Source organism: Tachypleus tridentatus, chromosome 2 (genome assembly GCF_004210375.1).
Source record: "Tachypleus tridentatus isolate NWPU-2018 chromosome 2, ASM421037v1, whole genome shotgun sequence".
Taxonomy (NCBI): Eukaryota; Metazoa; Arthropoda; class Merostomata; order Xiphosura; family Limulidae; genus Tachypleus; species Tachypleus tridentatus.
Window position 1 is genome coordinate 110,767,984 of NC_134826.1, and position 72,089 is coordinate 110,840,072.

At 33.1% G+C, this 72,089-nt stretch overlaps 2 protein-coding genes across 4 annotated transcripts in view; both read left to right on the plus strand.

The window, feature by feature from the left end:
* The first annotated feature begins 2,393 nt into the window (after positions 1-2,393).
* Positions 2,394-58,248, plus strand: LOC143244838 (NSFL1 cofactor p47-like). The gene is made up of 9 exons (XM_076490231.1): positions 2,394-2,549; positions 14,330-14,511; positions 23,962-24,051; positions 33,186-33,263; positions 34,260-34,517; positions 38,918-39,052; positions 56,724-56,867; positions 57,648-57,707; positions 58,030-58,248. The coding sequence occupies exons 1-9, from the start codon at positions 2,436-2,438 to the stop codon at positions 58,160-58,162; spliced, it is 1,194 nt and encodes a 397-aa protein (XP_076346346.1). The 5' UTR covers positions 2,394-2,435; the 3' UTR covers positions 58,163-58,248.
* Positions 58,249-68,136: 9,888 nt separating this feature from the next.
* The window catches only part of LOC143244839 (peroxiredoxin-1-like), a 15,018-nt gene continuing 11,065 nt past the window's right edge, over positions 68,137-72,089 (plus strand). Inside the window, exon 1 of one of the 3 annotated variants that reach the window (XM_076490235.1) lies at positions 68,137-68,257. Coding sequence is in view for 1 of the 3 variants with exons in the window: in XM_076490232.1 (XP_076346347.1) it covers positions 68,781-68,998 (218 nt within the window). In the remaining 2 variants the exon portion in view is untranslated. Of the gene's footprint in view, positions 68,461-68,765; positions 68,999-72,089 lie in introns of those variants that run through there. The other 2 variants (XM_076490233.1, XM_076490232.1) reach the window with 2 other exon arrangements.

The window sequence follows — 72,089 nt, forward strand, 5'->3', positions numbered from 1 at the left end:
TATGCATTTCTTCAGGCTTTTGTGTGGTTCATGGTCGAATTGACAGCACACCTTCCAATACAGAGAAGCTCATGAATGAAAAATGGATTATTTTTCTCGCCAGTTGGCATCCCTTTTGCCGCTAACCATAGATTAGTGTCATGTGGCATCAACCAATCAAGCCCCCAGCGGACTTACACACTAAAAACCGGGTTTCGATACCCGTAGTGGGCAGTGCACAGATAGCCCATTATGTCGCTTTCGCTTTGTGCTTAGTTCAAAACAAACAATCAACCAATCAAAGTTAGAGTTGGGCTATACTGATTGGTAAATTCTTGAGAATCCTTTGGAAACTGCTTCATGCAGACTCGTACTTCTACCCATACATCAATATAACAACACATAGTTACCCATGGTTCTTATAAAATTATTAAGGTGAGGGTATTTTGCAGGCTGTTCTGGATGCACCAGATGCCAATAGTTTTTTTTCGAGTCTACAGTTCCAAAAAAAGCATGCAGTCATATATCTTTGTATTAATAAAAGTTCAATTTCCAAGGGTCCTTCTATTATGGTCGACCACTCTCTCTGATAGTCATCTAGCCTAAATAACTAAATCTAACTTTTCGTTGCAGACCTTTATACTTATATAAAATAACGTTTTTTCGTTTGAAGATACGTAGACCTAACTTATTCAAGAGAGAACAGAAAACACCACGAAAACAAGTTCATTTGTCAAGTCACTGAACATTTTTGCCATTAGCTTACTCTGCTTATTGTAAAATAAACCTTTCAAGTAGTTTCTGCAGATAAAAGAAAATGTATCATGGAGTAACTCTGAATTTCAACTTTTGCTGAACTTAACAAGAAAGTTACTGAATAAAGTTGGCAGAGTGAAAATTAGTCATTATTTTTAAAAACTTAATAAATTCAATAACTACACTAAACAGAAAATAGCACCTTTACTGAAAAGTGTAAACATAAGTCTGTATAAATCTGTTTAAATGTCTCAATCTCTTCCATACTAAGAGAATATAGCATTGCAAACAATGTTATATCATTCCATTTACCTTACTCATTTCACTAGAGACCCTTCCAATAAAATATAAGGTATTTATGTATATTCTTCAGATATCTCCTAACTTGCTAGTGAAAAATATCGCTGTCTACCTTTATGTAGTGTAGTTTATTTTACAAAAATATTCCACACGAGAAATCACAAAAATGACCCATAACAACAGGTAACTGTAATGGAAGGAACTTGCCCAAACTTTTCAACTAATATTATATTATTAAAACTATACGTTTAGCAAAGACAGGAACGTTTGAAAAGTTTTGGAAAATATTTGTGAACTAAAATATCCCCTTTACTAACTAATGAAGCTAAGCACAAAGCAGCAGAATTGGCTATCACCACGGATATCAAAATCCGAATTCTAGCATTGTAAGTCCAGAAACATACCCTTTTACTGGGGAGCAAGAACGCAAGAAATGCTGTATATGCATCTGCATAATATGTGTTTCAGATTAGAATGTCGCATGAAATTTGAAAGAGACCACTAGAAATGATATTGCGAAACTTAGCTAACACCATCTAGAGCAGGAAATCTTTGAAGTAGCTTTATTTAGGGATAAGCTTAATACCTTGCAATAGTTTTTAAAACGTCTATAGGAAATACATTAAAAAATGAAAAACAGAAACGCTAAAAAGATGTCAGACAAGAAGATGAAATTTGTTGTTTACATCTTATGTGAATAAGAGCAATTGTGAATATATATTGTTATAATGAAATACTAGGTTATGACATTTTTTGTGTGACTATTATTAATATAAGTAAAATTATTGAATTTAAAAAGTGATTTTTTAATCCAATAATATTATGAAATGTACTCGTGATGGGTCAGCAATAAGTTTACGGATTTACACACGAAAATCAGGGTTCAATTCTCCACAGTGGAAATAGCTGGGAGCCTAATGTGGCTTTGCTGTAAAATAAACAAATAGATATCTCTGAAATACGATGTGCTACATTCAGAATTTTTATAATATAAATCATCATTCTTGAAATTTAATTTTATCATATTAGAACAATTATTTTGAATATGAATTGTTGTTTCTTTAATAATTGCTAGGTACTTTAAATTTTATCGTGAATATGTGTTGGTCTATTTATAATTTACCAGAAAGTTTTGCATTTGAAATTTCTTAAACATTCTTTATATATTTTGTTTGTTTGTGTGTGTGTGTGTGATTTTCTTATAACAAAGCAATATATAACTATTTGCTGTGTTCACAGAGGAGAACTGAACCTCTGATTTTAGCGTCGTTGTAAATCAGGAGTTTTGCTTCTGTGTCAGTGTGTGACTAGTATATTTTAATATTTATCGTAGACGAATTATATATATATGTATATAATTGATCTACTAAGCGACATCTGTTGGATGAGGAAATACCAAAATGGAGGGAAATATACAGGAACAAGATGAACTCATCAAAAATTTTTGTTCTGTTACTGGTACAGATTGTGATCGAGCAAACATTTATCTAGAAGCAGCTGCTTGGAATTTAGATGTAAGGCTATAGTGTTTTATGTGTGTAAAATATTTAACACACTAAAGTTTCATCTAAATTAGTTTGTTAATGTACGTAAAAATACAGATAGTAGTATTAGTAATAATATTTTGCTATTACTCTTAAATTAATTCTTGGTATTGAAGGTACATATTTTCAACTCCACTTTGTCTTAACTCTTAATAATTATCTCAAAGACTATCCTTAGTATAGTATACTATTATAGTTTGTACCACTAACATTGTACATTGACGACAAGGTTGATTATGTACTAGTAATAGTGAAGTTTTAAATTTTAACGAGAAACATAAGTGGTATTAGGGCACATGATATAGAAATCTTGAAAATCTGCACTGCAGACAGATAATACTGTGTAAGTAGTGAAAGTGACTTGTGTAGAAATACTTACATTTTTCATTTAGAATGGATTGGCCAAAAATAATGAAACTACAAGGAAAAAGTTTAGTTCACTATCTAGATGAATTTTAACTGATGAAAAGACTATACTGAGTTGACTGATTGAGCATAAAATGTGTGAGATTTGCGCTCTGTGTCATGAAGCTGTTAGAAGTGAGCAGATTTTGAAACGCATACTTATTGTACATGTGAAATGCATTTTATAGTAACTATTATAAACTATTTACATTTATTGCTTAACGTTGTCAACCAAGATCAAATTATCAGTTCAGTGACTCCTGAAGTAATCCCTAAACTTCAATACTCTTTTTGCTAACAAAAAAAATCAAAAGACGTTAACATTTTTGAAAAATCATAAACTCCTCCCAAGGTTCTTTACTAGGTTGTATGATAGTTGCCATTTATTAGTTCTAGAAGCCATTCATTCTTAACTTTTGTAGAAATGGTGTTTTCCAATTCCTTAGTATAATTCAGAAATTAACTATGGGGTTAAAAAAAACTATGGACATAGGATCATTTGTTCCTTCAAGTCTGTCCTTGTTTATTCATTCCTAAGAAAGGTAAAGATTCTAACCTATCCTTTTCTTTATAGAAATCTTAAACTTTTTCTCTTGTTCTATTATCTTCAGAATATAGCACAAAGTCATAATAGGCTTTAATCCTGCTCATCCTCCATATAATCTTGTAAACATTACCTCTTAACCTCCTTTATTCAAAAAAATAATATCTTAACCTGTCCATAAAAGATAACATTTTCATCCATGGAATCATTCTGGTAACTGTTTTCTGAATCTTTTTCAGTAAGTTAATATCCTTTGTTAGGTTAAAAGACCAAAATTTATAGTATTCAAAGAGAAGCCTAAGTAGCATTTTCTGTTTAGAAATAATTAATTATTTTCCACTAATAATCTTTATATATAGAATTATATTCTAAAATGTTCTTAGCTTTAATACCAGCAACAAAGTATTGCTTCAGTGGTTTTTGTGACTTATCCATCACTGTTATTAATAAGAACTGAGTGAAAGTATGTTTAGTGTAAACTAACACTGTATTGCTTTTTTTTTCAGTCATGATGTTGAGTTGACTATCATCTATATACGTTATTTAAATTACAGTAATTTAAATGTATTACCTTACACATAGTATAGTTAAAGGTCATCTATCAAATGTTTGTCCTACTTATCAACTGAAGCTAGTCATTGTGTAATACCTCAACATTCTCAGTACAGGTAAAAATATCCAAGAGTTAACATCTGCAGTGAATTTTACTAATTTGCCAATTATTCTCTTGTTAGTATCATTAATATTAATAAGAAAGAGCAAAAGCCTAAGCACTTGCTCTTGAAATACTCCATTAGTGAATGAGAATCTAATTTGACTGGACTCCATTTGGTCTTGCTTATCCAACCACCTTACTATAAAATCAGTAGCAGTGTGTTAAGGTATACTTCTCTGTATGTTCTGCCTACTCTTCTACTTTTTTGTTTTTTTAACAGTGATTTAGAATTCTTGTTACCAACCATGTGTAAATTATCATTTTCACCCTAATTGCTGAATTTTAACTGATTTATCTATTTTTATGTACTTTTGCATGTGTGCTTGAGTGTTGTTTGCTAGTAATTCAACTCTAACAAAAGGAACTATTACAGCATGCATAAAACTAAACAAAAATACAGATTATTTCAGCACAGAAAAAAAGAAACTGAACCAAAATTACAAGAAAAATATGGAAATCAAATGGATTACATGTGGATTAGTGTAATATTAAGTAAGACTTTGTGTTTCCAATTTCTATCCACATAAATAATATCCTTATGATTGTATATAGTTTTTTTTATCAGATTGAATTTTTTTTTAACTACAGAAATAAGGCTAAGTGGCCTATAATTTTCAGAGTAACTACTATCATTCACTTTAGATATTGGAGTTACAGAAGCAATTATAGGCACTGGCCACTCTCTTAACCTTCTAAAAAGAAAAAAGATACTCATATATCTGATTGTTGACCACCTTTAAAATCTCAATTGTCTGGCCTTGGTGATTATCTACTTTTGATGTGATCTCAGTTTTTCTACATACATTTAAGTGACTTATATCTATATGATTTATGTTAACTGCAATATTTTTCATAGAATGCTAAGTCACAAATATTTATAACGTCTATAAAAACAGAAAATAAGGAAGCATTTAAAAGGTCAACCATTTAATAATCAATAAAATCTTTCCATAAGCATAACGAACTCAATTCCTATTCTAACATTTTAAATATATTAAAAGAATCTTAATGTTATAAGCCCTTTTGGAAAGTAACATTCTGTAGTTCTGTAAGTTCTATCTTTCTGGGCCCAGCATGGTCAGGCAATTAAGGCACTCCACCTGTAATCTGAGGGTTGTGGGTTCGAATCCCCATCACACCAAACATGCTTGCTTTTTCAGCCATAGGGGCAATATAATGTGATGGTCAATCCTACCTTGGTAAAAGAGTAGCCCAAGAGTTGGTGGTGAGTGGTGATGACTAGCTGCCTTCCCTCTAGTCTTACACTGCTAAATTAGGAATGGCTAGTGCAGATAGCCCTTGTGTAACTTTGTGCAAAATTCAAAACAAACCAAACCTACCTTTCTTCTATTACTTTAATTTTGCTTAAACTTATGGCATTTATTTATGATTTTCTTTCTTTTTATTTGCCCTTTGTAAGTCAATTAGGTTTGAGTTTTCCTTGTTTTTTATTTGCACATTTTATAGACATGTCTGTATTAAATTAAAAGCAAATTATTTTTGATAAAATTTCCACATCTGTCCTATATCATGTTTTAACTCATTGCTCTACTTCACTTATAACAATGTGTTTTGAACAAAAAGGAACTTCTTAATCTGTTCCTCCTTCCATTCTATAAATGAAATCAAAACTTGTAAATAAATAAATAAATTAAAACAATAAAAAATCTTAAAGCCAGACCTTGTCATTCATATAATTATCAAGCTTTCTCTTAAATTCACTCAAATTTACTGCTTCCACAGCACTTGAAGGCAACCAATTCCAGAGGCCAACCACCCTATTAGATAAATAACATTTTTAGTTGAAGATGACTCATGGCCTGCCAAAATTTATTTTTTACCCTTAGTCCTACTACTTTTGCTGTTATCTCTCTTTTTTTTTTTTTTAACAATTTAATAAGAGATCTCAGCCCCTCCATCACAGGCACAACCCTAGTAACCCTCTTCTGTACCCTTTCTAATAATTTATTTTCCTTCATGAGGTAAGGAATCCAAAATGGGATACAATATTCAAAATCAGTGGCCTTTACAATGAAATTATAACATATTTAAACTTATATTCAATATTTCTGTAGATATAATAAAAATTCTATTTGTCCTTCCACTAGCAACAGGACACTGCTTGGATGACTTAAGAGAAGGATAAGTCATTACACCAAGATATCTTTCCTTTCTCACACTGTTAAAGCTATTTCCATCCAATTTTTATTTGTAATTCAAATTATGACAACCTAGATGCATTATCTTGCATTTATTACACTTAAAACCAATTTGCTATTTACTTGCTCAACTCACAAAATGGTCTAAATCCTCTTCATAGCTAGTGACATCCAAGACCTTAATATTGGCTGCAAAGTTAAGTAATTTACTGGTCCTTTCATCATCTATGTCACTGATTTAAATTAATATTCTAGAATATTCCATTATAATAAATCAGAATAATTGGAAGGTTCTAAGATTATTTAGAATATTTTGGAACAATTTAGAATATTCATGATATGGAGATAATCTTGAGTAATCCATAAATTTTAATCAATGTGACTACAATTTGATGTGTATTATTGATATATTGCAACAAAATGAGATGGTTATAAATCATATCTTCAGAAATAAGGATAACTCTGAGCTATTGAGATAGTTTAAATACCACTTGATACTGAATAGATCACATTGTAAACTACTTACAACAATGTAGAGTGAACAAATTACACAAGAAGTAATTTATGGTTCTGATGGAAAGTGACAAGACCAATATATCTCCTGTAAGGAAGAAAAATAATCTAAGGTTAAGTTTAGAAGACTTAGGAACAAACCATATAATATAATTTTTATACAATACCTCTAGTTCTTATGTTATGAAAATGTTTTTGTCTAAATGTATGTTTCTTTGGAAGATACAGAAATACTCATCTATGACAAGACATCGAGCGAGCTCAGTTAGGGCTTGTGAGTACAGTATGCAACAGCAAAATATTCTGATGATTGAGATCCTTTTCAAAGAATGTTATTAAGTTTATTATATAAAAAAATAATGCACATAACTATAACTTATTTATTGAAAAGAAGCTATATTTTTGTCTGTAAAAAATTGATCTCAAACTAGAATATTTTTAATACAAATGGTAGCTAACTTGTGTTTTGCCAATTATAAAAACTCAAACTTAGGTCACCAATGAAGTCTTCGCCTAAAGCAGTTAGTAAAATAAAGTATTGAATGAAATACAGAGTGTTAGGAAAGTCACTGTGCAGTTATATATTTATTAACAGACAAAATTGCACAGTGACTTTCTGAACGCCCTGTATATTAATGAAAATTATTCAGGTTAAAATTTACTAGATTTATGGAATATATCTTTTCTAATCAACCATAAAAAATGGCATTCTAATATGAAGTGTTTAATGTCCTCTCAAAAAACCAACACAAGAAAATCTGAAAAATTCTAGTACTTAAATAAAATAATAGAAAAAGAAATCTAAGTATAAAAATTTGGTTTTCAGCTAAAACTGGATAATATTTAGTAAGGTTTTTATCAAATTTTCATGAAATCTTGTGAAATTTATTTTCTCTCTTACTTGCATGAACAAATTTTATGATGAACTTATCCAAAGAACATATCTTTGATGAGAACATAAAATTATGTCAGGCAAAAAGTTGACATCATAATCAATTTTGAATTGAAAAACTTTTGCAATACATATTATGAACCACTATATTGTGGACTTGTTTGTGTAAGGAAATTGTTGTAATTATTATTTATAATAATTATTAATTTAATTGGTCTACTTCAGTTGCAAAAAGTTGACTGTATAATAAATTTTGAATTGAAAAGCTTTTGCAATGCATATTATGAACCACTATATTGTTATAATTATTATTTGTAATTATTAATTTAATAGGTCTACTTCAGTTGCTCATTGTTGTAACACATATTCTCATGCAGCAAAATTCTCTTTAAAGTTCCATTTGTTTGTAGTGAGAAGCCTAGGTTTACTTAGGTCTGAATGTAGAGACAGTTAAGGCAATGCTTATCATTGTAACATACTTTACACAGTCATGTACTGAATATTATGAGTGCTTAAGGAATAAAAGAGAACTTGTACATTCTATTCATTTCTTACAAAAATATGTCTTAAAAATGCAAAGTAATGCAGTGACAAAGAAATGTGTAATAGAGATGTGTGGAACAGACATTTTGCTGATTCAAATTTAAAATTTGTTTGCATACTTCACTAGAATATTGTTGTGTAGAAAACAGTGACTTATTTTATTCCCATAATGATCTTATTCTTCTCTACCTCTGACAAGTGAAGTAGCATATACAGGTAAGTTTATTATCCATTTGTACAGTAATGATGCAACTAAGTATTCATGTAGTTGACTGTCTAAATTTTAGATCCCTACCATGTGACTGATCACCTAGAAAGTGTAATAGTTTAGTGTATATATAAAATGATAAAATTAATCCAAGTAATTAAGTATATGTAATTTATGTTAATGTGTACATACTAGTAACTTACTAGTTGCTACTGTATTCAGTAGTTTTCTGACTTGTAATCAGTGTCATGAAATAATGTTTATTTTCTCTGGAAAAATTCATTAGTTTTAGTAGTATTGTGGAAATTTGTAGGGAGAAACCCACAGAATGCTATTACTTGTATTTCAAGTTATAGGTTTTGTAATACATTGTAAGAATAATGTTTTCAAGAACAACAGTGTATGACTTTAAAAAATATTCAAAACAAGTCACACTATGGATATCACAGTTTTACCTCAAACTCTAAAATAATTCTTTCCATGTTAAAAGTCTACTTAGGATGATTCAATTACTTTAAAAATCCAATTGACAAGATGAACTGTCTTTCTCTACTCTTGTCACAATAGCATCTGTAAATAATTTACTTATGCTATTCCGTGCATTACCCTGTGAGTTACCATAGTTGTATTCTGAACTCCAGATAATTGTCTCCATTTCTTTAAAGTTTACAGAGATGGGTTTAATTACTTTGGAACACTCTTTGACAAGACAAATTATTCTCCTTATCTTTATTAAACTGTAAAACTCGCTTTTAAATCTCACCTGTTGTGGTTGATTACTTACGCACTGCCTAATTTTTTTTTATATTTGCTTTTTTTATATATATATATATATATATATACTAAATTGCACTTACTTCACTTGACTTGTGCTTGCTTGGTTGCCTATATTTATACATTTCCAAAATGAGGCCTTAAACTTTCTCTGAAGTACATGAGCAATGGTGTAAGGTAACAATACTTACTATATTTTATGCCTTGTAAGATGCTACATCGTGGAAGACGCACCCTAATTTTGGAAAGACAATTCTAAGAAACAAATATTTTGACTCGGCAAGCAACACTTTGATGTAGCCTTGACGTTTTTCAACCTACTGAGTAAATACTGTCAAATACATCATATTCCTCACAATATATCAACCACATTATTAAAATTGAATGTTTTATGCTGTTGAAAATACTTTTAATTGGTAAGTAGTGATATTTTGACTTGTATGAGAGGCTGTTTTGAGTAGACCCTAAGCTAACCTCTTGCCTTAACCCATCACTTTTGTCTTGGAAAAAGCATGGTGATTTTTCAAGGTATTTATAAAGAAGAAAATTGCATCTTACAAGGTGTAAAATACAGTACTTAACCTGATTAGAAAAATTCTGAAGATTTGAGTAACTGGACCAACAATATTAGTGATGCCTGGACATCACAATGTATGATTTATACAGAGTGATATAATGAAAGTTGTCACAACTGATGCTATCAAAACAATCCATCTTCAACACTTCTGTCTTAAAAACTGAACAGTAATTAAATATTAAGTCAAAATATAAGCTAAATATTAACACTTACATACAGTAGAAAGTCTTGTATATCCAACAGCATGCACATTGATATTTCCACTATTATGCTTCTCTTTTCTTCTTTATCTTCTCTATGCTTTCCTGTCATAAAACTGATTCTACGATTCAAGGGTGCATTCTGCTTCATAAAGAGGTAGTGTTTCTTTGACTTCCCCCACCATCTGAGTCAATTTTATAACATACTTTTGTGTCCATTTCTAAATTACCAGAGGATTAACTGGATGTTTCACACCAAGATTTCAAGATATTTTAACTGCAGGAAATAATCTGTCATATGAACAACAAAAATGGCTCTATTTGAAGCATACTCCACAATGATGATGCTTGCATTTGCATGTTAAATGCTCTGAGAGTTTCCTTCCACATTTTTCTTGACCTGGTCATGAATAGAAACATTGATTTAATGAAAAAACTATCAAATGCCTGCATTTAAACCAATAAGAATTATCACAGAGGTATAAGTAAAAACAAACAAAATGCATTGGGTTAGCATTTCTTTATCAACAACAAAAACCCCATATTTTTTGGGCTCATATCACAGTTGTTAAATATTTATCTACTTATTATGAAGATTACTTTTATTTGTGCTAAGGAACCATCATTACTTGATAATATGTTCTTGGTTTTCAAGTGTTTCCCTTGACTTTTTCCAATTTGTTTTTGAACAGGTTTTGGTGCCACCCTTTTATGATAATTTACTGATGAAACACAGGTGGGGAAATAGCTATAAAGAAAGCTTAAATGTTCTTGGACAGAAAGATAATTAGACTTTTCACATCTTGATGGAGTAAATAAAATGGCCTCAGCAATAATTTATGGTTAATGAAATTTTTTTCTTGTTAAGAGCTCAAAAGGCAATCAATGGGAAATTCGAAACACTTGGTAACAAATGACAAGAAATTTGTGATGACGAGAAACCCACTTGAAGAAAGAATGTATTCTCAAGATGGCTGCTATGAGTATTAAAACTTTTCAAATTAAAGTTTAATATCCATAGCAGTTGTCTTTAGAATACAAATGACAAGAGACTGATAATTTTTTGAAGTTTCTTTAAATGTTCTTTTAGTTTTTAAAAAATTTTGTATAATAAATTATATTTGTGTGTGTGAGAGTTTGCAAAATTTTATTTCATGAGAAGACATCAAAGAAGTTCAGTGAATGCAATAGGTGACAGTAAAATATTTTAATTCAAGGTTTTAATTAAATATTATTTTCATATTTCTCCTATTGAAACAACATGTAAAAATTGGTATCATGATCTCTTTTGTCAAGTTTTATATATGGGACAAGTTCTTTACAATAGGTGTCTTTGAAATTGTTTTCAATAAATTTTAATAACAAGCAAACCGCACACAATACACTTGTTTTAAAATAATATATAAAACAAATCGGACATTCATACAAATGTTGGTTACCACAGTTGAATCCAGAGCTATAAATTTTTTTTTTTTTTTTGTCAAAATCTACACAGGTTAGTTCAGTTACTTTAAAACACAACTGACAAGGCTAATTATTTTCTACTCTTGCTATTACAATACAACCTGTGATAATTTCACTTGAAAAATATACACTATAGATTCTTTATGGGTAAACAGTTTGAGCTGTACCTTTCCTTCATGATTATGACTGGTGAGAGCAGGCTGAATTAAATGACTCAGTGTTTCTAGCTTCTAACATTACCATGATTTCATGTTTGATCAGTTCTCTCATCACATAGGGTATCTGCTAGGGATTCACCTTGGCTGGATCTATGGTTGTGATCTTGCTCTTGTGTTGCATGAGGTCTGTTTTACCTGGTGTAATTACAAAGGTATTGCATACTGGTACAATAGATCTTGTAACTTTATCTTCTGTTTATTGGTCAGTTCTTCACTGATATTGACAGTTTTGTATGTTTCATCTTCACCCAGTGGTCTTAGATCTAGTAGGTCTTCATTTTCTATGACAGTCGCAATATTCTGGTTCTGCATCTATAACAGCTCTACCTGCAGTGTACATTTGTACCTCAGTAGCTGCACCCATTAGGTCTTTTTTTTCTCTTGAAATACTCTCTTCAACTAATGGATGTGGTAGATCTTGGTCTTTCTTCCACTTGTACCTTATATTTCATTCAGCTGACAACGTCCTGCACTTCAAAAGGCTGTTTTCACTGCAAGGTGAGTTTACTGTTGTTTGTGGTTAACAAAACTCAAGAGATTCCATCTGGCCTTGAAATTTCAAATCTTGACCTTGTCATTGAAGTGTTTCTGACTGTTTTGAGCCGTATACAGAATTTTCCAAATGAGTTGATAGGTCTCATTGAGTTGGTTTCTGAGGTCTTAATACATACTGAGATGTGTTTCTAACTTTTAACTCTTCTTCTCCTGAATACAGGTCTTTCAATATCTAAATTGGATCTTGTACTGTTCTTTATTACAGTAACTCAAAATGTGAAAATTATTTGTTTGTGATAGTTTTTGATAAACAAATAATAATGCCTGTAGGTACCTACCCTAGTCACATGGTCTATGTTGACACATCATCAACATACTCTCTAAGATTCTATTGACTCTCTCATAAAGTCCCTTACATCTGGGATTGTATAGGGTGCTAAAAATTTGCTTAGTGTTGATTAATTTGCACATTTCATGCATAATTTCTTAGATAAAGTGGTTTTTCTGTCACTCAGGACTTCATTTGGAAAGCCTACTCTCCAGAACACATAAAGGATGGCTTTTACTACTCACTTTCATCTCATACTGATTGCCTTTGTCAGATAAAGGTGCTACTGGTTTAGTCAAGTCTGTAGTTATTTTGCTGAGTGGCTCTTCTATGAGAAGCATCTCATCCAGTCGCACCTTACCCAACTTTCATCTAGTTACTGTTTTTTAGCAGATGCCATATGAGCTGCAGAATGCAGTAACATAATCAATGACTCCTGGCTAATAGAAGTTGCTTGTGATTCTGCCTGCCATTTTCTTTACTCCTAAGTGTCCTCTTACAATCATTTCACAAATCAGCTTCTTCACTTAAGTATGCTTTTGGTAGTATGATTTGTTTAACTAACCATCAGAACTGTTTTGATAGATCTGGTACAATGCTCTTTTGGTCCTGCATTCTATATATTTCTTTCTTAATGTCTTGTGCTCAACATTGCTAGGCATTGCTGCAGAGTTTCTATAGTTAAGGGTCTTTCTTCTACACTTCCTTCAGTTTCTGTAACCAACTTTTGGGATGTAACCCTTTCTTTCTTTGTGAACCTGACAATGACCGAAGAAGGTTGAAACATTGTTCGCTCCTCTACAAGTGCATTCTCTATCTACACCAGCTGTTTTTAATTATATGAGGACTAGAATGTTCCACACTCTATGAATTATTATGATATAATAATATGCAGGATGATGAGATAATTGTTTAAGATTCTAGTAACAACAATAACTAATTCACAACAGTTGAAGTACACAACATATTAAAAAAGTTACATGAACAAACATGCAATAAACTACTGTTTCTAAAAATAACTTTATCACTGGAGGAATACTTGCATCATCTAAATAAAGACACTCACATTACACTTAAAAAGTTGTATATATCTAACAGTTCTAAATAAAAACATTTCTGTTATCAGAAACTGTAAAATGTTTTTTAATTATCAATTATATGATGTACCCAAGTTCAGTGAAAGATCACTGCATATTTTAAAGACAAAGTGGCCAAAATATGTTTAAATGCTAACTGTAGAAGTTGTTTATAACATTAAATAAAGGATATTTTAAAAACCGGAGCTGACTGATCATCCTACGATCAGTCTCCTGTGAGAATAATCAGTTAATTGAATATAATTGATAAACAAGCCTGATGATTAACTGGTTAACAGATTCCACTAACTGCCTTGTTGTTAATATTAAGTACTCTTAAAGAATTTTGAATTTGATGTTCTTTAGAATAATTGTGTTATTATTGCTTGAATCCCACCTCCTCTTTATCCATGAATTAATATATTTAACACTTTATATGAAAAAGTAATTTGAAATAAAAACGTTATTGCTTTGTTTTGGATTTTAGCCAAGTTTTTGATTCTTTAACTTGTTTTATAGTTTCATTTAATATGCTTATTTCTTTCATTTGAAATAACTTTTGTATTAGTATTCATAATTTTGTTTCCTATTTGCACATTTTATTCCTTTTAAGCATTCCTTTTTATTGTTATCATTTAGTTTGCACTTTCAAGTTTCTATGAAGAAACTGATGACTTAGGAGACCCAGTTGTTGTAGAACCAGATTATTTAACTAAAGAGACTGATGGACTTGGACACCCAGTTGTGGAAGAACTAGATGAGTTAAACAAAGACATCTCATCCAAACCAGCATCTGCAGCAAGTGGATCATCTTCATCTAGGTGTGTAAAGTTGTAGAATGTGCATTTAAATCAATAAAATTATGGTGTATTTAAAACTTGTACCAACATAGTAAGAAGTGAAGGAAAAATAAATTAAAGTTTCTTTAAACCATTATAAGAAACAAATGTTCCAGTTCTTGTCTTAAATTAGATACTTAAAATATGTGAAGAAATCTTCAAAAATGTCAATGTAGTTGGACATCCTTTCTGCATAGCACCTACTGTGTATATAAAACTATACAGCAGTGTTCTCCATGTTTCTGCTAATAAACCTTCTCCATGATGTTGATTAAAAATTTCATTCAATATGTATTTTGAATTATGATCATTTAATAATTTTAAATTCTGAAGCATACCTATTCCCACAAAAGTGGTGAAAGGTTCTCACTGCCAATCTAAGCATTGGTGTGAATCTTACCTCACTTACTCCAGCACTTAACCCCACTATATTGAAGATAGAATCAGAAGTTTTAATTTGCTTTGGATGATTTTATTTTGGCCTGTTTTATTTAGTTTTAGAGTTTATTGTCAATTTTCTCTACTTACCATAAAAAAAAAAAAAACAACCATATTAGGTATGAATTCTTATATTTGTCTCTAACATAGAGTCTCATATTGCTCCTACTCTGCCATAAATCAAGTTTAGTTTTGCCTGGACATTAGGGGAAGGCCCTCTTTCTGTTGAGGATGTCCAATCTCTCATATGTTGAGTGTACATGAGTTGTGATGTTTTTTCTCTTTTCAGCTCAGAAGCTGAACTTTGGGAGGTCAAAGGCAGAGTGGGGAGAATTTGAACTCTACTTTACTGGCTAATTACTTTGCTTAGACACCTCATCACAAGCCTTAGACATCTCATTTCTGCAACTAGTACATTAAATTTGTAATGTCTTGAGCATTTCTATTTTGGTTTATGGCTCTTTTGCTTCTATGATGGGGAAAAGTCATTTGGCTGATTACCTATTCTTTCCACCTTTGCCATACATTGTTATACACGCTCAGAGATTTGCTGAGCAATTGAGAGAAGGTGCTGCCATGCCTTATTCTTCTTGTTTACCCTTCAGTGTTGATTTCTGTATGTGGTGAGGGAACTCCCAGGGAAGGTTCTGTTCTTTCAGTTTACCTTCTCTGGGATCTAAACATCCACCCACATATTTGCTGTACATGGTGACCCATAAAGGGGAGAAAAGGATCCTGGTGGTTGAGGGGTCTGAGCCTAATTCACCACTTTGGCCTTGAATTTCTGTAGACGGGCAGCATTGGGGTGGCCCCCTAGGGTCACTTGGCTGGTCCACTTTTACTAGGGTCAATGAAGTACCAATGTTGGATGTTCTAAATGGGTGTTGTGAACATTGTATCTTATGTTTGGGTATAGTGCTCACAAAACCTTGGCATTGTAGTATGTTCCCATGGTGGGTGGGGTCAGTGGGCACCAAAAAATTCTTTTTTTATTATTGATTCTCCAAATAAAAACTCAAATAAAATATTGAAAAACATACCATTGGTAAACGACCACATGTTGAAGATTCTGAGCAGCAATCTTCAATGTCTGTAACACCTGTGCATCATATTCTTGTACTACATTTTCTTTCAGACAAACCTTTAGGGCAGATGTCTCCCTTTTTCATTTACAAGGCACCAGAGGGACTCATTGGCTCTTTACAGTCAGTAAAGAAGCTTTTCTCTGGTGACATATTGATGGAAACATCCACATCTCAACACAGTGAACTCCTCTTGCATTCAAAGGCAATTGGGGATATACCTATTGAGGTTACACCTCATGCTACTTTGAATTCATCACGAGGAGTTATTGCTGAGAGGAATTTGAAGAAGATTCCCGAGTCAGACATTCTCGCTGCTTTCTCCACCCATGGAGTTTCTGCAGTGAGGCATATATCCACTCACAAAGATGGAATTACGATGCTGACCAATGTTCTCATTCTGACATTTATATTACCATATTCACCTGCCACAACCAAGGCAGGTTATTTTAATTGCAGGGTACGGCCATACATTCCAAACCTTCTCAGTTGTTTTCAGAGTAAGCGATTTGGTCATGCCATAATTCCTTGACATGTGCTTATTGTGGTAGCAAAGGATCACAATGCCTATGAGTGTGGAATGGACCCTCATTGCATCAATTGCAATGGCTCTCACCTGTCCTACTTTCGTTCTTGCCCTAAATGGTTGTAAAAAAAAGAGGTGCAGTGATAGAAAATGATTCAAGACATTACTCACACTGAGGCTCAAAGGTTGCTGTCCACCATTTCATCTCAGATGTATGCTGCTGCACTTCGTTCCAATACCACACTGGGAATGCAGACGGATTTTTCGGTGTCTCCAAAATAATCGTTCTCAAACCAAATGAAAAGTTTATTTGATGTCCATGGTTAAAAAGTTGATGAATCAACTTTAACACCCATCTCTGTCCCCAAGATCCACTTCCTGTAGTTCCGAGTACAGACATTTCCTCAGCTACATCTTCTTCTCCCACCACAAGATACAAAACAATCAATCGTTCATATCCTCAGTTGCTGTAATCCTCTTCCAACAGCAAAGACCTGCCCAATCGACTTAGGGCAGGATCCATGGAGGTCAATAGACCTCCCTTGAATAAAGACAGTAAAAAAAAAAAAGGCATGGTCGTAAACAAAAGGGTTCTACACCCAATTTGCCTACACATAAGTAAAAATGGCCACCTTTATACAATGGAACTGTCGAGGTTGACGTTCTAATCTGGTTGACCTCAAAATACTGATTGCTTCCTACCATCCTGTATGTCTTTCCTTACAGCAAACATTTCTGAAACCTGCCAATACAGTCACCTTTTGACAGTTTTCTTTGTACAGAAATGACAGACTGTGTGATGGATCAATGCATGGAAGGGTGGCACTGTTCGTTGATCAGCATGTGCCCACCCTGTTTTTGCTACTTGACACACCCTTGGAGGCTGTAGCCATTCTTGTTTCCTTGGGTCACACCATCACTGTTTGTTCTCTCTACCTCTCTCCTGGAGAGATCTATGATCAATCAGACCTTGATGCTCTCATTGAACAGTTGCCATCTCCATTTTTAACCCTGGGAGACTTTAATGGACATCATCCACTCTGGGGAAGTGCTGATATTGATAGGAGGAGTCGCTCCATAGAGCGTATGCTCTCTCATCACAACCTTTCTTTTTTCTTCCGTGATGACGAGAAAACCCACTTGTAGAGAAAATTATGTATGTAAAAGCGGCTAATATGAGTAGAGAAAGCACTGTGTAGATGAGCAAACATCATTTCGACCTTCTTCGGTCATCGTCAGGTTCACAAAGAAAGAAAGAAGTAACTGAACAATAGCTGACCACATGTTTGAAGGCGATTGTGTATTTTAGTGTATGAATGTGGAGGGTGTGCTTAGATGTTTGATTATATATATTAATATGAGTATAAATGTGTTCCTTTGTATTGGTTTCTTTTGGGCTTGAGTTGTTGTATAAGTAAGGCTTCTTTAATTTTGAGTATGTTTATGCTTATTTTTTTATTTAGTATTTGGCTGTTTTTTATGGTTATATTGTGTTTATTTGATTTTCAGTGTTTGAAATCGTGTGAATATGACTTTTTGTGTTCTTTGAATCTGGTTTCCACTTTTCTACTTGTTTCTCCAATATAGAAGTCATGGTAGTTATGTTATCACATTGTATTTTGTAAATAATGTTGGTGTTGTGTTTTTCAGTGTAGTTTTTACATGATATAAACCTTAGTTTTGTGCCTGGTTTTTAAATAAATTTGGTATTAACTGGAATGTCATATTTTGTTACCAGTTTTTGCCAAATGTTGGTTATTTTTCTGCTGATGTTAGAATTATATGGTATGCAGCAATATATGGTTTTTGTGATTTTTTAAATCGTGGGGCATATTTACTTTTGTTAGTTAATTTTGCTTTTTGTCTAGGTATGTGCGTATAATGTTATCAATGGTTTGTGGACGACACTTGTTGATGTTGATGAAGTATTGTTTTATTTTGCCTAATTCATCATTAATTTTATCTGGTGAGCATAGTTTTATGGCCTTGTTTATTTGGTTTCTTAGTATGTTGAGTTTTTGTTTTGTTTCATGTGCTGAGTTCCAAGGAATGTATTGTCCAGCATGGGTTATTTTTTGGTGGATTTCTGTTTTAAATTGTATATCAGTTTTTGTAATTTTGAGGTTATGAAATGATATTTGATTGCTTTCTTCCTGTTCAGAGCTTATACACTGAATCTCATTTACCTCCTCTATACCTCTGTGGTTTGCAACTATCTTTACTGTAGGCTTTGAAACTTCATTCCTTACTAAAGCATCCCACCTGGAGTTGTGTTTTTCTTCTTTGGTGGACCATGATTTTTCAGAACAGAAAATCTGCTATTTCTCCTTTTGGCCTTCGTATCCAGGTGCAGTTGAATGAATTGTGTCTGTCCTTGGATAACACTGCTGTATCCACTGGACAGTCCATTCCACCATGGCTTATTGCAGTCCCCAAATGTGACCTTTCTTTAAGTCATCTGAGAAAAGCAGATACTACCAATTGAGAGTACTGTCTGTTATTTGCTGAACAACTTTCGAACCACCCTTTCATTCCTATTTATATAGATGATTTGAAATCAGGTGACTCTGTGGGCTCTGCCATGGTTTGGTGGTTATGTGCAGAATCCCATCTACAGTTTCTGCATTCACTGCTACACTGTATGCCATTTCTCTTGCCGTGGATCACATAGAAGCTAAGCAGTCCTCCAGTTGCACTATTTATACTGACTGACTTAGTTCTGTTCTGGCCCTGGCATCGCTTCATATTAGTTCTCACCCTGTTCTTGTCGATATTCAAAATTGAATGGGCCATTTCTCTTTAACATCTGCTTCCATCCAGTTTTTATGGATACTAGGCCATATTTGCTGGAATTGGCTCACTGACACTGAAGCTAAATCTGTGTGCTCTGGCACTATCTCTGTTGTGGCTGTTCCATACAGAGATGACTCTTCACTATCCAGTTGTGTGTTCTGTGGTTGTTGTTTCCTCATAATTCTGCATGCAGAACATCAATTCATGTGTCTTAGGTTGTTCCACCTTCTTGTAATTTTGGGGACAGGAGGTGTTTCCTCTCATGGTGGAGGACTAGGATTGCTCTTTGTTATCCTAGGCCATGTAACCTCTGTTTCTTCAAGTTATGTGAGACTTTACATGTATTGCAATTCTTAGTTTTATTAATTGCATTTTATAATCAGTGATGACGAGAAACCCACTTGTTGAGAAATATATATGCAAAAACGGCTCGTTTGGGCTGAGAAAACACTTTACATAGAAGAGCGAACAACGTTTCGACCTTGACCGAAGAAGGTCGAAACGTTGTTCGCTCTTCTATGTAAAGTGTTTTCAGCCCAAACGAGCCGCTTTTGCATATAAGTGTGTGTGTGCTCGCTGTCGACACATGAGTCACATGTCCGTTGCTGATTGGTGGATGACGAATCGCTGACTGGCCACGCCCCTTCCCTCCCAATACTTACCCCATCATTACTCTACCTGCACCCCCCACAAGTAGTCAGTGTAAGATCTATAGTTGCCAAAGCGTTCATTATTCAACATTTTTATTTTATTTTAACAAGGAGATAAGTAAGCAGTAGAGGTGAGTTGTGTCCATGGCTAAACGGGCGCAGATATTCAGAATGCTACCTCAACATTGGCTTCACCACTGTGCTCGTCAACGAAGGCATCGAGAAACCACAGTGTGTTTTGTGCCATGCTGTCCTGAGTACAGAGTCAATGAAACCATCAAAATTCAAGCGTCATCTCGAGACGAAACATCCAGAACACGCAAAGAAGGGTTTGGATTTCTTAGTTTTATTAATTGCATTTTATAATCAGTGATGACGAGAAACCCACTTGTTGAGAAATATATATGAAAAGCGGCTGTTTGAGCTGAAAACACTTTACATAGAAGAGCGAACAACGTTTCGACCTTCTTCGCTCTTCTATGTAAAGTGTTTTCTCAGCCCAAACGAGCCGTTTTTGCATATATAAATTGCATTTTATGTTTCTTTAGGTTGGGGCAAAAATTTTTTCTCTTTTGTTTTGTTTCCTTGTCTTCATAATTCTAGTGGCTAAACATGTAACATTCTGTAACTTTCAGGTTGGGTTCCAGTAATATCACATTAATAAAGGAGACCCAACACAAAGTGGTTCTTGAACCCCATAATTCAAATGAGAAGGCATGGAACCTTATCTTCATGGTTGGGACCTGGACAAATTTATATTTTTCTGAAAGTGTTTGGATTTTGCCTCTGTGGTCAGTCTGTTGGCTTTTACCTCCCAATAATTAGATTTCATGTTGTCTTGGCAAAAACATATCTGTTGCAGAAGTAGTGTGTAATCCAGTAGTTTGCTATTACTATATCTTATTTTCTTGCACCTCTTTTCTACATAGACTCTTTCTGTGTGGATCTTGCCCTCACTGGCCCCTCCACCTTGTCATTGTTGGATTCTTAGCTGAAATTTGAGTTATATTTCAGAAGTCAACATTTTCCTATACCAAAAATGTATTTCTGATAATACTTTTCTTCTTACCCTTTCTTCCCATAAATTGGCCACTCTTGGTTTGCTAATCTGGATTGTCTAGAAAGGTGGATAAGAAGAAATAACATGAAGTTTATACATGGAGCTGAGATAGGGGTACATTGACATAGGTTAAGGGAATCATAAAATTTAACCTGTTATGGGGCATACAGTGTGATAAAGGCTGTAGCAATATTTATGTGGGCAGAGAAGAAAAACTTTTGATGAGATAAAGTGAAGGTAAGTTTGCCAGAAATATATTTTCAGTATACAAAAATGTTACCTTTATATATCTTGTTTTTAATTTGAATACATATTGAGTGATGTGTGTCCCTGTTAGTATATCCAGCAAAATATTTCAACATTGTTCTTGCAATGTTGACAAATATAATGAAGAATGTACAACTTTTATGCTGGTTAATACATAGTAATAGTTTTGTTGTGTATTTTTCTAGTTGATTAATATCTTAAAATTTGATTGACCCTATGCATGTCCCTAAAAGAAATTAAGTTTGTGATTTGAATAAATTTCATAGCTTACAGCCATTAACTCTCTCATGATGGGCTAGGCATAATATACATTTGTGCATGTTAAGTATTTATAACATTTGGTACAGTGTGTGTATCTCACAAAATTTGGTAGACTTTAGTAAATGTTGAAGTGTTTTGTGCAAAAAAAATCAGATTTTCTTTAATGAAGTGTTTTTACTGAAGATTTGTTTTCAAATTTCAATTTTTACACGTTATATCTATATAGATTATTACTATTTATAAATAACTTATTAAACTTATTTTTCTTAAAATATAAAACAGTAAATAAAGAAGTAAAACAGACAGTTATCTCTTCTAGCTATGAACTTTAAACTTGGCTGCTGCTTAATATAGGTTCCTAAGTCTTTTAACATTTTTCAGTTGGAGGATGTGAAGTGAAATGTATTTTTTAGGTTTTTTATATATACAGTTGAAAAACCAAAAAAATCATTAATTACTATATTGATACTATAGAATTCCATTATTTATCAAGCTTAATGACTAAGCTATACATAGATCTAAAAATAATATGAAATTTCGAGCAAACTAAAGAAACAACCTACCTCTTTGAAATCTTGATTTCAAGAACAAAGACACCTTCTAACAGATTAAAATAACTGAGAGAACCACAATGGTGACATTCTAATCTGTCGATTGGCTTTTCACATGTCGTATATTGAAGTAAGTGTATATAGAGGACCATTTCCAAAAATAGAAAGAGATAAACTGGGCCACACTATTTGATTCAATGTATAAGCCATATTTCAGCAAATTAAAAGATATGAGGTTCTTATTTTATCAATATTCATATTTTGAGGCCCTAATTCATACAACACTATAGACTTTTAACATCACAAACATCTAATTTGAACCAGTGCTGCATTCAGCGTACCACGTGACTCACAAAAATTGATGTTTAGGTGCATTCTTTTAATATTTAATTTTACATTAAGACAGTAACTAATGTATCATTTGAAAATTTGAATTATAATTTACAATTTTATACCAAACTTACTGACATAAATTTGTAAAATAGTAATTCAATAAAATTCTGAATGCAAGTCAACAAATGTGATGACATGGTTTTTGACCTGTCCTATTATAATTGATTTTACATAAATGACATTACACATTATTTATTGTGATAACATATTCAAGATAATTATTTTAGTCTAAAATGAAAAAAGCAAATACTCTGAATTTAACTATTGCATGGAATAGTACAAACTCATTTATGTAAGCTATCTTTTTTTCTAATGTTTTCAAAATGCTATAATCTAGGATATCTTTAAAACAAGTGTATTATAAGTATACTATACATTCATGCTTTCCATTTCTGAATAGAGTAACTAGATTTTTTTCACATTATCTTTAGTAAGTATATATAATTATGGTGTTTTTTAAAATGGACTATTCAGAGATTTATTTATCCCTTAAGTTTTATCTTTTACTTGAGATCTGCTTCTGTAAAGAGAAATTTATGAATGTTATGAAACCTTAGGTTTATTATGTATAGCAAGTGATAGCATGAAAATATTTTATACCAACCAACAGATAACTGTCAAACGTAATTAGAACTATATCCAAATATTAATTCACTATTATAAGTTCATAATAAATTCACAAACTTGAAATAGGTTCCTTTGTAATTTTTTCAAATTGTATCACTTGCAATTTCTGCAAAAATGTGCAGTAATTCAAAGTATAGAGATGGTATGCATATGCAGCATAGTATGCTGTTGCTGGATACTTTTCAGTCAATACCTTAGTACTCGAAGCATACTTTGTTATGTTTTCTTTTTTAACTCTTATAATTTAAACATTATTAAATTTTTTTATACAATGAAAAGAATATTTTTTTTCTTTATTTGGGAATTGAGCAACCAAAAGCAATATAAATAGTTTAATTGTGGTCAAATAAAGCACATTTGATCATATTGGACAACAAATTCTATACCACAGCAAGTTAAAAATTACAGTTTTAGTTAGATTTCATAAAAAAAAAATCACTGTATAGGAATACATAATAATAAATTTCTATCACTGATTTATAAAAAATAGTTTTCCTTTAAAAGTAGCTTATATAATTAAAAAAGGACAATTACAGTATTTATTGAGTGTTTCATTTTACTAATGGAAACCCAGTATTAGATAAATGGATGTTGTATAAAGAGAAGTTTAACTTAAATAGCTTAAACTGTAAATTTTAGTGATACAGACATGACACAAAATATTATTACTTCATATATGAAATTTCTCTTCCTGTGTAAATATTGTATGTGTTGCACTGCACCCAATACTTTGTGTTAGGTTTAATAGCATTATTACAGGTATATCACTCTTTTCATATTTTAGATTTGTAACTCTCTCCAGTCTAATAAAGACAGAAAGTGATGATAAAGATGATGAAGGACAAGCTTTCTATGCTGGTGGCTCAGAGAGAAGGTGAGTGAATGAAGTTATTGTTTTTTGTACATTTCAGAATTTTAGATTCTGTTCTGTGCAACTTGTGTGACAACATTTATACTGTATACTTGTTGCTATTTTTCTATGGTGCAGTATTACACATAGATTGGCCAGAAATTTATAAGAACCTGGAAAAGTTGGGAAATTTGCAAAAGGAGAATTTATATACTCAGGGAACTGAGAAAAATTATCCAGCCTGTAAAAGTCCAAAAATCCAAAAGTGTGATATTGTCTATAAATATTGTTGATTATGCTTTTATTGCTACCAATAATATAATTAAAAAAAAAAGCAAAGACTCAAGTACTGAGCACACCATTAGTGACAGAGTTCCAGTGTGATTGGACTACACTGATACCTTTTTGTATTCTTTTCCATACTACCTTTCATTCTAATTGAAGGCATTTTTTTCTGCATGTGTTGCAAGCTTTTACTGAGTTATGTTCAAAGTTTAATGTTGGTCAGTCATATAGAGTTTGGTAAAAGAAAATAACATATAACATTTTAATGCAAATGCTTGATTAGGTAACATAAAGAATAACAATGATAGATTTTTTACAAGGTATGCTCACATGCAATTGACAGTAACCTGTGCATTAAGTAATTTTGTTGTGTAATATTAGCTACACAACTGCACATTGGATTACAGTTTGTGGGGGGCTTCTGTTAGTTAAACATGGTTCATTGGACAACAAAATAATAAAATTTAAATATTAACAGAAGCATACTGTTACAAGTTTAAAAATGTTTAGAATAAACAAATATAGTTTCGTATTACAATTCAAAATCATTGCGGAAAGAAAAAAGTATACAGTAACTTTATTTACTATTTTTGTATGGTGGTTACATGATCAGTCAAATTGATCAACTTGGTATAGAGTTAGCTTAGGGAAAATAACACACAAGTTATAATGTTTTACTGAATCTTACTTAGGAGGTTTTAGAGTAACCTCAAATGAAATCAAATTCTCATCTTAAACTGTCAGTAATCTTAAATTGTTGTGAGATGAGGACATATATTCAGATTTTTGGTGGTCCTCTGAAGGGCTATGAGGGTGGCTCTCGATATTTTGGAGTGACTTTATATTCATTCTTTCTTGTGCATTATTTCAGTCTGTTAGGTTTTGAGCCCTACTGTGGGGCAGTGGTGAGTTTATGAACATGCACAGCAGGGACCCAGGGTTTGATTTCCTGTGATGGATGCAACAAATTGCCCAAAGTTGCTTCACTCTAACAAAACAACTTTTTACCTCACAAATGCTGTTCCAATCAATGATCATCACAATGGTCTTTAAATGACCTATCAAAAACAAAAAGGAAGTCACTTCAGGTTCAGCTACCTTGGATTCATTTTTTTTCTGTTGTTTCCTCAAGTGTGCAATGTTTAGGACTTTTTTTCAATTGATTTTGAGCCTGGAACATGCTTGATAGTTGAAGGGTTTGGAGCCAGTATTTAGTTTTTTTTCCCATACGTGGATATTGTGATTCATCCTGGAAGGCTTACTTCTTCATTACATGAAGGGATTGTTAGGCTTTATTTGATATGTTGTCAGAACATCATGATTTTGCTTGGTGTACCACCAGATGAAGACATTTTTTTCCAACTCTCACATTTTGGGATTATGGTGCAGAGTATGTAATTTACCTATACAGCTTTATTCCATGATGGGATAAAGCATATCTATGGACTTACAAATCAACTTCAAAGTTTTGTTTTCTTTTACTTCACTTTGTTAGAAAACTCTTGGAAACATCAGCTTCATTTGAGGATGGGCTGGATTCATTGTTAACGTGCATGTTGTTCAAATTTTGGTTTCTATATTTCTCCTGGTTGTTGGAGTCACAAACCTTATCAGCTCCTACAGAGATGTCATAGTTCTTCCTCTATTTATGAGTACTGATCCTCGACATTAGTTCTTCAGTATATTGGTACTCATATTAGATTCTCTCTATGTCCAAGGTGTCCGCTGCTTAGATGAATCACCATAAGTGTCAGTGATTATTGTATGCCTTCAGGTGCTGTGGGAGCTTAATTCCGAGAATTTCTGAACATGTGGTAATCTTAACCTTTGGTTCAGAAGCTCTGCAGGTCCTTAAATCACTCTTGATTGATCAGGTCACATTTTCTCCACTATTTTCCTCACACCCTATAGGTTTTCCATTTTCTGAAGTTCATATGTATTGGAACTTAGTTTTAGGGTTATTCGAGTCTAGTTGGTGTAGGGATAGTGAGAATCTGTCTTAGTTGTACAGAGTTTTTATTCCTTTTGGTGTTTGGACCTATGAAGACAGGAGATTAGTGTCCAGTTGCCAAGCTTCCTTGTGTATATCAATGCCTAGATTCTCCAAGGTTTGTAAGTTACTTGTTCCTCAGTGGGTGTTGATGTTTTTACTGGGGATTGGAGGTGTCTTTCTTGGTTGTTGTCAGCTCCTATCTGCACTGCTCCTTAATGGTGGAGTCCTACAAAGATCAGGTACTGCAGTTCCAGGTTTTTTTTCCCTTTGGACTTGCATAGTCTTAACATGGGTTCTGTTGTATTGTACAAGTTTTCTTATCCCTTTCATTCCATCGTACTGTGCACATACCATTCCACTGATGACTGGTTCCTGCTGGCAACATCTCTGTTGTTAGACCATCACATCCTGATTTGACTTTTAGATACAACCCAGGCAGACTTCCCTTTTGGGACTGAGACATCTATTGTTGTTCCATTTCAATGTGTCATCAGTCTCTCAGTTAGGATCAGCTGTCTCTCTTCCTGTTAAACACTATAGAATAGGTAACACCACTCTTATTCACTTCTCTTTGTGAGAATGTTAGCATTACTTAAAACCTTCATGTTTTTGGGACAAGAACACACAATTCTTTTACTGGTCTTTACTGCAGTTATACCTTTAGAGATCCAAGACAACACTTTATTCTGAACTCTTTGAAGGTGAGATAAATTCTATGAGTCACATCTAATCAGATCTCTCTTTTCTATGCCCTTAGCAGCCTAGTCCATTTGCCTGCAGATGTTGCTGTGTGAAGTGGTATGTGAATCTCCCCAATGCCTTTATATCACATTATTTGCCTGATTTGACAGTCTCTACTACTGAGGGTTTTATTTACATCTTGTAGCTATCTTAACTGTTTTTACTCAATTATCCCAGAGAGGTGAATATTTTTATTTATGCATTTCAGGGTCCCTTTCCTCGTTTTCACAGGACCCCACTCTGTGACAAACATTGCCCACACAGTTGTGCTTTTATAAATCCAGTTTTGCACTAGGAACCACTATTTCACTATAATTATTACTTGTTGCAACAGACTCTGTCGAAACTAGGAGCTCATCAGGTGGTATTACCATACTATGCTGGACTATCATGAGTAAAGCTAAAGGGGATCCTACTCTTCCCTACCTGTAATGAATTGAATAAATCAGGGTTGGTTTGCTTTTAAAAATTTAGGAATCTTGATTTAACTGTTGCTTTGTTCTGCAGAATTCCCTGTCATACATCATTACTCTTCTAAACTCTACTAGTGGAGCAAGGGAATCCTTCCCCCACTCAGCTGCAAGTTACTGGAGTAATGAACAAAAGCTTTTCCTCCAGAGTGTTTGAGTGAATTCTTTTAATTCTGGAGAAGAGGGTGAAGTTGAAGGCCCTCCTGCATGGGTCCCTGGATGCTTTTTTTCCCATATGTTGATAGGAGAGGCACCAGCCTATGTAGGATCCTACTCATAATAGCAGTTCAGGTTTGTCACTCTTCTGAATAGTTGGATTCAGTGTAGCCCTTCATTTTTTATCAATAATGGGTCCATATATTATTAATCAAAGGAAGTTAACTGTCTTCTCATAATTCTGAATGTGGACTGATCCCATCTTGGGTCCTTGGTTAAGGACAGTTGTTCCACATCCTCCACATAATTTCAGGGGTAAGTGGAAGGTTCCTTACCCACTTGGTTGGGGAGTGAAGGTGAATATTCATAATTTCTGTTTCTTTTGATTGAGTAGTGCATACACTATTCCATCATTCTGAATCTGTGGTTTTGCCACTTGAGCTTCTTCAGTTGAAGAAAAATGTTTTTCCACTTTGCTGTTGCTTACTTTTTTATTATGATTCCAGTGGTATAGATCATATCACTCTTCAATTACAAGTTGGGATCCAGTTAAAAAATTTATATATATAGATTTGCAGTCCAGTTTTCTCTATATCAATGTCCTTGAGACTTTGGCTATTCACTTTGCTTGCCATTATCCTCTTGACTCATCAATTTGGTCTTATTATCATGATCCATTTAGACACCACCTCTGTAATTTCTTCCATCCAAAGAAATGAAAGTATTTACTCTCGGGATGTTTTTTTTAATTCTTTTAATACTACCTTTCTAACATCTTTGAACACCTAGTTTCACTCTTTTTGATCTCAGGTTCCAGACTTTACAACTCAGACAGTATGTTTAAACTCTTCTTTTACTTCTCGTTTATACTACTATCAGTTACAGGATAGTTTTATACCTTTCACTTTTGACATGTAAGGCTATACACCTCATTTAACTGGTTTATTCTTCTTCAGGTTAGGATACTTGATTTTTTGTCATATCTCCCATTAAGTTCTTCATCTTTTAGCTGTTGACATCCTCTGAATTGAGGTCTTGCAAGTGGGAATGTGGAAAACCCTAAAACTTTTGTGTTACATTACTTACACTGATGTACAAAAAAAAGATGTAATGATCCATTCTTACTTCTCTAACCAAGAACACAGCAAATTACTTAACCACATAAACTATCAAAACCCTAATAAATTCACCTGTGATGTTGAAAATCATGACAAATTTTCCTTCTTTTCAGGCTCAAAAACAAAACAATGAATTTAACACCTCCATTTGCAGAATTTTTTAAAATTTTTTGTTAACATGTTTTGAAAGTTTTTGCCAAATATTGTTCAAACTAAATTTATTTTAACTTTTCTTCAAATGGCCTTATTTGATTTTCTTGGATTATATTTGCATTCAAAACAATATGAAAAACAATTTATGTTCTTTAGAACATCTTAATGAAAAATAGATATCCTCTATCTTTACTTGAAAATTTGACACACAACTTTTTACGAAGAAAAAACTCCATTCAATAATATATCCAATGACATTCCAAATTACTTCTAATACTTGTTATTCTTTACCTTGGAAAACAAAGTTTTTTGAAAATCCAACTCAATAAGCTACTCAGGTCTTTTAACTCTCAAGTTAAACTATATATGTTTTCAAATTATCCCTTTGTGTCAGTAACTTTTTAAGACTAAAAACATTTTACTTTTCTTTCATATTTAAAGGTCGTATATAAATATACATGTGGATAACTGTAAAGCTACCTACGCAGGTAGGCTTTTTGCCATTTACAAATATGCACCTTGGAACACATTGGAGTTTTTGATGGAATTGGACTTAAAACTTCAAATTCCACCTAAATTTCCAGTATACTGTCACAATGAAAAATCATCACTCCTTGTGCCCATAGAAAAACTTTTCATTTCATGACTAACTTATGGATGTAATTATTGTGAACTGTTAATGAAAGAAAGTCTACATATTGTGAATGAAAATCCAAGCCTCAACAGACATTCCATTTCTTTTCCCCTTACTTTATTCAAGTAGCTTTCTCTCTTTTTTGAAATTGAATGTTTTATAACTTCCTAACACTGAAAATGAAATTTATGTAATTCTGAAATGTTCATTAAAGATGTTTACACCTGTTGCCATGGCCCAACTCTTCATTGTCAGACTTTTTTTTCCACCAGATGAATCAGTTATTTACACGTGTGAGTTCATTTACTTTTGTCTCTCTCCAATCACTGTTCTCCACTCTTCATATTGGCTCTAAGAGGATGAGTAGTGAATTTTTCTCATTTCTTCATTATTAGATGTATTTATTTTTGTTATGGAAAAATGGAATTCACCACATAGTCATTGTTGCCTTGAAGAGAATTTTTTCCCTTGAAGTTCACACTTAATGGGAGATAAGAAATAATTGTACCCATCTGTTTTTGCTCAATGCTCACTGTTGAGATGGGATTTTTCAAAAGACTACTTTGGTGATACATACAAACACGTGGTTCTTATTGTTCAAGTCTTGATTAACAAGACTCTCACTTTTTTTCTTTTTTTTTCAGTATTGAAATACATGATTGACACACAATTTTATTGGTATTCAATAACATTTGGGAGTTGCTTTAGGTCATTGAAATTTACCCTCAAGCTTGCATTACATCTGCATATTCAGAATGTTCAAGAATATTCTGTATGACTTGAGAGTAGTTTCTAAAATTTCTGTAAGACAACTTCAACAACTAGAGATAATTATTGAGTATCTGGAATACTACATCGTGCATGATGTATAGCCAATGCATTATTTGTCCACAAGTTTAAGCTTGCTGGCTCTGAAAAAAAAAAAAGGAATCCATTGCATCTTTGTTGTTTGAGTGTGTCTTAGAACATGGTTTACTTCTGATGTCATTTTTGCTCCTTGAAATGATCTTGACTTCCATAATATCTTGTTAAGTTTAAGAAGGTGAATTCTGACCTTTTTAAAATTGTCAGTGGAAACTTTTCTGAACATCTATGATGTATATCAGTATGGAACTCATTGGTTTACCATTATTTGATTCAGCTTAATTCACATAGTCAAAGCTAGCAATGTTTAAGAATTTTTAACTTTAAATTTTACCTTCCATATCATATTTTAGAATAACTAGAAACATATACAGCACCATTTGTGACTCTGCTCTCACACTTGACTAATTTCTGCTATCCTTATTTATGGTAATGCATGGTATACTGTTTATATGCAAAAACGGCTTGTTTGGGTTGAGAAAATATTTTACATAGAAGAGCGAACAACGTTTCGACCTTCTTCGGTCATCGTCAGGTTCACAAAGAAAGAGGTAACTGACCGGACAATGAATTAACATTAATTCATATATATAACATATATATAATTCATATATATAACATTAATGAATTAGACAAAATAAAACAATACTTCATCAACATCAATAAGTTTCCTCCACAAACCGTAGAAAACATTATACGCACACACCTAGACAAAAAGCAAAATCAACCAACTAAAGTAAATACAGCTCACGAATCAAAAAACCACGAAACCATATACTGCTGTATACCATATATTCCTGACATCAGCAAACAAATAACCAACATTTGGCAAAAATTAGTAACAAAATATGACATTCCAGTTAATACCAAATTTATTCAAAAACCAGGCACAAAACTGAGGTTTATACCATGTAAAAACTACATTGAAAAACACAACACCAACATTATTTACAAAATACAATGTGATAACTATCATGACGTCTATATTGAAGAAACAAGTAGAAAAATGGAAACCAGATTCAAAGAACACAAAAAGTTACCTTCACATGTTTTTGAACACTGAAAATCAAATAAACACAACATAACCATAAAAAACAGCCAAATACTAAATAAAAAAATAAGCATAAACAACAAGTTAGTTCATCAAATTTCTGCCTGGCTAGAGTTGCTCTGGTCAACTGTAAGTGCTGTTATTGTAAAGTGGAAACATCTAGGAGCAACAACAGCTCAACCATAAGGTGGTAGGCCACACAAGCTCACAGAATGGGACTGGTGAGTGCTGAAGTGCATAAAAATCATCTGTCCACAGTTGCAACACTCAATACTAAGTTCCAAACTACCTCTAGAAGTAATATTAGCACAAGAACTATTTGTTGGGAGCTTCATGAAATGGGTTTTCAAGGCCGAGCAGCTGCACACAAGCCTTAGATCACTATGAGCAATGCCAAGCATTGACTGGAGTGATGAATCACACTTTGCTATCTGGCAGTCTAATGGACAAATCTGAGTTTGGCAGATGCTAGGAGAATGCTACCTGTCTGAATGCATAGTGCCAACTGTAAAGTTTTGTAGAAGAGGAATAATGGTCTGGGGCTGTTTTTCATGGTTTGGGCTAGGCTCTTTTGTTGCAGTGAAGGGAAGTCTTAATGCTATAGCATACAATGAAATTTTAGAGAATTGTGTACTTCCAACTTTGTCGCAACAGTTTGGGGAAGACCCTTTTTGTTTCATCATGACAATGCCCCATGCCCAAAGTGAGGTCCATAAAGACATAATTTGCTGAGGCTGGTGTGGAAGAACTTGACTGGCCTGCACAGATCCCTGACCTCAACCCCATCAAACACCTTTGGGATGAATTGAAATGCTGACTGCGAACCAGGCCTTCTCACTCAACATCAGTGCCCAACCTCACTAATGCTCTTGTGGCTGAATAGGAGCGAATCCCCACAGCCATGTTCCAAAATTTAGTGAAAAGCCTTCCCAGAAGACAGGAGGCTGTTATAGCAGCAAAGGAGAGACTAACTCCATATTATTGCCCATGGTTTTTGAATGAGATATTCAACAAGCACATGTGGATGTGATGGTTGGGTGTCCACATACTTTTGGCCATGTAGTGTATCTGACATACTTAATCATAGTTAGTGGTTATTATTGATTACATTTCTGTATCATTCTAAAGTCAGTTTTATGAGAATTTTGTTCTGATTTTATTTTATAAATAAGATCAGCAACATAACATAAACATTCAAATGTAAAAGTCTCTGACCACAGAATTTGGAATTTGATGTAAGACCAACTATTCCTTTATTTATGTTGATAAAATCAGCCCAATGTGTGTTTCTGCTTAGCATCCCTTTCTTAATATGATTTTCTAGTGCCTTATGAAAGTTCCTATTCAATGTAAATAAATTAATGTTGTTCCATTTTTCTTGCAATTTTATCCTTAACTAAAATGGGTCAATAAATTATTTATCAATTTAAATTGTCATCGTTATTCTTGACAATAAAACAAAAACCTTTTAAAATAAATTGGGTACATGTATATCAGTAATTACATCATATTTTGTCTGTGTATTACTTCATACTACAGATACATGTTTTTTTCCCTATTGGGCCAAGAATACTCTTTGTTTATTGACAAATAACAGAGTGAATTGTTTACATCTCTTATGATCTGTAACATGTTTTATGTAAATACATATCAAGTTAAACTTCGTTCCTTTATAGTATATATTCATTTCTAGTGGACAACAAATCCTGGGACCAGGTAAAAGAAAATCAGGAAATGATTTTGTGTCTGAAATATTTAAGGCTGCAAAAGAGTAAGTGTTTGAAGATAATTTTAGGCTTACTGAATGACATTAATTGATTTACATTTTGCACATTTTTTAAAAATTCTTTATTGAGGTTGTTGATTTATAGTAAAAGTCTTATCAGGGGTTATTGAAACTATGGTTTCTGAAAAACTGCCAAATAGCTGTTAAAAAAGACTAGGCATTCATTTTTAATTGTAAGTTCTAATCATGTACATTCAACATACATAAAATCTTTATTGAATTTGCTCTCATGCTGTCAACAGTCATATGATTTTATGTTTTGAATGTTCTTGACACAATGCAGAGCATGCTTCATGAGAATATACATAAGCTCTCCTTTCCCACTGTATTTCAGATCTTATTATTCATGGTTATGCTCATAACTTTGCTTCTTGGATGGATGGTAAATAAATTAAAGAATGGGGAATACCCAGAGAGAATATCCCACAATTCTCATACTAGGGGTAAAATTTTTTAATATAGCTTTATAAAATTAAGAACCTAAGACTTAAGTAATATTAAAATTGGGATTGTTAGCTATGTTTCTGTGCAAACTTTATTTGTATAGCAAGATAAAAAAAAAAAGTAGTTGAAGAAAATTTTGAATGTAATGCACTAAAAGCTTGTGATATGTACAGAAAACAAAATGCCCATAGTGAAAGTGTAAAAAATAAGGGTTTGGATTTTATCATCATTGTCATTCTGTCCATCTATTATGTTATTACAAAGCCTGGGTAATACTATATTTTATACATAATTAGAGATTAACTATCTGTAATTTAGTACTTACACAAAATGAGTATGCTCAACAAGAGTACATTAGTAACATGAAGGTAAAAACTTTCTTTAGATCTTTTGGTTAACTTAATTTGTAAGGGGATTACATATACCCTTCTAGGAAAGTAAGAAATAAAAGATTTTGAAATATCTGTTAAGATCATAACTAAAAGGTTAGTTGTGGAACCAGTCAAATACAGTATTAAAAAAATTACAATATTTCAGACATGGAGCTGAAGTGGTGGAACCAGGCAGCTCATCTCATGAAAACAACAAAGTACCAGTCTTTAAAGGAACTGGATATAAACTTGGAGCCACAAAAGATGATACAGAAGTTGTCCATAGTGGAGTGCTCCAAAAACCCCGACCCCCAGTAGATGTGTGTCTCAGACTGTGGAAAAATGGTTTCAGTGTTGATGATGGACCACTGCGAGAGTATGCAGACCCTGCAAATAAGGAATTTTTTGAATCTGTTCGTAGAGGGTTAGTTATGTCTTTTTTCTTTTTAACTTGTGTGAATAATTGAAAGAAGTTGTCAGTCTTGTTAATTCATTGTGAGTGATTAATCTGAAGGGAATATAATATCCTTCTCATTTCCAAAAAGGTTAATTCGATTAATTTAGAGAAGTATTGTTTTATTTGTATTATACATGTGTATCTGTACAGATTGCTTAATTGTGATATATGTATAGAAGTATGTGTTGGTAATGATTTTTTCTCTTTTTTTTTTAACTGTTCAAAACACACACACATGTATATGGTGGATATTGTAATGATTTTTCTTATTTTTTTTCATTGTTTAAGAAATAGGTCCAGGTAAATTGCAAATTGTGTTCTTGTAAGAACTTCATTGCTGCCATGATAACAAGGACCTTTCCGTTATTCAGTCAAAGACATGTACACACACAAATACATTCTGTAATTCTTAGTACTGGAACAACTTTCAAAATAAATATAACAGATTTACAGTTTTTGTAATATTAATAGGTACAGTATATTGTATAAAGTTCCTGTTCCTGTAAGCATGTTATTCCTGCAGCGTGAAAGGATGTCTGATTGGTCTTTAATTAGCTTTATTTTATTTGTATTGTAGTACTGTTCCAACAGTTTCAGATATAATTTTTTGACAGCTTAACTTTTGTTATAGCAGTTTCTGGTATATTGGGCTTGAAACTATTACAGCAAAATTCAAAAGGCTTGTCATGTTATCTGAAAATGTTGTTAATAAAGATTTTTTCTTCATTTTTTTTTTTTTTTTCTGCCAAACCTATATTTCAGGCTCTGTGATTCTCAAATCTTTTAACAAGTAAGGTTACCACTAGACAAATAATTTATAGGTTCATATTAAGTTAAACATCATTATATCACTGTAAACAGCATTGGTATAACTTTCATGGTGAGCTTTTGCAATTTGCAGAAATTGAGTCATGAATTTGACTTGTACAACAATATATGGTAAATCTGAGATTTCTTAATGAATTATCTCAAAAACTAGAAAGAGTACAAGTATCTTGTGTATAAATAATGACACTCTTATAATTGTTCTTACTAAAAAATGTTAGTTTTCTATTGTAGCTACTTGTATTGACAACTTGAGTTGAAAGTGATTTTCATTTGCATAACTTCTAGAACTTCTTAAAAAGGTTTCAAAAACATATAAGGTAAATTTTTAATAGATGTATTTTGCTTTATTTTCTCTACCATATCATTAAATCTAATATAAGCACAGAGTGCAATGAAATAATTAAAATTAAGAAGTAGAAAAAACCCATACCTTATAATTTTTTTGTAGAATATCTAGAGATTTTCTGTAGATTTAATTCATTATTTCAGGTCTTTTCCTTTTTTACATATAGTTAATTTTTAATATTTTATTTTTCTTGCTTTTCCTTTAATACTTATTTTTCATCTATATACAAATCAATAGTGTTCTTGAGGTATATTGCAATTTCTTTGGGAGAGATATGCAACCTTTTGGCAAAATATTTGTTTGTTGATTAATATTGTAAGCCTTGAGAAAGATGCAAATTATGATGTATAGTTTAAAAATAATTTAAACTTTTTGATTAGACATCTTAAAACATAACTAATTAAAGTATAATGGTGAGACCTAAATACACTTTAAACAATATCTCTAACTATAACATATTCAGGTAAAAAAACAACTGTAAGTGATAGTTAATCAAGCAGCCAACAGTACTAACTCAGTTACATGCAATTCCTTTTATAAAATGCACACCAGTTTTGAAATAACTACTGTTACATTACAATGTAAAATTAGCTCTTTCTGATGAGCATATATGAGTATCTAACATTGACATGTAAGCTATAAAATTAAAATATTTTGAACATGGGCATAATAAATATTAAAAACACATCTAAACATGAATTTTGTATGTCACATGGTATTTAAAATGCAGAATTGGTTTGAATTAGCTGTTTATCAAAATACAGTTTGTAGTTGTACATATTAGGAACTCAAGTAACCAATATTAAAAGGTTAAAATATAAAATAAGGACCTCCTTTATTTTCTATTTGCTAAGATATCACTCATGTACTGAATCAAACTTAGTAGCCCCACTCATCTATTTCCATTTTTGGGAATTGTCATTCATATACACTTCAATATATAGCATATGAATAACCAATCAAAAGCTCAGAATTTCCTCCCGGTGGTTTTCTCATTTTCAAAAATAATAGCATCTCTTTCTTTTGAGACAAACATTCATACTGATAAGTTGAATCTTTAGCCTGTTTAAAATTTCATATCTTTTGACACCCAGATAGAGCTTAGGTACTAAACTTGATAAATTATAGGGGAATTCTATGGTATTGTTATAGTAATTTATGATTTTTGGTTATTCAATGTACAAGTCTCATAACTAGAAGAGGTTATTGTTTGCTTTATTTCTTTATTTACTGTTTTAAGTTATAAGGAAAATAAGTTTAAGTTATTTATGAACAGTAATAATGTGTGTGTGTGTGTGTGTGTGTAATACATTATAACTGAAATGTGACTGTATGTTACAAAATATGAGTCCACTGAAACATAGCCAAGAAAGGTCATTTTTGTATTTTTGGATATGGTAACATGAAAATACATGGATCATGTCATTGTAACTTCTGTTATATTATCCAGAAAGTTCAGAAAGTCACTGTGCACTTGTATATTTATTAACAGACATGTTTCAATATAGAATACAGGAGGTAAATATGAATGACAATTATAAACAATGTTGAAAGTGACCTCCATTGTCATCAATACAGGCCTGGATCCTTCTTATTTTGTTTCTAAACACTGCTATCAGTTGCTGGCTTGAAATAGACTGAATAAAATATGATTACTTTCTGAACACCCTGTATGAAACAAAATATCATGTTTTGTTGTAAAGTTAGTGCTACATCAAGATAAAATCAGCATTTTCAAGCTTAATATCCGGTGTTACTAGTTTTATTTTCCTTAGTTTGTGATTATTGAAGTTTAAGTTTACATAAGTATTTTTGAGGATAATACAAATTTGATTGTATAACTCTGGAACCTGCATATTAAGGATTACTGTTTTAAAGTAATGTAAAAATTTTCTTGATTGAAAAATTAATGTCTAATAAAGAATGCCCTTGAAATTTGAGAGCATGTTTTTTCTCAAATTTCATGTAATGCACAATAGAGAAATTCCATGAAAAGTGTTGTAAGTCATAAGAGTCTCACTTCTGCATGAGTTAACAAGTACATTAGTATCTGCAATGTTTTTTCAAATGTTTTTATAAGTATTCACAATGAGAAATATCTTTATTAAATAACATTCTGGATATACTGAAGCATTCAACTTAGTAAAATATAAGAACCAGAGTTAATGATGAGTTGTTTTACATAGATAGTATATTAATTAAAAAAAAGCAATAATTGTTACGTATAATCAAAACTGTAATTATAAATTTCTTGATCTATGTTTCAAAGCTACCTGTAAAAGTGCAGTACTTATTAATAATTTATGATCAAAAATACGTATATCAGAACCATTTCTATAAAACAAACTTTCGAAATGTATGTGATGCCACAAATTAATACCCAAGAAACTAAAATTTATTGATTATAAAGTATTGAATCATAATTGTCATGATGTAAAATATTGTTTAGTGTATATATTATTATTTACTTTATTTTGTGAATTATTATTTTATAATTTAGTTTTCATACTACAAGAGATTTAAAAGCAGATGATTATTGGAAGTTGAGTTTGTAATTCAATGACAAGAATATAGCAAGCAGATGATTTGATAATAAATATATAAATAGCATGAAATGAACAGGAAACAGCAATCAGATAAAGACAATGGCAGAAGAGAGTAGTCATGGCTGAAGAAAAGTGTGGTGTGAAATTAACTTGGGTAGGAGTGATAGGCCTAACATTTAATATGTTAGCATAAGTCTAACAGTAGAAAATGATAAAAAGAATAATTTATTTCATCAAAGTGTGGTTCTAAAGTAATTGGATCAGCTTGAGTGCACTTTGACAATAGGAGCAGAAGATATTTTAAAGAAAGAAGACCAAATGATTACTGGAAGCAACTGAAAAATAATGATTTAATTGTTTTCCAATTATTTTTCTGTAATTTGTGATCACTGAATTATGAACTGTCATCTGAATTGTTAACTAAGCCTGGTACTGTCCCCTGCTGGTACAGTGGTAAGTCTATGGAGTTACAATGCTAAAATCAGGAGTTTGATTCCCCACGGTAGACTCGGTAGATAGTCCAGTGTGGCTTTGCTATAAGAGAAACACACACACAAAAACCTGATACTTAAACAGTTAATAAAACAAAATTAGAGCTAAAACTGAGGTAGCAGTAGTATTCAGATGTTATCTTGACTTGCTTACAGAGAAATACCCAGGGAACTAGTACAAGCAGCAAGGGGAGAAGTAAACTTAAATATGGAAGATCATCGTCAAGAGGACTTTCTAGCACCAAAGAGAAAATTGGAAGTTTTCTCAGGAGAAGGTCATCGATTAGGCAGGTAACAACTTTTTTTAATTTCCTTTCAACATGTTTATTTATTACTAATAATTTTAGTTTACTAGGTGGAATACCCAATAAAAATTTTCCATGATAGCTGTGGCTTTTTCTATTTAATTTAAAAGTTTTTTTTATTTGGTCATTCAATATATATAACTGGTTGAAGATTAAATTAAAGTAAGTACATGTATTCTTGAACATTTCCTTTAAATGGTTATCAACACAAAGGTTGTTTAGTCATTTAATAAGGAAAAGATATGTTTCCTCATTTTTTTTAATCAGTTTAATTATTGTTCCAGGGACAGTGTTTCTCATAATGTCATTAGTAGCAGAATGAAATGTTTTCTTTTAAGAAAGTTAATATCAATTGTGTTATACATGTGATAAGAAGACCTTTTCAAATATGGATTGTTAATACATTGTGTGATACCGATTATACCAGAAAATTTCTGTAGTGAGAAACATTGTTAGTTTATTTATTAAAACTAGCCTTTATATATATACTGTATGATATTGCAAATATCTTTTATTGGTGTATTTACTTCAAAAAGACTATAATAATATTATGTATCATACTTGACTTTTTTGTTTTTTATAATTTCTGTCATACTGATGGCATATCTTTATGATGCCATATGGCAATTATTATACAGTTGCACGCTGTGTGAGGGATGTGTAAATTATTTATGTATGGTAATGTAAAGAGAGTTGGGGAGTGACAATGAATGTTCATAATTCCAGACAGGATGAGTTCTATTCATTCACGATTCTGTCATTCTAAGTTTGGGGATGTTGCTTTTTGAGCTTTTCAGATGGAAGAGAAGGTTTGTCCACTTCAATGTTGCCTTCTTTTTTGTCATGATTCTTGTGGTTTGGAATGCATCACTCTTTGGCTAGAGGTTAGGATCCAAATAAAATTGGAGGTATGAGTGTTCTTGGTCACTGGTTGAGCTTATATTGATTATTACTCATGTATAACACCATCCTTGATACAAAAACTAAGTACATAGGGAAGGGCATACCTGCTCTGGATGTAGAGCAGTTCCCAGCTACGGAACCTCTTGTATCTTGGTACATCCACGATCTATGCATACATTTTCTGTATGAATAATGCCCTCACCAGTCCCTCCAGTTTCTCAAGATTAATCCCTGGCAGTTGAGTTATAGCTATAAGTGTGCATAGAGGTAAGTATGGTTGGAAATACATTTTTAATTTGGCAAAATGTTAACTTGTTTTGTGTTTCCTAGGTCTTTCTGTTTCACATGGAGATCAGTGGTTTAAAAAATGAACCACTAGAAAGTTGTAGGAAGGTGACTGTTAAAAATGGTGTGGTAAATAAATGAGTGAAATATCCAAGAAATGCAGATTATTATTGCTAAAACTGATGTAGTATATGACTTAATTCTTTATAGAATTATTTATACCATAATTTTCTGATTATAAACTGCCGTTTATACCCAAATTTTGTCTGTAAAACATGGGGTTTATGCACAAGTTAGATATATTTTCAGAAAAAGTACTTCAAATTTTCTGCTACTGAGAACTTTCTGCATAAATTACATGAAATGTTTAGTAGAAGCATTGTCACATTTCAATAATGCATTTTGGCCCAAAAACTGCCACATAATTTTCTGTATAATTATGTAATTACACTATGTAACAAAATTTTTACTTTTTCTTGTTCTTGAGTAGAACATGTTATTTCCCAGTAACTTATGTCTAAAGTAAATGGAAAAGACCGATTTTTCTCTTCAAGCTTTGCTTTTGTGACCTAAGTAATGAAATTTTCAAATTTTCCAAAACATTCCAGGTAGATTCAGTGCTGAGTAGCTGATAAAGAATTTTCTCGATCTTACAAGAATTTTCTAGAATGTTGTAAAACTTACAAGAATTTTGAAGAACCTTTTAGAATTTTCTAGAACTTTCCATAGTAATATATATATATATACAGGGGTTCACCACTTCAGTTTAGTTCTAGCTGCCTAAGTGAACACATAGACCTATCTGATTTTATCAGAGATGACATCAAGAAGCTGCAAGCATTCTTCAGACGCATTCTGCTATGTATGTGTTCAATTTATCATGACAAAAGCAAAAAAGTACTCTGTGACAGCATCTGCTAAAATGCGTGAAGCCTACAAGGCATATTTCAGCATGCCTGTCAGGGATCAAGACAAACCCTGGGCAAAAAAACTCTAGAAGGTAAGACAGACAATTTTTGCTTGCTTGAATAGTAAGATTTTATATTATACAAATTTTATACCTTTTAAATTTTTTTTTTTTTTTAATTTCCAATAGTATAGAAAAAATATCATGTAAAATATGAACCTCTTATTTTGATCTTTTGCAGGATGGTACAGAGGAGAAAAGAGAGCCATGAAATTTGCTATTCCAAGAATTTGGCATAAACCCACTGACCACTCAAGCATTTGCTACTTCTGCATGGTGGACCCTTCCAAACATTGGGCTGGCAAGAATGCATTTGCTATCATATATACGGACCTTCCATCATCCATCAACTCAGTGCCACACTGCCCTGAGCTCTCTGTACCCACTCTGCCAGAAAGAAGGCAGCCATCCTCAGAAGAGAGCAGCAAATCAGAAGAGGAGGTAAATGTTGAAGATCCAAATTACAATTTCAGAGGTGCAGCTGGTGAGAGAAACCTCTACTACCTCAACTAAAGAGACCTCAATGACTTGATCAGAGATCTTGGTCTAACAAAGTTGAATGCCAAGCTTTGACATTTAGGTTTAAGGAGTGGGATTTGTTAGATGAAAATGTGTAAATCACAAGTCAGAGGAAGCATTACCAATATTTTTCAAGCTTCTTCACTCATCAAGATGGGCTCTGCTTCTGCCACATTGTATCCAGTCTGTGCAAGGCAATTGAATTGCCTGTAACCCAAACGAGTGGTGCCTCTTCATTGATAGCTCATCCAGAAGCCTCAAAGCTGTGCTGCTCCATAATGGGAATAAGTATCCATCTCTTCCCGTGGCTCATTCGGTGCACCTCAAAGAAATACAACAATGTCAAGACCTTGCTAGAAGCCTTGAAGTATGATGAGTAAGGCTGGGAGGTTATCGGAGATTTCAAAATCGTGGCATTCTTTATGGGTCTCCAAGGAGGCTTTACCATGTTTTCCTGTTATCTTTGCCTTTGGGACAGCAGGGACACTGCAGCGCACTACAACAGGAAGCACTGGCCATAATGGATCAAGTTCTCTGTGGGGAGGCACAATGTCAAGTGTGACCCACTAGTGGACCTCCAGAATGTGTTGTTCCCACCATTGCACATAAAATTGGATCTTATGAAACAATTTGTCACAGCTCTTGGTAAGGAGACTGCAGCCTTCAAGAATTCTTCCCCTGAGCTGGACCACAAGTAAAGAAGATCCTGGAGCACACAGAATTCCCCAAAAAGTTCAGTAGGAAGGGATAAAAGCTTAGGACAGCTTTGTCGCAGTGGTATGGGCTTCTTGAGCAATCACAAGGCTGAAAATTGTGTGGAAGTGGTTGAGGCTCTGGTGAAGAAGTATGGCAAATATGGGCTACAGGACGTCCCTGAAAGTCCATATTCTTGACACTCATCTTGATAAATTCAAGCATACTCAGAGGAGCAAGATGAGTGCTTCCATTAAGATATACTGGATTTTGAATGCCGCTACCAAGGAGCGTATAATGAAAACGTGATGGTAGTCTATATTTGGGGGCTGATATATGAAAATAATTTACGTTACAGTTGCAAATCTCAAAAAACTACTCACTTCTAAACATTTTTGTATAACTTTAGTATAAATACATGTAAATCTTGATTTATACGTTGTTTTATTCAGATCTTATGTAAATGAAAATGTGCAAATTTGCTCGTTTTTACATAGGAAATAGGTTAATTTCTAAATTTCATTATTGAGGTCACAGAAGCAAAGTATGAAGGGAATAATGGCTGTTTTCTGTACTTCTACAACATAAGCAATTAAGAAATAACACATACTCTCCTGAAACAAAATTGATGTTACATACTATTATACTTGGAACAAAGAATAATAACATGAATGAGTCAAACAGTGTCCTGTAACAATCATAATTTCTCTGGCTTTTTGACCATGTAATAAGAGCCTTTAACAATTTAGCTAAACAGTACAAAAAATAAAGTAACAAAATACATTATTTGATAAATCAAAACTTTAGCTTTCTGTTGGGTAGATTTTCGGAGAGTAAAATTTAGAAGGAGCATGGTGTAGAAACATGGTTAAGTATAGAATACTTGAATAAATGAATGAAGCATGCACGTGTATTGTTGTCTTATATTTTTGCTAAACATTATTGGAAAATAATAAAATAAAAATTCACATTATTTTTTTTTTTACTTTTATGTTTTGTAATGTTCTTTTTAAAAAAAATTGCTATTAAGAAGCTCATGGAATATATGTGAAGTGTTTTCATCTAAGTCTGCTGTCAACTTGACAACAGCTGTTGTTCATACAGGAGTTTGTTTTTTTTGTAATATTTGCTTGTAGAAGGTGCTATTTATAATTGTAAAATTATGGTAAGAACAAAAATCCTGTCTTGATTAATATTAACTTATTGAAGCAAGCTACCTAAGTAGATTAAAGCTAAAAGTATATACATATATTGTTAGTGTTATAAATAAGTATAGGTAATTAAATGTCGTGTTCAAAATACTTCTTGCGTTTAGAATTCATTGTGTTATCAGTTGGACACCCTGATTGTTGATCTTCACCAAACAAAATTTATCTTTATTCTTTCATGTTGACATGCGTAAATCTTTTTCTTTAAAGGATGAAATAATTTTCTAATGTTTTACATAAAGTATGGAGTTCTTTATACACAAATATATATCTTTTGGAGTAAAAGCTAAATTTCAGTTTTAGCACTGATTTATCTTTTGAATTACTATAAAATACCTCTATCCTAAATCAATGAAAAATTAAAATTATGTTCTGGTTCTATTTCTTTATAGTTATTTTGAAAAGGTAAAAGATAAAACGGTGTTCAACAAGTTTTTTGTTGGTTTTTTTTTAATTTCATAATTTGCTATTTAGATTTACAACTTTCTGATGATTGGATGATGTCCATATTAATTTTTTACTGTTATTTTCCTTGCACCTTTATTATCTAAACCTACTTTGGTTGCATATTTCATGTCTTTGTTCTGATTGTTAATGTTACAGCAAAGCCCAGTTTAGGTTCCTTTGGGTGTCAAATTCTGAGGGTGAAGATTTACAATGTGAGCATGAACACTTAACTTACTAGAGTGACACTACTGATGTCCAATGTAACAATTATACTTTGCCTTAATACCATAGAGATGTCTTGTTTTAGATCTATTTAACACTCCTACAAAAAGTGAGGCCCAATAGACCCCAGAGCAACTTGAAAGGTTATTAATATTAGGCTAATAATTTTGTATTTAAATGAAATTGCCATTTAAATCCATTAATGAATGGATTAATGAGATTTCCACCGTCCCTATCTACTATCTAGCGAAACCACAGCCAGGGGAACGGGCTTGGAGAAATCAGGACTAGAAACGTCTTTTCGTAGGAGTGTTAAGGTATTCACATGCATATATTGGTGTTTGTGACTTTTGACATGAGCAAGTGAAAAATGAATATCTTTTTTCCTTTGGCCTTTGAAGTAATCTGATGAGTACTCATTTTGAAACTGGTAACATTTATCATTTTACACTATTAAAACAAATGTATGTGATTATTCGATAATAATTACAGGTCTGAGTAAGCATTCTTTAGCATATAATAATAAGGTTGATTGCTGGTTACCATTTGTCCTCAAAGATGCAACAAATAACACCTTGGAATCAGTTGTTGACAGCATTATAAACAAGTTGCTTAATAATTTAATTAAAAGGGAATTTCTTTTAGTTTCAAACTGTGTAGGTATGAAAGGTATACTTACCAAACAACCACTTAACAGATGACCAACTTGACAACTGACCAACAATTATGGAAGTCAGTCAAATATCGCTCTCTAAGTTCATTGATGGTTGAGTGACAAACAGGAAATCTTGTATCATTAATGAGCTCAAGTTTTGTGTTTACAAGGATCCACCCAATTTGTAATGTATTCTGCATACATGTACCTATCTTTTGCCTCAAATTGTAAATGTATTTGATATCTGCATTTACTCTTAAGTCAATAACAACATTAGAACACTAAAATTAACTCTGTATACATGCTCAATCATTTTGACTGCTTTGTAACCACCATGAAACTATACATACTTTGAATGAATTAAATTTGACATCATGAAATTTAATAAGCTTTCAGTGACCCTTGCATGTTTGTTGTACACAAGAAAGTCACATGTTTTTTAATAAAATATTTTTTTATAATATTTTGTCTAGGAATTTATGAAGCCATTATTGGGTCAGTTCGATGAAGGGTAATTTTTTGTGCCATGAGCAAAAGTATTTTTTTCATCTTGAAGGTTTTATATTTCATGTATGTTTAACCTTCTAATGAATATCATAATAATTTTTTTATCTTAACACAAAATACAGCCAAAACATCTGTAGTGAAAGTTAAAAAATATGAAATAAAATCAATTCATGGACTGGTGGTAGAGGCACGAAACTCACAACATGCAAATCATAGTTGATGTCTATGTCCCTGGTGCATTACTGAAACCAAAATAAAATTATATATTTTTTAATTTAAATTCTTTTATCGAATCTAACAAGTTTATAATTTTTACATTTTGATTGTTTTTGTTAACAAATATATAATAGTAATTAAGAATATATATAAATATAAACTAAATTTTGAACTCAACTTTAAACCAGTTTCCAATTAAGAGCTTTCAGATTCTATTCTTTTCTACTATGTTTTTACATTAAGAGACAAATATATTTGCTCAGCTATGGGAAAAATAAATAAAAATGCATTAACTCTCCATTTCTTTGGGTCATGATGCACAAATCAGGATCTTCTTTACAGATATATCTATATCAAATTTAATTAAACAACGTTATTATCAGTGTGTGTTCTTTTTCCATATAGCTTTCAAATGCGAGTTTTAGAAAACATATCACTCACTAGGTGAAGTTAAAGGAACTATTGTAATTTACTTAGCTTTCTAACTAAGCTATATGTTAGATTTTATTACCACTGCTTAAATCAACATTTTTGTCCAAACCCATTCAGCTCCTGTGGCAAATTATTGACTTTTATGGCTCAAACAAAGCAGGTGATCATGTGATTTACATAATGTACAATTTATTTTTTCTGATGGTAAATAACAAGACAAACAGCAATGTCACAGAGAAGTACAAACTTTTTTTATTTTCTGAAAAACAAGATGTTAGATAAAGGATGTGGTATGTAGTTGCACCACTGGTAAATCAAAAAAGCATGCTACACAAATAGTCAGCCTGCAATGATAAATATTGATGTTAACTTTTTAAATACTTTGTCAAATGTTGGTAATGATTATAATGCAGCAGTTAATATTGTGTTAAAAATCTTTGAAAACTAAACAGCAGTTTTTGTTTTTTTTTTGTATTGTGTTGGATATGACATATCACTGGAGTATTTTTTATTCAGTGGGACAGCAGTAAATCTATGGACTTTACATGACATAATGTTTATGGACAACAAAGAACCTGTTGTTACATCCTCTAAGCCAAACTACAACTAATAATTAAACAAGAAAAGCCTTTTTAATCATTCATATACTTATGAAGCTTTCTCTTAAAGTCACTTAAATTTACTGCCTCCATAATATCTGAAGGCAACTCATTTAGTAGGTCAGCCACCGTATTACAAAAATAAAACTCTTTTAGCTAAAAATGACTCCTACCCTTTCTTAACCTGAAAATCACTTAGCAAGGTCGAAACATTGTTCTCTCCTTATCAATAAAAGTGTTAATACCCACACCACCCATTCTAAGATGCATTTTTATTTGAAGTGAGTTTCTTGTCATCAAGAAGACTCCTACCCTGTCAAAATTTATATTTGTGTCCTTTAGTCTTTCTATTCTCACTGTTAAGTATGAAAAAAGATAATGCATCAATGCCAATTCATCTTAAATACTTCACTTGGATCCCCTCTAACTCTTTATTTTTTTTCATGAGAAAACAATTTGAGGGATTTCAGCCTCCTCTTGTATGACAGCTACTCCATCCAAGGCACTATTCTAGTAACCTTTTTCAGCACTGAACACAGTACTCCAAATTTGGCTTAACCAGTGGACAAAACAATAAAATGTATTCAGTATTTCTGTACATACAACCTTAAATCCATTTGCCCTAGCAACAGCACACCACTTGGATTGCTGAACTAATTGATCAACTATTGTATCCAGATCCCTTTCTTTAATGACACTATTAAGGTTATTCCCATCCAAATCGTATAATTCAAATTATGTTAAGCCATATGTAATATCTTGTATTTATTATAATTAACACCCATTAACCATTTTTCTCAATTCATGTAAATCTTTTCGTAAAGCAGTATCACCCAAGAGCTTGATATCATCAACAAATTCAAGTAATTTGTTGACCATTTCTTCATCCATGTCATTAATGTAAATTGAAAGAAAAGCAATGATCATAAGAATAAGCCCTGAGGAACACCCCTTTGAACATTAATCCAGTTTGACTGAACTTCATTTTTAACAACCTTTTGCTTTCTTCCATCAAGCCACTCTTTTGTCACCCACTTATCCTCCACACCTATAGAGTTAAGTTTCTTTCCAAGTCTTTCATGAGGCACTTGGTCAAATGCTTTCTAAAAATCCAGATTACCAAATCCTACACCCTTACCCTCATCTACATATGCAGTAGCATTTTCAAAGCATGTGAAAATATTTGTAAGGCATGATTTTCTTTTAGTGAAGCCATGTTGACTATCAGACAAAATTCTAAACTTTGTTAAATGACTTTGCAAAGTATCTTTTGTCAGACTTTTCAAAACTTTTCCCATAAGCGATGTAAAACTAATCAGTCTATAATTACTCTGAAAACTTCTGTTATCTTTGTTAAATACAGGAGTTACATTAACTAATATTTAATCTTTTGGTACTTCACTGTTCCAGGATTTACACACACACACACAAAAAAAATTGTGGCTCAAATATCCAATTCTTGATTTCATTTAAAACAACCTATGGGCAATATCATTTTTGAACTTTTTAATTTTATTTCAACAAGCTTATAATTTCTAGTTGTCTTGTTCAACTTTGTTTCATCCATCAATTGCTCAACATTAGGAATACTGCTTAAGTTTTAATTGGTAAAAACTTAAGAACAAGCAAAATTTAATAACCTAGCCCTTTCATACTCTTCAGATATACAACCCTTCCTTTGTCATCTCACAAGGGTCTTGTCAACATCCTAACATTTTTGTTACCCCTAATGTACTCTAAAGAATTCATACTATTAATTTTTGTTTACAACAAAATTTTGTTCATACATCTTTTTGGATGTCCTAATTTCCTATTTGATTAATTTTCAATAATTTTATCTGATACCTTTTGGAGTCAACCTGGTTTCTTCTTAGAGTTACCCTTTTCTTTCTATAAGAAATATATTTGTTTTGAATATTGAGTATTTATTTAAAAATTTTCTACATTGGCCCATTGTCTTCAAATAACTTAGCTGCCCAATTCACAACAAATAATTCTTATTGTATCTCTTCAGAATTTTCTTTGTTGAAATTTAGAATGAAAATATCATTATTCCTGATTTCCATATGCAGCCCCTCGGTGTGGATTCCTGTACATGGTGAGGGGGCCTCCTAAGAAAGGTTCTGTTCTTTCATTTTACCTCCTCTGGGATCTAAACATCCATCCACGTGTTTGCCGTGCGTGGCGACTCATGAAGGGGAGGAGAGGATCCTGGTGGTTGAGGGGTCCAACACTAACACACCATTGCTGTAGACGGGCGGCCTTTGAGTGGCCCCCCTTGGGTCAGTCGGCTGGTCCACTTGGGCTAGAGTCAACCAAGTACCAGTGTTGGAAGTTCTCAACAGGTGTTGTGGACATTGTGTCTGATGCTGGTGTTTGAGTATAGTGCTCATGAAACCCTGGCATTGCTGCAATGTCCTTGCATGACATTGTAGGGTGCCATGGTGGGTGGGGTCAGTGGGTGTCGAAATTTTCCTTTTTTCCTATGGATCCTCCAACAAAAAAAATTAAATAAAATGGTGAAAAAATAGTCAATAGGTAAACGACCACGTCTTGAAGACTGAGCAGCAATCTTCAACATCTGTAACAACTGTACCCCATTTTCTTATATTACATTCTCTTTCAGAAAAACCTATAAAGGCAAATATCTCCCTTTTTTATTCAAAAGGGACTAGAGGGACTTGCTGGCTCTCCAAAGTCAGTAAAGAAGCTTCAATCTGGAGACATATTGGTTGAGACATCCACATCCCAACACAGTGAACTCCTCTTGAATTCAAAGGCAATTGGGGATGTACCAATTGAGGTTACCCCTCATGCTACCTTGAATTCATTACGAGGAGTTATTGTTGAGAGGGATTTGAAGAACGTCCCTCAGTCAGAGATTGTTGCTGGTCTCTCCACTCAAGGAATTTCTGCAGTGAGGTGCATCGCCACTCACAAAGATGGAGTTACACTGCAGACAGATGTCCTCGTTTTGACAGTTACATCATTACGTGCACTTGCCACCATCAAGGCAGGTTATTTAATTTGCAGGGTACGACCATACATTCCAAACCCTCTCCGATGTTTCCAGTGTCAGAAGTTTGGCCAATCAAAGACGTCCTGTCATGGTTCCCTGACATGTGCTCGTTGTGGTGGCAAGGATCACGATGCCTATGAGTGTCACATGGACCCACACTGTCTCAACTGCAATGGTTCCTACCCTTCCTACTTTTGTTCTTGCCCAAAATGGTTGGAGGAAAAAGAGGTGCAGCGTTTGAAAACAACTCATAATATTAGTTATCCTGAGGCATGGAAATTGCTGTCTGCCACTCCATTTCAGACATATGCTGCTGCACTTCGTTCCACAACTACAGTGGGAGTGTAGACAGATCTCTCTGTGCCTCCAAGAGAATCGTTTTCAAAACAAATGAAGAGCCTTTTGATCTCCATGGTTAAAAAGGTTGATGAAGTGACTTCTACACCCATCTCTGTTCCTCCCATACATTCCAACAAACCTCAAGATCCACATCCTTCAGTTTCAAATACAGGCATTTCTTCTGATACATCTTTTTCTCCCACCCCACGATGCAAAACAATCATTCGTTCGTGTCCTCAGTTACTGGAATCCCCTTCCAACAACAAAGACCTGCCCAATCAACCCAGGGCAAGATCCATGGAGGCTGGTAGACCTCCTCTGAATAAGGACAGTAAGGAAAAAAGATGTAGTTGTAAACAGAAGGGTTCTCCAGCCACTTCACCTACTTGTCATAAAAAATGGCCACCTTGATACAATGGAACTGTCGAGGTTTACGTTCTAATCTGGATGATATCAAAACACTGATTGCTTCCTACCATCCTGTATGTCTTTCCTTACAAGAAACATTTCTAAAACCTGCTGATACAGTCACCATTTGGCAGTTTTCTCTGTACAGGAATGACAGCCTTTGTGATGGACAAGTACATGGAGGGGTGGCACTATTGGTTGATAAGCATGTGTTTTTTTCACTCAACACACCCTTGAAGGCCGTAGCCATTCGTGTTTCCTTGGGTCATACCATCAGTGTTTGTTTTCTCTGGAAAAGACATATGATCAATCAGACCTTAATGCTCTCATTGAACAGTTGCTGTCTCCCTTTCTAATCCTGGGGGACTTTAATGGACATCATCCTCTCTAGGGAAGTGCTGTTATTGATAGGAGGGGTCGTTCTGTAGAGCGTATGCTCTCTGATTACAATCTTTCTCTTTTCAATACTGGTTCTTCCACTTATTTTCATGCACGTAGTCAGTCCTTTACTGCTATTGATCTCTTGATGTGCACCCCTTCATCATTTTCCCATTTTTCATGGAGAGTTGACAATAATCCACTAAGCAGTGATCATTTTCCTATACTTTTGAGTGAGACTGGCCATGGTCGACACCACCCTACCCATGTGCCCCCGGTGGAAGCTGGATCAGGCAGACTGGTCCACTTTCACTGCTCTCACAGAACTTGATCCTGCTATCATGAATCAGCCATCAATAGACAACTGTATGGCAGCAGTAACTGACTGTATTATACAAGCAGCTGCTCAGTGTATTCCTAAAACCTTGACACGTTTTCCATGATATCCTTGTCCGTGGTGGAATCCTCCTTGCCACTTGGCATGGAAGACTCAAAAACAGGCCTGGAATACTTTCCGTAGATATCCCACACTTTCGAACTGTATTGCTTTCCAACGGTCCCGTGCACATGCTAGGTGGGTAAGACATCAAAGCCAGAAGGAATCTTGGATTAAGTTCATAACTAGCATATCTTCTACCACCAGTTCCAAGGTCATATGGGACAGGGTTCGAAAGGTCAATGGGTACTACAATTCTGTCCCCCTCTCCATCTTACTCTCTGATGGTCAAGAGGTAGCTGATGTCCGGAGCATCATCAATACTCTAGGTGAAAGCTTTTGCCAGGTATCTAGCACTTCTTGTTTTTCCACCTTCTTGGCCATCAAGACTCGGGCAGAGCGTTCACCTCTTTCCTTTCGAACTGACTGTCTCTTTGACTATAATTGTCCCTTTACACTGGTGGAACTGAAAATGGCCCTTCATCGGTCTGGCAGTACATCTGTTGGACCTGATCATGTACACTATGACATGCTGTGCTATCTCTCTCCTGCTTCTCTTGATATTCTTCTAATTGTTTTTAACTGGGTCTTGCAGGAGAATGTTTTTCCTGATGCCTGGCACCAGGCTATTACCTTACCTTTCTCTAAACCTGGGAAATATCCCAAGATTCCTTCACTACCGTTTGTTTTGCGAGCTGTCTCTGCAAGACTTTAAAGAGGATGGTTAATGCTCGTCTTGTTTGGTTCCTCGAATCAAACAACCTCCTCTCGCCAACCCAGTGTAGGTTCTGACGACAGCACTACACCACGGATTACTTAATTTGACTTGAAACATCAATCAGAGAAGCCTTTCTCAAATGCCAACATCTTGTATCAATATTCTTTGACATTGAGAAGGCTTATGACACAACATGGAGGTATGGCATTTTGCGAGACCTCCATATATATAGATTACGTGGCCATTTACCCATGTTTATTTTAAAAATTTTAATGGACAGGAGATTCCAAGTTTGTGTGGGTTCAACACTTTCCCCTTCTTTTGTACATGAACTTGGGGTCCCCAGGGCTGTGTTTTGAGTGTCACACTTTTCAGTATAAAGATAAATGCCATCACTGAACAACTCCCTCTCACTGTTGCAAACGGGCTCTATGTCGACAATTTTCACATCTCGTGTCAGTCGTTGAACATGAGATATATTGAGCGGCAACTACAAACTGCCCTCAATCGTGTACTGAAGTGAACTACAGCAAACAGCTTTAATTTTTCTCTCTCTAAAACCGTTTGCATGCACTTTTGCCACCAACAAGAAATTCACCCTGATCCTGAACTCCGTATCGGTAAAGTTTCGCTGCCAGTGGTCCTTGAGACCAAGTTCTTGGGGCTTATCTTTGACCGTAAGCTGACCTTTATACCACACTTAAAGCAGCTACAGGTCAAATGCACAAGAGCACTGAACATCCTCCATGTCCTCTCTACTGCCAGTTGGGGAGCGGATCGATGTTCTATATTAAAGATATATCGTGCTCTTATTCGTTCAACACTCGACTATGGATCAATGGTCTATGGCTCTGCCAGACCCTCGGCCTTAAAGATGCTGGACCCCATTCATCATCAAGGACTTCAACTCTGCACTGGGGCTTTCCCCACCTCCCCAGTTCACAACTTATATGTAGAATATCATGAAACTTCTCTGTACCTTTGCTGTTTGCAACTGTCTTTACTATATTCTTCAAAACTTCATTCCTTACCAAAGCATTCCACCAGGGGATGTGTTTTCATTCCTCATTGGGCCTTACTTTTTCAGAACAGATGATCCGCCATTGCTCCTTTTGGCCTTCGCATCCAGGCGCAATTGGACGAATTGGGTCTGTCCTTGGATAACATTGCAGAATCCACTGGTCAGCCCATCCCCCCATAGCTTATTGCAGCCCCCAAATGTGACCTTTTTTTAAGTCATCTGAAAAAGCCGATACTCTCGATTGGAAGTTCTGTCTTTAATTTAATGAACACCTTTCAAACAATCATTCCATTCCAATTTATACAGATGGTTCCACATCAGGTAATTCTGTGGGCTATGCCATGGTTTGTTGCGGTTCGGTGGTTGTGTGCAGAATCCCTTCTGCAGCTAATGTGTTCACTGCTGAACTGTCTCCACATCTCTTGCCCTGGATCATATTGAAGCTGAGCAGTACACCAACTGCATTATTTATGCTGACTTGCTTAGTTCTCTAGTGGTCTTGGAATCACTTCATGTTGGCTCACACCCTGTTCTTGCTGATATTCAAAACCGACTGGCCCATTTCTCATTAGCATCTTCTTCTATCCAGTTTTTCTGGATACCAGGCCACGTTAGTATTCACGGAAATGAGCTTGCAGACACGGCAACTAAATCTATCTGCTCTGGCACTATCACCACTGTGCCTATTCCGTACATGGACTATGGTCCTGTATTCAAAGTTCAGCTCCATACCAGCTGGCAGTCCACTTGGAGTGAGCAGCATGACAACAAGCTTTTTCAAATAAAACCCTATATTGGGCTTTGGCTGTCTAGCTTTTGTAAGGTTTGGAAGGAGGAAATTGTTCTAACTAGACTACGCATTGGTCACAGTTTTTTAACTCATCATTTTCTTTTATCTGGAACTGATGCACCAGTGTGTAGTTTGTGTAACACCCAAATCACTGTAAGCCACATTTTATTTTCTTGCCATCGTTATGACTCTCAACGACGGCACTATTTTAAACATGTTCTGTCCCAGGGTTTGTCTGTAACATTGGACAGTGTTATTGGTGATAGTGACACTGTCAACCTTGATAAAGTTTTTAGTTTTTTAATGTCCATTAATTGTTTTAATCTCATTTAAGTGTTTGATATTTATTCATTACACCTTTTTAATTATGGTTTCCTTTTTAGAGTCTCAATCTTTCTAGTTCAATTTGACATTGGAAAATGGCCAGAACATTAAATAACTCAACACCAGGATTGGAAAGGCCAACTTCAGGTGACTAACGCTGCTGTTTGAACTACCCGTTAGTCATCCTGGCGAGTTGTTATTACAATTTTGCTGCATGTCTTTTAACAATTTTCTTACTTTACCTTTTGGTACTGGCCATAATGACACATAACCTGGAACCAGGACTGGAAAGACCAACTTCAGGTGACTGACAGTGGTTCATGTACTTACCTGTTAGTCTTCCTGGCAGGTTATGATCATTACCATTTTGCTAGAGAAAGTCCTTTACAACTTCTCTTACTCTGCTTTTTCTCTTAACATTGTAGGCTAGGTGTCAACATTGGTTTTATGCTTTTTCTGTTTTTCAATGATGTTTTGTTTTACCTTCATTTCCTTTTCTGTATTTTGCTACATTTAATTTATTTTTACCTTTTTACTGGACATTTGGCACAGATAGCCTCGCTGCTTTCTGCCATAAAACACTAAATCAATCAATCAATCCATATGCAGCAAAACATTAAATCTGATGTAGCAATAATCACTTGTACATAGTGGTTCCCCAGTTTCTGCCCTCTCAACCATTTCTATATTAGAAGTTAAGAATAAACTTAAAATAACATTATTTCTACTAGGTTCCTTAACCACTTGGAGAAGAAATCTATCTTGAAAAATTTCCATAAATCTTTCCCCCTCAGGGTTCAACTATAGTCTTTCTCAATCATGGTCTGAAATTAAAATCACTCATAATTATGACTTCATTAACAGCTGAAATCTTAATCTCACTGTAATGTTTCTCTCTGATTTTATCAGTTATATCTGGTGGTCTATAACAAATTCCTATTAAAAGTTTTTTCCCTTGATATCCACTAATAGAAACCAAAATGGATTCTAGCTCCTTGCTATTATTTTAAATATTCTCAACTTCAACAGGATGTAACTCAAATATTACACAGAGCTATTCTTCCCTCCCTCTCTTTAGTACTCTACCCCTATTAAATAACCTATATTTCAAAGAAATGTCTGTTGTAAAAATCACCTGCATTTAATCATGTTTCAGTTATTCCTATTATACCAACATTTTTTGTTCCTGCAAGTGCCTAAAAGTTTTCTATTTTATTTTTATACTTCTAGCATTATATAGTAACAATTAAGTCTATTCTTATAACTACTTTTATACTTATTTCAAATGCCAAACTTTCAGTACATCTTTTGTTTCATGTAGTTTACCACTATCTAGTCCTACTTTAAAATTTCCCTTACATTTGAGTTAATTGCCCTTGCTAACATGCCTTACCCTTTCCTACTTAGGTGTAAGCTATCCATTTCTAAACATTCCCTTCTCTCACTGAATTAATCCCAGAAGTCCAAACAGCTAACCTGCTCATTCTTACATTTTAATGACCGTTTTTAAAGTCACCGTTTGGTCTTGGTGACTTGCTAAAATTTCATTTCCACAGTTAATTCTCTGCAGTATCTCTGATAAAATTAATTTATGGCATTTATCTTTAAATGCTTTTATCAACCTTCTGTACTTATTAATTAGCTCCTCTGACTTATTCTTCCTTATATCATTAGCCCGTATGTACATAACAAAGACTGCATTGTTGTCAGTTCCCTTCATTATATCTTGCTTTGTAAGATATGTCTTCCATCTGTGCCCTAGGATAGCATAATCTTTTTTTCCTATCTACCCCCCAGACTATTCTGTCCAAATGCTGTGTCAAGAAATCACCTATAACTATAACCTCTTTAACTTCATAATACATATCCTTCTCTATTCCCTTTGCTTTCCCTCCCTCTAATGAACTGTGGTTTTCATTTCCCTGTGGTCGACACAAAAGATAACCCCACAGGGTTTTGTTCAAAAATAAATAAATTTCTTGTTTATATCTCATTAAAGCATGAAACTTGTATGTATGAACTTACATTATGGGTTAGTGTAGAAATGAAATCTAAAATGAGCAATTTGGGGTAAACAAGTTATATGATGTAGAGAAATGAAGATTGAGAATTTAAACATCCTTTTGAAATTAAAACATTAAATCATGACTTATAACCTAGGTTTTATATAAAATTTATTGATATACATTGATGATAAAGTTGTTTTATTAAATTTGAAATGGATATTTGTAAACAAGGTTGTAACACTTAAACTATGACCCACCCAAATCCAGTTCATGCATTTTTTACTTTTTTTTCACCCTTTGGCTGAACCAACATTTCTGTCTAAAAGTAACTGTGAGATACTATTTTTGTCTGTGAGTTTGAAAATCTGTGCATAAAATACTCACAGTTTAGGGATATTGAGAATTCTGTAGATAATTTTGTTAGTTGTGTGTTTATATATATATATATAGAGAGAGAGAGAGAGAGAAAAAGGGAATATGAAATTAAGTGTTACAAAAAAAATTGTGTAAAAAAAGTTTATAAATCTCCTGTTTTACTTTAATGGTCTTTAATCTGAATTTGCAGCCCAGTACCTCACCTACAATTTGGACAAAGTGCAACATCTAACCAGGATACTCTGAAGAATCAACAAGATGCTCAGAACATGCTTGTCGTAAAAGATTCTGAACCTACCACTAGCATTCAGATAAGATTAGCTGATGGATCTAGGTGATCTACTGAAATTTATAACTGCATGCCACATTTCTTATCATTAAATATTAGCAAAAGCATTAGCAAAATATAGTACTGATTAAGTTTGACAGATTAAACATTTTTGTAATTTCGTATTTGCAGTTTGAGGATTTTATATATATACATACTGTGGGAAAAATGTAACATTTAAAATTGAACTGATTTATTTCTTATATTTTCAAACAACTTGACAAATAATTTTGTTTTGAAAAGGAGCCTGAGTATTAGGATTACTAACTGATTTATCACCAGTGTATTCCCAAATGTCCATGATTCAGTTGTAATTAAAGGCCATTGTCCAAGAAGTATGATCAGTTGAGTTACCAAATTTTCATGTTTTTAAATAATTCATGGAACAATTATGTTTTATAGACTCTATCTTTAGAAACTACTGTGATGAATGTACTTGTATATTTAACTAATATATGTACTCCACCACACACACACTTTATTATATACAGCAAATTTTTTTCATAAATACTGTGCTTTGGATGCTTTAGTCTGAGGAATGGTCACTTCAATTTAACAGAGTTTTGTGTACATATCTTGCACTGTTAATACAAATTTATTTCTTCTTTTTACAATATTTCTTATGATAGATCAATTTTAAAAGATATATTAAACTTTTTGGTTTTCATACTGAAACTGTTTTGTCTACTGTGTTTCTTAAGATGTGGCAAATGATTTTATTTTTGGAAAGATTGTACTGATCATCAGCTGAAATGTGATTTATCTTTTCAATTGTATTTTTAACAGAATGGTAGCCAAACTGAACCATAGTCACACTGTAGGAGACCTCAGGAAGTATATTGTAACATATCCTTTTATGATTGTAACCTGTGCAAACGTTTAACTATATTTTTAATGTAAATTACACATTTTGTAAAAGTAATTTTTCAGGTTTTATATATTTTGAATAGTTTGTTTAAAAATCAGTAAAATTTTTATTTTATTATTTTCTATTATTCCTAAATAATGGTACAAAAATATTAAAGGGTGCTTTAAAACTATCTGTTATTTTAATTTCCTTAGAATAAAATATATCTATATAAGTTTAATTAGCAACATAATTGTTGAAAAATCTTGAAAACGTAGATATAAGTTTTCTTTCATGGAATTTTTTTTAACACTGGTTCAATGCTCGGCCAGAATATGCTGCCTCAGTATTTGCTCTAATGACAACATTTCCAAACAAAGAACTGACTGAAGACAACTTGACATTGGAAGAAGCTAGTCTGTTGAATTCTGTTGTTGTTCAGAAATTAAAGTAATTTATCTTTATGTTTATTCGATATAATAATGGATAATATCTGTATTAAAAGTAATTAAAGTATTTGTATTTACTGAGCACTTGGCATTACCGTTTGTGTTTCAGTTACTATTCAACTTAAGAAAACTGATAAAAATGTGTTACTGTTTCACACAATGGCAAAAATAATTTTCTTTCAATGACATTGCTCACTTAAATTTTCAGATCAGCTATGATCCTCCTTTGTGATATGGCGTACACAAACATAAAAATTAAAATCTGTGCTCTAAACTTCATACAAACTTTATTAGGTACTCATATTGATAGATAATTCTATTGTTTAAAATAATCTGAATCTGAGATCCAGATTTTTACATTATCCAGTGTAACTCTTTGAATACGTCAGAGGTGTGTTAAATGTGCTCAGTGTATTTTGTAAAAATAATTATTAAACCACTCATTAAGAATTTGTCCTTATTCTTAAAATTTTTCAAAATTTCAGTACGAGATTCTATATATAGTTAAGTTTCCAGACAAACATTATTTACTCATCTTTGAATTATGCTAATATTCCCTTTAAAGTTGTCTCACGGTTTTCATGGCACACTTTATAACTTGGAGAGTATGGGTTCTTGCATGCCAGTTGTATGCAGGAATGGAGAAGTTGGAAACCTTAGTTACCCTGTTTTGTAATTGAACCTACCTGATGACATTCTGTAAAGTTCTTATGGACCTTAAGATTATATTTTATCCAAGTATAGTTCTAAGATTTTGCCTTGTTTTTATATAGTGCAGTAATCTTAAGTTAGTGCCTGGTAATCATTTAATGAAGTTCTGCATTCTGTTAAATAACCACCACAGATACCTGACCTAGAAATAAAAGATTTTTTGTCATGTTTATTCATATGCTTTCTGAAAATAAATGTACTATTTTAATGTGAAACAACTTTATTTGCTCTTTGTTTATCAAAATCGGTACTTTATGTCACTGTTTTAGTTAAGTGCTACTTTTTAAACTGTACTTTGGAATACGGTCAGGGTAGGTATCATTGATGAAAAATGTTTTGAAATTTTGTTTAAGCTGTTTGTATTAGCCAGTTTTTAAGAATCTGAGGCATTTTTCATCAGTTGTGATTGCAATGTGCTTTGGAAGATCTCATAATAGTTGCAATTTGCAAACTGCTTAAAATAAGTTTACAGAAGCTTGATTTGAAAAAAATAGCTTTGTGAGTAGCAAACATGATAGCGAGCATGAACGGCACAAAGAAAAATAATATCATGAAAGAGGTTACTTTTAGTTATGGTGACTGAAAACAATGTAAGCGTTGTTGGAATCTTTTAGCAAATATAATTAAAGAAGGAAAAAGTTGCAAAGATTGATATAGAAAAAAAAAACTGTATGGGAACAACAGCAAACTGTAGAAGAAACAGATAGAACTCGGTTGTCGAACCAAACTTAGAGGCTAGATAAAGAAGGTAGGCAAAAACATGAATACTGTGACTTTTAAATCGGCTTACAGTAACTTGTGTATGAAATATAAATTCTTTGTTTACTTATGTGGTTAAAGAGATGTGAATAATTATGAATAAAGAAGAACAAATAATTCTTTCGTACGTTAATGTATTAAGATATCCTAATAAAATACAAATGGGAACAAGGTAAAGCAGATGCAAATTTCCTGTTCCATAGGAAACAAATCGGACAAAAAGCACTAGGCATTTTCCAAACGTTTCACAAAACGATGGCTTTTCTCATACCATATTAATCACCCAGCACGTTTTATGTTAAAATATATGGTAGAAGTTTCATAAAATAAAATTTATTGTATACCTAATGGAAAATACCAAGACAAGTAAAAATACATATATAGAGAGGTAGTACACAGGTTAATTACTTAAAAAGTCAGTGAGAAAATATTACGTATTTCCAAACGGATTGCAGCACAGTGGCTGTTCTTGTTCCATGGCACGCAACATTTTATGAAAACTGTAACAACCATAAAATATCCGTGCTGTTAGCACTTGTAAGGAAATAGTCACATACGCCATCATGTTTCATGCCTTAATTGTTGTTCATTTAAATCACAAGGATTTGTAATTTCGAGGGCAAGCAGCTTATATTTAGTTATTGACTCAGAAATGAAATAGAGATCAAGAGAATTTGAACGACCCACACTAATTTTTTTCACGTACTGATGACAACCAAGCAAATTGAGCTATATTTCATGATTTGCGATAAGAAAAAAAGGCAAATGGCGTTGTTTCCAAGTAGTCTGCAATATTTCACCCCCATGTTATATTTTCGTAAAGCTTAAAATATTACTTGTGACACATGTCCCTGGTTGTTAGAGAATACTTTCAGGCCACATTCTAATGATTTATAACTTGAAGTTATCAGGTTTTACGTGTTTTCTTTAAAAAATAGAAAAGAAAACTAAGAAATGGCCAAAACATTTTGGAAGGTCAAGAATGAAACAAGAAAACATCAAAAGAGACTTTCAGTGCTATCTGAACAACCTCCAGAATGATACAACAGTTTATTCATATATATATTCCATGTTGAATCTTGTGTGCAAAGACCACAATCTTGAGGAGAATCTTCACTTAAAAATTAACTTTTTTCTGATTTTCATACATTACAGAATATTCGAAAATTAAGACATTTGGAAATAAACCGAGTTAAAACAAATATATATATAAACAGTATCTGGAATAAACTTGGTTGATTTTTCACAGATCAGGGAATAAAGTTTAGATGCCTGCTCTTCAAATACGGGACAACTCAAAGTAGAATTTTGTGCAGATTTCACTTGTATTTGAAATTCGTGATCTATAAGAATTGAGAAATTCTTAAGACATTTAAGAAAAGAAAATTGGAAAATTATTACTAAATTTATGTAAGCACCTTTGATGTGCAAATATAGTGATTTTCTGTAGAATTTAATTGATAAAAGTAATACGTGTTAAAATATCTTGTAGAAGTTTCATAACATTATTTGTAGACCTAATGAAAAATACCACCACAAGGAAGTGAGAAATGAGAAAATATCTATCTAGCTAGAAAGTAAGCAGGTCAGCTAATTGCCCAAACTAAAGTCAAGGAGAAGAAAACTGAGCACTGTTTAATATTAAAGACGAATTTTCACAATATCGAAGAAAAAAAAGAACATTTACACTGTAATATTTATTGAATAAAATATTGAAATCCATCAGGATATTTCACATATGTCATATTTAGAAATATCATACAGGCATGACAAAGACGGGGTACTTAAGAAATGCATGTTCAAGTACAAAACGTAAAGCCCCCAAGTGGTTCAGCGGTATGTCTGCGGACTTACAACGCTAAAATCCGGGTTTCGATACCCGTGGTGGGCAGAGCACAGATAGCCTATTGTGTAACTTTGTGCTTAATTCAAAAACAACAACAACAAAACGTAAAGGGGAAGATGTCAGATAAAAAATACTAACAAGCCCTTTGTCAGATATCTGTGTAGTATTACATGCGGTATGTCTACGGATTTACAACGCTAAAATCAGGGGTTCGATTCCCCTCGGTGGGCTCAGCAGATAGCCCGATGTGGCTTTGCTATAAGAAAAACAAACACAGTATTACATTTTACAACGTATCCCATGCACCTATAACCAAAAGAATATTAGACATTAATTAGCGATCCTAAAAAGCCACTCGTTAATGAACATCAACTCTCGCGTTAAACTGTCGTCCATTTTTATTCGTTTGCTTAAAATAACAATCTTAAATTAACTTGGTAATGGAACCAGCATGTTTTAATGGATATATTTAATTCCTAGGATGTTCCTGTTTCTAATAGGCTTGAAAGGAACTACATTTTGAGTATGGTTATGAGTAATTCAATTTTCTATAGTAGAATTCCGTCTGTACGCTATTCCTTTTTTTTTTTTTTTTTTTTGGAAGAGACAGGACACTTCTTCCTAACAGAAGACGAGATGACCGATCCGTTGTGCAAGTATACAGACCATTACCTGCTATTAAAAGTAAACTACCAGACAGCAGTGTACTTCGCTAGACCCATTTTATGTTGTTATGTTTCAGTTGTCTGTTATTTTTTACATTGTTAGGAATTATCTAATATTTTGACTAAAGAATAATAAAAAACACCTTAGATACAAGAAAAAGGTGCGGCTAAAAAAAGAACTGAGCTTGATACTTAAGGGAATAAAATCAAACATTTGTAGCCGAATTGATCGCTATCCTTATAGAATTGATAAGAAGTTTACAGAAAATATTCATTAGTTAACTAGGCTTTGCATTTTGTTTAGCATACTATGATGCCACAAGATGAACAAAAAACTCGTCCTGGCTCACTAATGAATGATTTTCTTTGCTTTTAATTTCACAGAAAGCTACACGAGAGCTATTTGAGCTAGCCGTTCCTAATTTAGCACTGTAAGACTGGAGGGAAGGTGACTTAATCATCACCACCCATCTCCAACTCTTGGGCTACTTTTTTATCAACAAATAGTGGGGGTTGACCATTACCTTATAACACCTCATTGCTGAAAGGGCGAAAATGTTTGGTTTAACAGGTATTCGAATCCGCATCTCAGATTACAAATCAAGCGTCCTAGCTACCTGGTCATACCGGGCCAATTAATGATTTTGTTTTTTTGTTTTTGAATTTATCGTAAAACTACAGGAGGTCTAGCCGTTTCTGAGTTAGCAATGTAAGACTAGAAGGAAAGCAGCTAGTCATCACTACCCACCGCCAACTCTTGAGCTACGTTTTTAGAAATGAAAAGTGAGATTGACCGTCACATTATAACTCCCCCACGGCTGAAAGGGCGAGCATGTTTGGTATGACGGGGTTTCGACCCCGCGACCCTCAGATTACCAGTCGAGCACCCTAACCACTTGGCTACACCATCTAATGAACGAATGATGTTCAATTCTTATCAACGCTATAAGTCTAGGTACCCTGTTTAGCTACCGATTTTAATTTCATTCCTTTAAATCGCACGCTCAATCTTTTTTTTATTATTGCACCGTTTTTACACACTTACGGTATTTTTGAATATATATCACTTTTTATCCAAGTAAGAAAGTGGCACTGGATAGTGAGCAACATTAGCTTTACGATTGCAACCCTGTTATTTGGAAAAGATATATGCTTTAAAATCTGGTGTTGGTTTTCCTCTCTAAAACAGTGTTAATAACTATCTGTATATAGTAATGCCATTAAATGTATGTCAACAGTTTCTTGTCATTACCCGCATGTACGTGGTACAGCTGCATTAAGAATCATTATTTTTGCTAATTGCTGAAGCTATTATTACGTGACGCTAAACGTTCTTTAATTGAAAGAAATTCATAAAATTTAGCAAATTTATGCTTAAAAGCTGGAAATAAATAATAACCGTCCACAAGTATTATTATTTTGAAAACTTGAGCTAGAAACTGCTAACCTAGTTTGCTTGGCTTAACCGATACTTAAAAATCTGCACTCCTTCTACTCTACAATTTTGCAGCACTAAATCAGCCGCCTTTAATCCGAATGATAAAAAAATATACACGATCCTCTTTTACTCTTGGATAAAGTAGCAGTCATAATTTTAGATCAATAGCTCCTGTAACGTTTCGCGTAGTAAGAGAGCAAAAATTTTGGTTAAATTTGAGCATTTATGCTGAATAACTTTGTATACGTTGCTTATATTTAGACCATATTTGAAACTTAATTGTAGATTGTATAGGTCTATCAGTGATTCAGTGTACCAGTTTTGAAAAAAAAAATCCAGAAAAGTTAAATATGTTCTTTCTATCAAAGTTACCATACCTTTGGTGTGAAGAAATATTTTATATCTCGTGTACTTAATAATGGATTACCTTGAAATATGGTACGTCAAGTAAATATCCAGTAGAGCACATCCACTGAATATGTTATAATCAGTGATGTCAAGAAAACCCACTTTTAGAGAAATATATATGCAAAAACGGCTCGTTTGGGTTGAGAAAATATTTTACATAGAAGAGCGAAGAACGTTTCAACCAGATTCAAAGAACATAAAAAGTCACCTTCACACGTTTTCGAACACTGCAAGTCAAATAAACACAACATAACCATAGAAAACATTCAAATACTAAATAAAGAAACAAACATAAACAAACGCAAAATTAAAGAAACCTTACTTATACAACAACTTAAACCCAAAATAAACCAATATAAAGGAACGCCTTTATACCTATATTAATATAATAAAATAAATAAAATTATATATTCAAACATCTAAGCCCGCCCTCTACATTCGGACACTCAGTTACACAACCCCTTCCAAACATGTGGTCAGCTTCCGGTCAATTACCTCTTTCTTTGTGAACCTGACGATGACCGAAGAAGGTCGAAACGTTGTTCGCTCTTTTATGTAAAATATTTTCTCAACCCAAACGAGCCGTTTTTGCATATATATGAATATGCTATAGTTTGGATTATAACGTTCCGAGCTACAGAAAGTGGAAAATTGTTAAACTGTCACTCCTGAAAATAATACAGATATGTTCCACAAGCCTCAAGCTGGTTTCCTATTCTCAAAACCTTTTATTCGTTCTGCATTTTGTTCAAATATGTTTAGAGTAATCGCTATCCTAGTAATTTAAAGGGTTGAATTATTTTTGGATACTTTTTTCTGTCCATATATCATGGAAGATATATCTTCTACAAAAACTAAAAACATTTATCCGGGTTTAAAATGTGTCTCAAAAGAGGCTAATGATGGCACGTATACCAACTTATTTTTAAAGGCTATCTATCTATTGTGAAATTTAATAGGTTAAGTTATTTTTCCCACTTTTATCTCTACATGGTCTTAAAGGGATACATCCTTTCTACAAAAAACAATACTGTTTAGTCTCACCCAAATTGGATTTCACAGGTAAAAAACGAAGGCAAAGATGAAATTTGTGCCAACTTATTTCTAAAGGCTATGCATTTAGTGTGTAATTTAAGGGGTTAAGTTATTTTTGGGCCACTTCTTTCTCTGCATATACTTAAAGGGCCATATCTTCTCTACAAAAATCCATTCCATTTATGCCGACCCAAAGTGAGTTTTATAGGTAAAAAAGGGGGCAAAAACTGTACATATACCAACTTTTTCCTAAAAGCTTTACATTTGTGGAATTTAAGAGATTAAATTATTTTGAGTAACTTTTTTCTCTGCATTTTTTAAAATTTCATGTACATATTGATAAAAATATTACAGACTTACATGGAGTGTTTTTTTTTAAGTTTCATGCATTAGCTTTACAACTAAACCTCTAAACATGAAGTTTGAAATAAATGTGATTATACTTTCAGATTGATTCAAAACTGCATGAGCTATACAAGCTTCATTTTAAGGTTTATTGGTGCATTTTTGTCCGTTAGAAATAGCTAGATAATTATAGTCAGAAGTCACTCTTTCTCTGATTAACACTATTAACATTTTAACTCTATGCTAAGACTCATTGCAATAAATCTGGTGGAGCGACTCTTTTTGCGTTATCTGTATTCTTCATTTAATCATAAAAATATCACTCGTCATATTTCAGGCAGTGGAAACATACAAAATATGTTGCAGTGATGTAAGTTGTGCCCACTGGCTTATGCCTTCATTGATAAAAGAAAAGCATGTGAAACAACATTAATGGCAGAAACCTTTTGAAGATACTAACTTAATCTGCAAATTTAGTTATTTTGTTTATTATTGCATTCATTTTTTTATTCGTAAAATCAACTTTATATGATTAAAATTGGGCTATTTAGTCATGATTACACATATGAGAACATTCAAACAAACATTCTACCGGGCCCGGCATAGCCAAGCGTGTTAAGGCGTTCACCTTATAATCTGAGGGTCGCGGGCTCGACTCTCAGTCGCATCAAAGATGCATTCCTTTTCAGCGGTGGGGGAATTATAATGTGACGGTCAATCCCATTATTCGTTGGTAAAAGAGTAGCTCGAGAGTTGGACACCAGACTGTAACTTGTACAAGTGTAATAGTCTTTTTACCAAGTTTGCTTTTCCCAGATTATGGTGGGCAGGTGTAACTTTTACTATGCATTAAAATTGTTTTACAAGTGTCTGATAGTATTTCCCTTGCTTTATTTTCTGCCACTTTTCTTCTCAACTGAGAGACTCTTTTTGGGCTGCATCTTTCTCTTCAATATCATCATTAGCTATTGATTCATATGTATAGACTGTTTTCACTATTGAGCAATTGCCTGGGGTGCCATACATGCAAGAGCCCCCAGTGCTATACCTCTCAGTCTTCTCCTGATTTTCCTTGTAATTATGGGCCCAATTTACTGAATTCTGCCTGGGGTTTCACAATGACTAAGACCACCCATACTTGTATGTTGAGAGTAATTCCTCTTAGAGCATTTAGTGCAATACTACGTATTCTTCCTTGTATAAATCCATTCATAATAAACAAAACCTCCTCTGGTCCTCTATGAATTTGTTATTTAGTGCTACCTTCTTAGTTGTCCTGAACCTATTTTCAACAATAACATTTTTGTCACGTATTTTCTTTATGTTTAGATCCTTAAGCATTATTCCGCTCTACAAAGGCATTGTTGAATATATGACTTTAGAAGGTAAACAATCTGTGGAGAGCAAAACAGTTTTGGCTTTTCTGAGGTCAAGACATTGTTGTCAAGTTCATCTTTCATCTTTTTGTCAGAAAATATTTTCCATATTTTTTTTAAATGGCAAACTTTTTGTGCTTCTCTCTGCAAATGTGAATTCTTTCACGTTATTTGCTGTGTCTTCTTCACAATGGTCACTCGGAATCTGTATTCATTGATCACAAACTAACTTCTACAGTACAGTCACATGTTCCTTGTACTTATTGATTCCTCTTTTGACATTGATTAGTGAACAGCTGAAGTCCATTTCTATCTTTTGAGTACTGAAGGAAAGCTTGCAGGCATTAAAAAAATCTCGAGAAAAAGAAGTTAATCAATGTTGAATAGAATGTGTGCTTTGATCTAATGATAGCATCTCAACTACAGGAATTGCCCTAACCCTTGTGGGCTATGTTGAAATTCTAAAGGCAGAATAAAGAATGTTTTGCTTATAGTCCTTATTCTTGGCAATTGCAGATCCAGTCGCATTCAGATAACGGTAACAGCTTTTGAGAAATTGGAGGCCTTTCATTATATATAGTTGAACATCTAAGTAAGCGTGAACAACAAATGAATAAATACCTGTTATTTGTGTATAGTCACGATTTGTTAAGATAGGGTTCTGTTTCATTTCATTCTGATGTTTTTGCACTGCCTAGTAATGCATGCATTCATTTCCATCAACCAGTTTTTAAAGTTTCGTCTACTTGAAATATTCTGAATTATTCCAATTGATTTGGCAGTATTTATATTACCTGTCACAGTCTGTTTTATACCTGCAGTAGCCAAATGCTTTGTGTAAAGAGCTGTAAGTTTTATTTTACTGTGCTTATTTTCAGTTTTTTTTTTTCAGCCCTTGCCATCCCCATTGAGTGTACATTATTTTGTTTTGTTACATTTAATTGCGGCAAAGAATTTAGTATTATGTACAAAGGTATGCAAATATAATTTTTTTTCTAGTAGTAGATTGTTCGAAGAGTTTAAACGAATTGTTTTTTAATTTTGCGCAAAGCTACACGAGGGCTATCTGCGCGAGCCGTCCTTAATTTAGCAGTGTAAGACTGAAGAGAAGGAAGATAGTTATCACCATCCACCGCCAACTCTTGGGCTACTATTTTATCAACGAATAATGAGATTGATCATGCATTATAACGCCCCAAGGCTGAAAGGGCGAGCATATTTGGTGCGACGGAGATTCGAACCCGCGACCCTAAGATTACGAGTCGAACGCCTTAACACACCTGGTCATGCCGGGCTTAGTTTAAACGAAAATTATCGATCACGTCTTAAGAAATATTATATTGCTCTAAGAACACGTAATTAGTTACATCCTGCTTTATTGTCATTAATAAATTATTTTTACGTACTATTTATAAGTTGCTTGGGACTTATTGTTGATGCGTAATATCATAGCCGTTGTACTTCTTGATATAAGACATCTCGATAGTGTGTGAATGGTCTTACGTAATATTTGTGGGGTAAGTATAAGGTAGTAGTGTTTTAAGGGTGAATATAAATTTGAAATTCGTTACTTTGTGTGTTCTGTGGTATTAAATACATACATTTTACGGTAGTGTTTCCTATAATTAACTCGTACGACTAGTATTGTTATAAGTTATAATTCATAAGTACAAATTATAATAATCGAGTAAAGTGCCTACCACCGGCTGTATTGTAAAATGTAAGTGGTTAGTTAAAAATTCTTATGTTAATCTGATCAGTAATTTTACGTTTTGATATTGTTACTATTTGTTAGTACCATATTGAGTGTACATGAAAGATGAAATCTCTTTTAACTGGTACTAATTCTAATTTCTAGTCAAATTTTGGTATAGAATTGGCTTTATTAATTTACAACGCACTTTATTTCTGATCTGTGTAGTTAGCTTATGAGCTTTATGTTTGACCATACTAAAAGTTATATAATTTGAGGATTCGATTAAGTTGTTTAAGAAAACATTTAAGTTCCTTTTTGTACAATAAATATTGAGTAATGGACTAATGCAAGACATTACTACTGGGCTAAGACCAACGGCATACGTATGTTTTTCCAGGTTTTGGAAACAAAGAACAGTGTCTTGTCCAAATATTTTTTATATAGTCTACCTTTTTATTTATTTTTTTGAAGACTCCTTGAACGTTTGTTTGCTTGCAATTTTTGGTTTGTTTGTTTTAAAGCGAGAACTTAATTATCTCAGGAAAATTGTGAATCTAATTAGGTAGGTAATTTGGTAATTATAGCTTGTATTTTTCAAGATAGGAAATTACACATTATTGCAAAAAATTCGTCAGTTGCATAAAATTGGCGTCTCATTACAAATAAATGGTTCTATTTAAAAAAAATACAAGAGACTAAAATGTTTTTAAAAATGATTGGAAAATACGAAAACAAATTGCCTGAACACAAAACAAAGAAACATGATTCAATTTATGTGAAGATCTTTGAGCAGTTGCCCTCAATTGAAACCTTGTTCAAAAACTTGGATATTTATGAAAATTAGAGAAATTTTGGTGGTTGACTTCATTTGATTACTGGATTCAATTCTCATAGTTATAATTTTTCACAAAGTATATATCTTGTGCTTTGTTAAGGTAATGCAAAAATTTTGCAAAACTCTGTATTTAAAAATAGGAATGCACATCAAAACTTAATTTTTTTATTTCTGTAATTTTTTGTTCTAGTGATACATTGTTTGGGATCCAAAACCAGCTGCAGTTAATAAAGTGACTTAGGGTTTAGCAAATTGTAAATTACCCATTTACAATTTGCTATATGATATACTTTAGTTACTTGTAATTCTGGGGAACATTGTAAATCTAGAGAATAAAATATAATGGATGACATAAGGAAAATATTAATGTAACTCGCACCTAACATGTAAGACTAGTGTTTGTTTCCAGTTTATTCATTGTATTTTGCTGAGAGTGAGTTATATTTTTTGGAAGAAAAATCATTACTTAACATTTTGCTTGGCCAATTGCTATAGTACTGTAACTGATTATATAAAAACACTTTCATGATAAGACAGTATTCTCTTGATATAGTAGTAGTGCTTTCTCATTTTTTAGAGTGACATGTTTAGTAAAAACTAGCATGATTTATTGAGTTTTCAGATGTAATACAAAGAGAAGGTGAAAGAAATAATAATGCTGCAAAAAAGAATATAAACAGTTTCTTATAAATATATCATATGTTAATAGATAAGTTTTATGTATGCGATGCTTAGAAAAAGGAAATTTTGTACATTAATTAGCTTAGGATTAGTCTAATAGAATGGGAGAATTTCTACATTTGGACATGTGGTCATGCCTCACTTTTAACTTGAACTAGTTTCTGTGCAACTAGTGCATGAGATTGTATATGTCCTCTAAGCATTAGTAGATTACATAACATGGAATGTACTATACAAGCTTAAGTAAATTAAATACATAATGAAATTTGTTAACTCCAACAACAAAATGCAATATTTCAGTGTAGTTGGAATTGTAAAATAAACATTATTTTAACTGTAATAAATATTAAAATATTTGTATCTATGCATTTTCTAAATATCATGATAGGAATATAATTCTTTATTGGAAGTACTTGGCAGGATTGTCAAGCAGTAAACTTTAAATATATATTTTTATTTGTTATAACAAAACCAAGCTGAAACAAAAATAAATTAGAAAATAATAAACAAAAAATGCTGCACTAATTAAAAAGATCCCAGGGTACAAGCTGTAATGTGGGATAGAAAATGTATCTTAGATTTCAGAAGTGACTATGGAAGTAGGACCCCGATTGTGGTAGGGATACACCATCTGTCAGTCATAACTTCCATTCACCAGTTTTACATAAATAAATAAAATAAAGGAGTAGCAACAGATATAGAAATTAGGAGAGTGTTATGTGGGTGCTGAAGCCCACAATGTCCCACATCTGTATCATCCTTCACTGCCTGCAGAGAGTTGTGGAAAGGTGACTGCTCTCTAACATAAAGAAGGAAAAATTAATTGAAAAATAAGGTACTACCATTTTGGGGGGAAGTAAGTTAAAACATTTATGCACATTCAGGTAAGTGTAAGTTTAAGCATTAAAATACTGTAGTATAGCTTGTAAACTTAAAACTAACCATGGAAGTGTTTATAAAATACAAATAGAAAAAAATTTCATTGTAAAGTTTTTTCAGTTCAATTTCAGTTAATATTTTTGGCTTATTATACTAAAACAAATTGTTTTAAGAGTGGCTTTGAGATGCAAAAAAAAAATTACATAGGTATAAGGGTCTATAAGATTGGATTTTTATCTACTTCATATTCTTTTTTAGTTCCATATATTGTAATCAGTTTATTCTGTAAATCTTACAGTTGGTGGATTTTTTTTGTACATGTATAGCATATAAACATTATAAACAGACTTTTTGTCCAGGTGACTATCATACGTAATGAGAAAGAGGTTTTTGCTTCAAATGGTACAACATTCAGTTCTAATGAGTCTGTTTATGGTGCATAACACATTTTTCAAAACTTTATTTTTAGCCTAATATTCAGTCTTAAGTGCTTGAGTATGTATAGTGATTCACCCAAGTGTACACTAGGAGTGTAATTTGGATCACTTTTGCCAATTTCATTGTTATCTGGAGGGGAATCAACATTTGGAATGCTATAGTACTAATGATGGCATGAATTATGCTGTTATTGACAGTTGATTCCTTTCTTATTTCGAGGAATCTTAGTTCACTGTTATATGGTCGTAATATGTACTTTCTCCATTTAGATCTATATTTCGGTTGTATACTATGTGCCCTAATCCTATCAGAATGACTGGATGATATCTTGCTAACATTACTTTAGTGTGAATTTTATGAACCACTTAGCAATATGACAAACCATTATTGGTCTGAACTACAAAAGTTATGGCTACATTAGGTTATTTCTAATATATAGCTGTACATATGACTCTGCTGAGCAATTTGCATCTTTGTTGGTTAATGTTTAGGGTGTATATACAACTTGTGTGGTTTTGGTCAGATTTTAGAATCTGAAATATGAAGAAAAATGGATTTTTACACTTCAGCATTATAAAATAAAATTCATTTTGCTAGTGCTATCTCTTAATGTAATTTTTATCAGAATTTCATTATGAGAAACAATGTATTCGAAACTGAAGTTGTTTGTTCACATTAAAAATTGGCTGTAAAGTAGTCACAAGTAGGATAACTTCATTATTCAATGTTTTTTAAATCATTGGTAGAAATCAAATGCTTCTTGTAAACCCTGGACTTTGACACATGTTTCTGTACATTGTATAAAATAGAATTAGTCATG

Excerpts from the sequence above, each read along its gene's own strand:
- LOC143244838 (XM_076490231.1), top strand. The coding sequence starts at position 2,436 with ATGGAGGGAAATATACAGGAACAAGATGAACTCATCAAAAATTTTTGT. Across the intron at positions 2,550-14,329 it reads CAGCTGCTTGGAATTTAGAT|TTTGCACTTTCAAGTTTCTA; the intron begins GTAAGGCTATAG and ends GTTATCATTTAG. Across the intron at positions 39,053-56,723 it reads GAAGGTCATCGATTAGGCAG|CCCAGTACCTCACCTACAAT; the intron begins GTAACAACTTTT and ends CTGAATTTGCAG.